The sequence below is a fragment of the Procambarus clarkii genome, chromosome 1, assembly GCF_040958095.1.
Source record: "Procambarus clarkii isolate CNS0578487 chromosome 1, FALCON_Pclarkii_2.0, whole genome shotgun sequence".
Lineage (NCBI taxonomy): Eukaryota > Metazoa > Arthropoda > Malacostraca > Decapoda > Cambaridae > Procambarus > Procambarus clarkii.
The window spans coordinates 33,893,868-33,965,956 of record NC_091150.1 but is presented as its reverse complement, the minus strand read 5'-3'; the positions used below and the strand labels follow the sequence as shown (position 1 = coordinate 33,965,956).

General features: G+C 47.7%; 3 protein-coding genes across 3 annotated transcripts; 2 read left to right on the top strand and 1 right to left on the bottom strand.

The window, feature by feature from the left end:
* The first annotated feature begins 22,986 nt into the window (after nucleotides 1–22,986).
* LOC123754317 (protein twist-like) lies at nucleotides 22,987–26,847 on the top strand. The gene is made up of 4 exons (XM_069321684.1): nucleotides 22,987–23,042; nucleotides 23,945–24,053; nucleotides 26,110–26,279; nucleotides 26,352–26,847. The coding sequence occupies exons 1-4, from the start codon at nucleotides 22,987–22,989 to the stop codon at nucleotides 26,845–26,847; spliced, it is 831 nt and encodes a 276-aa protein (XP_069177785.1).
* A 20,983-nt stretch (nucleotides 26,848–47,830) lies between these two features.
* LOC138363003 (golgin subfamily A member 6-like protein 1) lies at nucleotides 47,831–57,206 on the bottom strand. Its single transcript, XM_069321677.1, has 4 exons — nucleotides 57,142–57,206; nucleotides 56,683–57,031; nucleotides 54,637–54,828; nucleotides 47,831–48,070 (listed from the first exon to the last, which is right to left on the bottom strand). The coding sequence occupies exons 1-4, from the start codon at nucleotides 57,204–57,206 to the stop codon at nucleotides 47,831–47,833; spliced, it is 846 nt and encodes a 281-aa protein (XP_069177778.1).
* A 1,950-nt stretch (nucleotides 57,207–59,156) lies between these two features.
* LOC138363001 (uncharacterized) lies at nucleotides 59,157–65,331 on the top strand. The gene is made up of 3 exons (XM_069321670.1): nucleotides 59,157–59,205; nucleotides 60,355–61,292; nucleotides 64,993–65,331. The coding sequence occupies exons 1-3, from the start codon at nucleotides 59,157–59,159 to the stop codon at nucleotides 65,329–65,331; spliced, it is 1,326 nt and encodes a 441-aa protein (XP_069177771.1).
* The last annotated feature ends 6,758 nt before the right edge of the window (nucleotides 65,332–72,089 follow it).

The following is a 72,089-nucleotide window of genomic DNA, read 5'->3' as shown; positions in this document are numbered from 1 at the left end:
AGGTGTCGAACCCCTAACCCCCCCCCCCTCCCCCCGGCTGGGAACCACGATGGTACGGAGACCGGGCCTCACCAGCTGAGAGCTGCGGTGACGACAAGATGCAGCTGAGGGAGGGTCAAGACGATTGGCATTTGTTTAAAAGGATCTGCGTGCCCTGATGTTGCTTGTCTGCTCTCTGGCAGTATCAACAGTGTCTTCATGAACCTGAGGAGGTCTGCGTCTTCATCCTGGGCTTGTTGCAGCAGAGACCATGTCACCCTGGCTGCCTTCTCCACTCCCTACGTCAGACCATGTCACCCTGGCTGCCTTCTCCACTCCCTACGTCAGACCATGTCACCCTGGCTGCCTTCTCTACTCCCTACGTCAGACCATGTCACCCTGGCTGCCTTCTCCACTCCCTACGTCAGACCATGTCACCCTGGCTGCCTTCTCTACTCCCTACGTCAGACCATGAGGCGACGTAGCATTAGCCCCACTTGGCTCCATCTGTAGAATATTGTATCCCTAATTATTGACCAGTTGATAACTGGGTATATTAGTGACCATGTGGCATATGAATATGTCTTATGTTGTACCTATGAGGCATCACCTCATGACGCACCTGTAACTCAAGCACATATGGGTTACATATGAATGAAGCTGTATATCTCAGCTGTTTTCCCCCATATGTGGATTTTCCAGCACAGAGCATGTATTAAATCCAAACTTCGGCCAGAGAAGAAACAGGCGAACACGAGCAGCTAAAATATATATTTACATATTATCCTTCAACACTTAGAAGACTAAAATGACTATATAAGCATTATTCATATTCATATTATTGATATTATTCATCTCTCACCCCCCCCCCCTCCGTAACAGGTGTGTATGCACCAGGTGTCAGCGTGTACAGGTTCAGGACACGTGTCAGCGTGTGCACAGGTTCAGGACACGTGTCAGTGTGTGCACGGGTTCAGGACACGTGTCAGCGTGTGCACGGGTTCAGGACACGTGTCAGTGTGTACACAGGTTCAGGACACGTGTCAGCGTGTGCACAGGTTCAGGACACGTGTCAGTGTGTGCACAGGTTCAGGACACGTGTCAGTGTGTGCACAGGTTCAGAACACGTGTCAGTGTGTACACAGGTTCAGAACACGTGTCAGTGTGTGCACAGGTTCAGGACACGTGTCAGTGTGTACACAGGTTCAGGACACGTGTCAGCGTGTACACAGGTTCAGGACACGTGTCAGCGTGTACACAGGTCAGGACACGTGTCAGCGTGTACACAGGTTCAGGACACGTGTCAGTGTGTGTACAGGTTCAGGACACGTGTCAGTATGTACACAGGTTCAGGACACGTGTCAGCGTGTGCACGAGTTCAGGACACGTGTCAGTGTGTACACAGGTTCAGGACGCGTGTCAGTGTGTACACAGGTTCAGGACACGTGTCAGTGTGTACACAGGTTCAGGACACGTGTCAGTGTGCACGGGTTCAGGACACGTGTTATGCCTACTACTAGTTTGATTGCTGTTGACTCTGACCTGGCCATGTTGGGCATGTACCCAACAGTAATTACTGTGAAAAATTGGATGAGGGTAGCACTAATTGTCTTATCTCCAACCTCGAATAGACAATCAAACCCTCTACCCCCTTCTCCACTTTAACCAATCCTACCAATCTTTTCCTCTCTCATCTCTCTCTCTTTCCATATTTCCCCCTCTTCAAATTTCTCCCCCGTCTTACTCCTCTCGACTCTTCCCTTTCCTTCTCCTTACCTCTCCATACTGACGTTCTGATGGCCCGGTCTCCAACCAGGCTTCCTGAGGTTATCTTGAGATGATTTCGGGGCTTTTTAGTGTCCCCGCGGCCCTGTCCTCGACCAGGCCTCCACCCCCAGGAAGCAGCCCGTGACAGCTGACTAACACCCAGGTACCTATTTTACTGCTAGGTAACAGGGGCATAGGGTGAAAGAAACTCTGCCCATTGTTTCTCGCCGGCGCCTGGGATCGAACCCAGGACCACAGGATCACAAGTCCAGCGTGCTGTCCGCTCGGCCGACCGACAATCCTGGCTGCTAGTCTGGCCAACTGTTGGATGCGGTATCTCGCAGTATTGGACTGTTGGATGCGGTATCTTGCGCTCTGACGTGCGAATCAATCTGGTTGATCAGGTATCCTTTGGAAGTATTGATCAAGCTGTCTCTTGAGCACCTTTAGAGGTCAGTTAGTTATGTACCTGATGTGTAGCGGGAGAGTGTTGAACAGTCTCGGGCCGCTGATGTTGATAGAGTTCTCTCTCAACGTACCTATTGCACCACTGCTTTTCAATAGGGCTATTTTTGCACATCCTGCCATGCCTCCTGGTCTCATGTGATGTTATTTCCATGGGCAGATTTGGAACCGGTCCCTCGTAATATTTGTCAAGTGTAGATTATTATGTATCTCTCCTGCACCCTAAAGAATACAGATTTACAGATTTTAATCAGTTCCAATAATTTACATGCTTTATTGAGTGGATTCTAGCAGTAAAGGATATTCACTCGAGGTTCACTTTGAAATTCTCTCTCTGCAATTTCTCCAGCTTTGAATGAGGGCTGTAATTGTGCAACAGTATTCCACCCTAGAGAGCACTAGTGGCTTGAAGATTTTCATGACTGGCATGACCCTGCTTGTTTGAATATCCAACCTGTCATTTTTCCTGCAGTTGTGACAGCTACTTTTTTGTGTTCTTAAAAAAGTAAGGACTTCTGAAATATATATATATATATATATATATATATATATATATATATATATATATATATATATATATATATATGAATGTAATTCTTATTCATAAAAACAAGACATGAAAATGTGTACTGTTGGCTTTGTTGACGTTCCTTGACCTGAGGGTGAGGAGAAGGTCACCCGGGGTGAACACCCTACAAGATCCTGGGTGGCGCCGCACCCAGGGCACTCAGGGGCACCCAGGGCCACCCAGGGCACCCAGGGGCACCCTGGGGCACCCAGGGGCACCCAGGGCACCCAGGGGCACCCAGGGCACCCAGGGGCACCCAGGGGCACCCTGGGGCACCCAGGGCACCCAGGGGCACCCAGGGGCACCCAGGGCACCCAGGGGCACCCAGGGGCACCCAGGGCACCCAGGGCACCCAGGGCACCCAGGGGCACCCAGGGCACCCAGGGGCACCCAGGGCACCCAGGGCTGCAGGGCACACGGAGGTGTCACCCGAGCCCACCCAACATTACATATGGACCACCGCAACATAAATATACAAGTGCCTTCCAGCCCAGGCAGCAAGTCACCATCATGGGAGCGTGGTGATCTATCTCACCACAGCCTCACCATCCTCACTCACAATCACCTCACCACCTCACCCACCATCCTCACTCACAATCACCTCACCACCTCACCCACCATCCTCACTCACAATCACCTCACCACCTCACCCACCATCCTCACAATCACCTCACTACCGCCCCACCATCCTCACTCACAATCACCTCACCACCGCTCCACCATCCTCACACAATCACCTCACTACCGCCCCACCATCCTCACTCACAATCACCTCACCACCTCACCCACCATCCTCACTCACAATCACCTCACTTCTTCTTTAACCAAGACTGGGTATTACGGCTTCACTTAGCCAGTAACCTGATGCTTTTCATTCAACTTTCTCTTGGGTCTTATATTCTGCCTCTTCTTACCAGATCCAACCCTCCAAGTCAGGGATAAGTTATTAAGAACTGAGCAGTAATAGTCAGTCCAACGGGAATGGGGGTAAACACTAAACAGAACCATCACCACGTGTACTTCTTAACTATATACACTTATTGTACCACACAGATAACACCGCAGGTGTCACTTTCACACAAGACACTACAATAGAACTTCTGTGATCTTCTGGCGAGTATACCTTCGTACAACACTCAAGGTTCCTTCCCTGAGCCTTTCTTCTAAGGTTCAGACACTAGCAAGTCCACCTCTCTCAGCAGTTCACCTTCCAGTCCTCCACAGTGTCTAGACACCACCTCGACACTCCAGCAACACGCTTGGCTGGCTTCCTCTGAAGGCTTCCTCTCTGACAAGCCTTAACTTAGAGGTCAGACGGACGCTAATTTCATCTATAAACACAAGTGGGGCACCCCAGTTGAGCTGATGTAGGACCAATCAGCAATAGCTCGCTGGCTACCACAGACAATTCACTCTCTCCACCAACCAGGCCTTACTTGTTCCCACTGAAACAACTCTTGCATTCAGGACTGCCCTTGTTGGTCACTCCAGGTGAACTGCCTCTTACCGGTCAAGGTACCCCCCCCCCCCCGCCCCATCACTTCTGAGGAATAAAAATTGCATAGTAAGAAGGAAACTGCTCAGGTGTCAGTAAGATCACATCCTTCCACCAGGGAACGGAAAGTGGGGTCCGGTGCGCTCAACAGATGGCATTAACATCATCACACTAGGGCTCATTAGGTATGCAGTGAAATTGCAAGCAAGAGCTGTTATCCTACATCAGCTCATCTGAAGCCTACTGCCTTAAGGACTCACATATTTCATGAGATTATTATTTGATTCCATTAGGAATAAATTAGCTTTAATGCTAAGTAACGTATAAGGAACAGAATGAGCCAGTGTGCCAGAGCCTTCATGTGCTCAGTTGACCTCAGTTGGCGTATATACTGTGTTCGGCTGAGAGCCTTGTGTTACAGGTGCCAACTACTGGTTGTCCATGAAGTTGGGCCAGGTTCAGAACTTTAAGAACATTAGACTTGTCCATAACAGTAAGTCCGCCAAAATCCTCGACAGTGTTGGAGACTAAAATTTTAAATTTTGCCCCGAGGGGCGAGTTTATTGGGCAGCGCCACTCATCTTGTGAGTGGAGATGGAGACTCTAATGTTCGAGCGAGTCCAACCAGACTTGGCCAAGACTAGAGATTAGCCTTCTTGCACGGTTTTCCACCTTGTCCTAAATTCTGATAAAGGATTGGGGGAAAGCAATCCAGGAGAGGGGTGGATAATCAAGATAGGAGTGAACTTGTGTTTCATATAAGGGGTTTTGCAACCCCTGCTGTCTGCCAGTGTAGCCTCCCTCACACTTTCCTCACTACTGCCCACCAGCAACCTCACTCACAGACACTCTCCTCACGTCAGCATCTTGGCTGTGACCCCCTTGTGTCACGGAGGTCACGCCTGATGGTCACAACAAGTCCTTGTGTGTGTACATCTTGACACGTGTCAGCACTGCTTGTTGGTTTTTTGTGCTGGGCACACATGCCATGCTGGGCACGTGTACTATGTTGGGCACGTGTACTATGTTGGGCACGTGTACTATGTTGAGTACTATGTTGGGCACGTGTACTATGTTGAGTACTATGTTGGGCACGTGTACTATGTTGAGTACTATGTTGGGCACGTGTACTATGTTGAGTACTATGTTGGGCACGTGTACTATGTTGGGCACGTGTACTATGTTGGGCACGTGTACTATGTTGGGCACGTGTACTATGTTGGGCACGTGTACTATGTTGGGCACGTCTACTATGTTGGGCACGTGTACTATGTTGGGCACGTGTACTATGTTGGGCACGTGTATTATGTTGGGCACGTGTACTATGTTGGGCACGTGTACTATGTTGGGCACGTGTACTATGTTGGGCACGTGTACTATGTTGGGCACGTGTACTATGTTGGGCACGTGTACTATGTTGGGCACGTGTACTATGTTGGGCACGTGTACTATGTTGGGCACGTGTACTATGTTGGGCACGTGTACTATGTTGGGCACGTCAACTATGTTGGGCACGTGTACTATGTTGGGCACGTGTACTATGTTGGGCACGTGTACTATGTTGGGCACGTGTACTATGTTGGGCACGTCTACTATGTTGGGCACGTGTACTATGTTGGGCACGTCTACTATGTTGGGCACGTGTATTATGCTGGGCACGTGTACTATGTTGGGCACGTGTACTATGTTGGGCACGTGTACTATGTTGGGCACGTGTACTATGTTGGGCACGTGTACTATGCTGGGCACGTGTACTATGCTGGGCACGTCTACTATGTTGGGCACGTGTACTATGTTGGGCACGTGTACTATGTTGGGCACGTGTACTATGTTGGGCACGTGTACTATGTTGGGCACGTGTACTATGTTGGGCACGTGTACTATGTTGGGCACGTGTACTATGTTGGGCACGTCTACTATGTTGGGCACGTGTACTATGTTGGGCACGTCTACTATGTTGGGCACGTCTACTATGTTGGGCACGTCTACTATGTTGGGCACGTCTACTATGTTGGGCACGTGTACTATGCTGGGCACGTGTACTATGTTGGGCACGTCTACTATGTTGGGCACGTCTACTATGTTGGGCATGTGTACTATGTTGGCACGTGTACTATGTTGGGCACGTGTACTATGTTGGGCACGTGTATTATGTTGAGTACTATGTTGGGCACGTATATACTATGTTGGGCACGTGTACTATGCTGGGCACGTGTATTATGTTGAATACTATGCTGGGCACGTGTATTATGTTGAGTACTATGTTGGGCACGTGTACTATGTTGGGCACGTGTACTATGTTGGGCACGTGTACTATGTTGGGCACGTGTACTATGCTGGGCACGTGTACTATGTTGGGCACGTCTACTATGTTGGGCACGTCTACTATGTTGGGCACGTCTACTATGTTGGGCATGTGTACTATGTTGGGCACGTGTACTATGTTGGGCACGTGTACTATGTTGGGCACGTGTATTATGTTGAGTACTATGTTGGGCACGTATATACTATGTTGGGCACGTGTACTATGCTGGGCACGTGTATTATGTTGAGTACTATGTTGGGCACGTATATACTATGTTGGGCACGTATATACTATGTTGGGCACGTGTACTATGCTGGGCACGTGTATTATGTTGAGTACTATGTTGGGCACGTATATACTATGTTGGGCACGTATATACTATGTTGGGCACGTGTACTATGCTGGGCACGTGTATTATGTTGAGTACTATGTTGGGCACGTATATACTATGTTGGGCACGTATATACTATGTTGGGCACGTGTACTATGCTGGGCACGTGTATTATGTTGAGTACTATGTTGGGCACGTATATACTATGTTGGGCACGTATATACTATGTTGGGCACGTGTACTATGCTGGGCACGTGTATTATGTTGAGTACTATGTTGGGCACGTATATACTATGTTGGGCACGTATATACTATGTTGGGCACGTATATACTATGTTGGGCACGTATATACTATGTTGGGCACGTATATACTATGTTGGGCACGTATATATATTATATTTGGTATTCATTTGTATGTTAAGGACTCAAATATTGCGTTAGACATTCATATGGTTTGACTAAATACTAAAAATGACGTGTTCAGTGTTCACATAATGTGTTACACGCAACACGACGACAAACACCCACATGCAGTACTGTGTTGGAGAGCCATGTAACACAACATAATAAACCCCACATTGTTTGAGTTAGGAAAACACTATTTGTCAAATATTGATACTGGTCTTAAAAGATTTCCCCATTTTGCACCCGCAAGATAACGTAAGCTTTTAAGGGTTGATAAATGTTAATCTTCTTGTTTGAGGAGCTGTTCACTTGAGACAGTTAAGCAAGTCCCAGCTGTGTCTGGGTACAAGTGACAGGATGAACAACCCAGCGGGTTTTTTTCCTATTGGGGAGTGTTGTACATTCTGCTATGGCGGTGTGTCCACTCACAAGATGAGTGGCGCTGCCCAATAAACTCGCCCCTCGGGGCAAAATTTAAATTTAATGGAGATCTTAACAACTAAAAACGACATTGGCCCATTAAGCAGCTCTTTTCTAAACCTAAACTTGTCCAATTTAAAGCCCATTATTTCGTGCTGATATATCTAGTGTTTTAATAATATCTATATTCGTTATACCCTGTCAACCCTAAGATGACCGACGACACGCAGTCTTGCATACAAATGTCTCAACTGTCATTGCAACCTTGCAACAAGATCCCTTACGTGTCATCATCCGCCTGACCACAAATGTTATGCCTTAACTGGAGAGTTATTAATCGTCAATGTCGAATACTTATCAACTGGGTCATGTAGGTATACGAAGGGATGACTGACTGGTCGAGGCATGACTTAAGTAAACACGTGGATAAACAACATCATGAAGGGGATGTAAACAAAGTGTTTACATCAGATCTACTCATAACAACAGATACAATCTAATCAAATTTACATTTACAAGAGATATGGAGAATCACCGGTTCTTACTACGGGCTCACCATAGCCCGTGCTACTTGGAACTTTTTGTTCCAGGTAGCGAATCTTATACAACAACATACATACCGGTTCTTACATAGGGTCGCAGACGACTGGAACCGGAGGCTTAGCGACGTCAATATGGCGAACTCTTTAATTAATTAAGTAAGAATTAAGAATACTTTAGACAGCTACATGACTACGAACAATTGGGTGTGAAATACCCGTTCACGCACTTTCTTATAGTCAATATTGGCTTATTAAATAAGTGCATATGTGACATACTAATTTATTGAGAATATTTTAGTTTACCTTGAAAAGCTTCATAGAAAACACCGACCTTACCTAACCTTCTTAGTATGTTAAGATAAGCATCTTATTGCTTTTTAATTACAATTATTACTTAACCTATTATAGGTATAGGAAATACATCTGCCTCATGTGGACCAGTAGGCCTAAAGAAGTGTCCTTACGAAGCAGGAACTATTTAACAAAAATTATATCAAGAAGTGAGGATAACAGAGATAGACAAAGGAGAAATCCTAAAAGGTTCTTTCAAACACGTCAGATCAAGAGAAGGGAAACACCAGGATAGTGACAAATGAGACTAACGTAAATAACACAATATAATAGGCTTGAAATATAAAATAGGTCATTAGTCGAGGTGTTTACCTCCAGAACACCTGGACACTTTACCTGTATTTAAACACCTGTGACGCAGGTGGCGACGGGGACAGGTTAACCAGTTTAGTGGTCACCACCTTACCTTATCTTGCGATGATTTCGGCGCTCGACGTCTCCGCGGCCCGGTCCTCGACCAGGCCTCCTCGTTGCTAGACTGGTCAACCAGCAGCTCAATCCCGGAGGACGTTATCAAACAATTATAACAATTCAACGCAACAAGTGCCAAGCAGGAGAAGACTGGCACTTGCCAGGGTCCTAGAGAGAGAGAGAGAGAAGGCACAGGTATAAGCTCTCTCGTCCCGTGACTTTCATATTCACAGACACCTACAGACTCAAGCACAGAACCAGAAATGTGGAGGGATGTGGCAATGTGGCACCAGAGTTGAGGAATGTGGCACCAGAGTTGAGGAATGTGGCACCAGAGTTGAGGAATGTGGCAGGGATGGTTGTGGGCTGCCTAAACCAGACATATCAATAAACATCGTCTGGTTCCCCCGCCCCCCCCTCCCCCCCCCCCCAGAGCTCACCCCACGTGTGTGTGCGTGTGTGTTCTCACCTAGTTGTGCTTGCGGGGGTTGAGCTTTGGCTCTTTGGTCCCGCCTCTCAACTGTCAATCAACTAGTGTACAGGTTCTTGAGTCTACTGGGCTCTATCATATCTACATTTGAAACTGTGTATGGAGTCAGCCTCCACCACATCACTGCCTAATGCATTCCACCTGTTGACTACCCTGACACTGAAAAAGTTCCTTCTATTGTCTCTGTGGCTCATTTAGGTACTAAGTTTCCACCAGTGGAAACTTCCACCTGTCCCGTTGTTCGTGTTCTTGCCATGTTAAATAATTTGTCTATGGCCACCCTGTCAATTCCTCTGAGAATCTTGTAGGTGGTGATCATGTCTCTCTTTTACTCTTCTGTCTTCCAGGGGCGTGAGGTTCAGCTCCTGTAACCTTTCCTCGTAGGTCATACCTCTCAGTTCTGGGACCAGTCTGGTGGCATACCGCTGAATCTTCTCTAAATTTGTCTTGTGTTTAACTAGTTATGGACTCCAGGCTGGCCCTCCATACTCTAGGATTGGTGTGAGATAAGCAGTATACAAGGAATTAGCTTCAACGTCTTCTACGCCCAACCGACTCCACTTATTGAGAGCTCCAACACTGAAATGTTTTTTCTGGCGTCTCTTGACAGATCTGCGTCTCTAGTTTCTATATATAACTCCTCGTTCTGCTGTTCATAGCTTTTAACACTGCTGCACTGCCTAACCTGTCGATTTCTCTTACAATCTTATATGTTGTTATCATGTCTCTGCTCTCTCTTCAATCCTCCAGTGTGGTAAGGTCCTTCCTTCCTTATAATCCTTCTCTCAGCCTTTCCTAATAACTTCAGCGCAGGAACGAGTCTCGCTGCATAACTTTGGACCTTTACTACTTTCTCCTTGTCCTTTTTCATGTAAGGGTTCCATGCTGGAGATGCATATTCAAATGTGGGTCTCACCTTCGTTGTATATAGTGCGTGGAAAGCCCATCTGTCCAAATTTATGAAGGATAGACGGAAATTGGCTAGTAGGATATACGCACCTGTTTTTATTCTGCTCATGTGGGCTTCTAATTTTATTTATTTCTTTATTATGCACCCCATACCCATCCCATGGGCGGTGGTGTAAAGGGTTACAGAGGCACATAATCGGTTCAGGAACTGAACCCTCTAGTTTGCTTAGCTAAGCAAATAACAATCTTTTGACGCTAGTTACAAAATTATTAATGTTATGTATACATGTACACATACTCATACATACATGTACATATATATATATATACGTATACATATATACATACACATACATATTTAATCACCCACACAAATATACACATCAATAATCTGTATCACAAGTGATTCAACAAGAGGCTCACAAGAGTCACTATACAAGGCACTTTACATCTATGGTGAGTCACACAGTTACTAGTCTTGCTCCACACCCACCCAACTGGGCGGCAGCTTTACAGTCATGTGCTCCACACCCACCCAACTGGGCGGCAGCTTTACAGTCATGTGCTCCACACCCACCCAACTGGGCGGCAGCTTTACAGTCATGTGCTCCACACCCACCCAACTGGGCGGCAGCTTTACAGTCATGTGCTCCACACCCACCCAACTGGGCGGCAGCTTTACAGTCATGTGCTCCACACCCACCCAACTGGGCGGCAGCTTTACAGTCATGTGCATGCATTACCTACAGTAAGCAAATTTTGGATACTTCGCTAAGATTTCAGGCAGCACATCATTATGAATGAAGTACTTACACATTTCTTGGACACCATCCGTTATCTGGCATCAGATTTGGCGTTATGTCCACTCCCAGGTCTTTCTTCTTTTCTGATTGAAGAATCAGTTTTCCTTTATCCTATACTGCTGTATTGGGGCCGGATTCAACAGTCAGGCAAGTACTTACGAACCTGTACATCTTTTCTCACTCTTTCGCGGCTTTGCCTACACACACACACACACACACACACACACACACACACACACACACACACACACACACACACACACACACACACACACACACACACACACAAACACACACACACATTGTGTGATTCAGTGACCAAACCTGTCTCCTGAAGCCCACGTAAAAAGAATAACGTCTGCGGCATATGCGAGGCTGGCTAACATCAGAACAGCGTTCAGGAACCTGTGTAAGGAATCATTCAGAATCTTGTACACCACATATGTAAGACCAATCCTGGAGTATGCGGTCCCAGCATGGAGCCCGTACCTTGTCAAGCACAAGACGAAGCTGGAAAAAGTCCAAAGGTATGCTACTAGACTAGTCCCAGAACTAAGAGGCATGAGTTACGAGGAAATGCTGCGGGAAATGCACCTTACAACACTGGAAGACAGTAAAGTAAGGGGAGACATGATCACAACCTACCAAATCCTCAGGGGAATCGACCGGGTAAAGGACAAACTATTCAACACTGGTGGGACGCGAACAAGGGGACACAGGTGGAAACTGAGTACCCACATGAGCCACAGGGACGTTAGAAGGAACTTTTTCAGTGTCAGAGTAGTTAACGGATGGAATGCATTAGGCAGTGATGTGGTGGAGGCTGACTCCACTACATCACTGGACCAAAGAGCCAAAGCTCAACCCCCACAAACACAAATAGGTGAGTACACACACACACTATATCTATATCTCTCTCTCTCTCTCTATATATATATATATATATATATATATATATATATATATATATATATATATATATATATATATATATATATATATATATATATATATATATATATATATTTATATATATATATATAATATCCACTTCGTGAGCCCCGAAGCACCAGGAGGCTGCTTATAACAATAACAACATGTGACTGAGAAGTTTCAGTGCTCGTAAACTGTTTAATAAATGTAAACAAAGCCACTAAGGATTGAGAAAAAGATGTACACGTTCGTAAGTACTCGCCTGACTGCTTAATGACGGGTCCTGGTCCAAGCACTCCTGTTCCAATCCCCACAACTTTGCATTTATCACTGTGTGGGTGTGTGGGGGTGTGGGGGGGAGGATGGAGTGGGGGGGGTGATGGAGTGTTTGGGGGGGGGGGGGAGCCTTGTATCTGTAGGCCACAATGTGCGCTGAACTGCGCGTGGGTGCCTTACTGAACTATGTGAGTGCGTGTGTGACTGAACTCTGATATGAGAGCTGCTCCTGTTGACTTTCCGCCTTGCGTCTTGCGGCGTGGGAATGCATACGGGGACCCAGGGCATGTATTCTTACACTCCCTTCCCCCACACACTCCCTTCCCCCCACACTCCCTTCCCCACACGCCCTTCCCACACGCCCCTTCCCACACTCCCTTCCCCACACTCCCCTTGCCACACGCCCTTCCCCACACTCCCTTACAATTGTTAATTACTGACATGTATACTTTGAAAGATACAGCCCTGTGTCTTGGCCTTGTATTTCTTGTAAGATACAGTCCTGTATCAAGGCCATGTATACCCTCTAAGATACAGCACTAACATTAATATATATTCTGTAACAGAGTCTCGATTTGTTTTTAAATTTTGCCCGGAGGGCCGAGTTATAATCAGTTTAATATGTCTCAAATGTGTTAGAAATCACTCCAGTTTTTAATTTATAGGACAATTATGAACAAATCCTGTTCACGAGTGTTCACGAGTGTTCACAGGTGTTCACAGGTGTTCACGAGTGTTCACAGGTGTTCACAGGTGTTCACAGGTGTTCACGAGTGCTCGTTGTTGACGTAGAGAGAATGGTTGTCATCTCAAGATCTCAACCTTGCACAAGACATCAGATGTCACCCGGACTCTCATCTCCGTATACACCAGACCTCTCACTGCTATATGTATATGTGTACATGTATCTCATATGATACATGTATTCACCTAGTTGTAATTGCGGGGGTTGAGCTCTGCTCTTTCGGCCCGCGCCTCTCAACTGTCAATTAATCAACTGTTACTAACTAATTGGTGTTATTGCTAGAAGAAAGTTCCCCTGACTATTCCTCATATTGAATAATGTGACGGGTATTGACCCTCAATTAGTCATCCCGGCAGAATCACCCATTATACGCCGGCGTATTCTGCCTTACGAGGAGACGACGTTCTCCTAGAGCACTCGACGACGTACGCCCTAAAGTGCTAAATCTGTGTATCAATGTATTTACGTATGTAGGTTAGCTTAGCATTTTAAAAACACTGAATCACCTTCTGTGGTTGATTGTTCAATAAATCCCTGAACTATATGTTTAACACATCTCTAACCCTGTCCATGGAGGACAGAAGAAAATGTATATATGCTGGTTAGTATTGTAAATGTGTGGCCACGTCTGTGGTAGAAAATATTAAATAAATAAATAAAAGTGCACACTAGAACTCCCGTGTGTTGGGGGTCCTACTCCTCCATCACCTCCCTAGAAGTCACTATTCATCTCTGGGGAGCGCCTCGGTCGAACTCCAGAACAGAGTTCTCACCGAAAGCCAGCCTTGCCCCCCCCCCCATGGTGACTGAAGTCACCCGACCACTTCCCCGTTTTCCCGCTGGCGTGTTCGAGACCGTCACTCTACCGCCCAGCCCAAGATTGTCTTGGGTTGGAATATGTTTATTAAAACAAAAGATTAGCGATGATGTACATACTTTCCTCACGTATTAGTCTCTACTCGGAGGCTGGGACATACACACAAACACACGCACATACCCACACACAGTTACAGGTGTGTGTATGTAATTACACTTCGGTAATTACACACACACACACACCAGTAACCACTAACAAACAACGCTGTGGTCGGGTTGTGGGTGTGCGGGGCTGCTGGTGTCCGTGTAGCAACAAGCAATTATAAAAAACCTTACCTGTCCTAGTTCCGCTGCCAATTCTGCCGCCACGTATTTTAAGGAGTTCAGCGCCACACTGGTGATTTATCGCCATGCGTAACGTGTGCCAAGTATTTGCCCGCGGTCAAAAGTCACAAATCTTGATGCCTGGTGACTTGGGCAGGCAAGCAGGAAGCTTGAGGTCAGGTACTGTCAACCATCGTCATCCTTGGCAACCCTGCAGGGTCATCACTCACCATCCTTGGCAACCCTGCAGGGTCATCACTCACCATCCTTGGCAACCCTGCAGGGTCATCACTCACCATCCTTGGCAACCCTGCAGGGTCATCACTCACCATCCTTGGCAACCCTGCAGGGTCATCACTCACCATCCTTGGCAACCCTGCAGGGTCATCACTCACCATCCTTGGCAACCCTGCAGGGTCATCACTCACCATCCTTGGCAACCCTGCAGGGTCATCACTCACCATCCTTGGCAACCCTGCAGGGTCATCACTCACCATCCTTGGCAACCCTGCAGGGTCATCACTCACCATCCTTGGCAACCCTGCAGGGTCATCACTCACCATCCTTGGCAACCCTGCAGGGTCATCACTCACCATCCTTGGCAACCCTGCAGGGTCATCACTCACCATCCTTGGCAACCCTGCAGCATCACCATCAACTTTTGTAACAACCAACAATACAGTTTAGAGTGGAACAGTTAAAAGTGATTAACATCAGAAATGCATACAAAAAATAATAAAATAAAGTTCCAGTCGGTTACTTATTAATATTAGTATTATAATAATACTAATAATGATAATAAAAATAATAATAAATATTGATTGTTGCACCGCTAGAACCCACCTGAAGGCTACCTCACACAAGCACTAAACACAGATACACAACCCATCAGTTACTAGAGCAGGAGCGGAAAATGGTGAACATTTGTCCTTCACAAGACATATTACACAATCCTGCAGCCAAATATAGAAGGAAAGCAGTTTGTTTACTGAGGGTGGAGTATCCCATGGTACCCCAGAGTTAACGGAGTTTACAACATTCAACAACTCCTAAACCAGAGCTGTAATGGGGTACTCATGGCTGATCTGGGAGTACTTGGGCTGCGCTTCTTGTGAGAGGTAATGTTAGTGAACACTCGTGAACACTTGTGAACACTCGTGGACACTTGTGAACACTCGTGAACACTCGTGGACACTTGTGAACACTCGTGAACACTTGTGAACACTCGTGAACACTTGTGAACACTCGTGGACACTTGTGAACACTCGTGAACATTTGTGAACACTCGTGAACACTTGTGAACACTCGTGAACACTTGTGAACACTCGTGAACACTTGTTAACACTCGTGGACACTCGTGAACACTCGTGGACACTTGTGAACACTCGTGAACACTTGTTAACACTCGTGGACACTCGTGAACACTTGTGAACACTCGTGAACACTTGTGAACACTCGTGAACACTTGTTAACACTCGTGGATACTCGTGAACACTTGTGAACACTCGTGAACACTTGTGACAACCATACTGTTCATACAGCCTGGCCCTGGAGGGTGATGGTGGGGGAGGTGTTGACAACTTGAGGAATACCCATGCCAGTGTGTCATGGCGTCACCAGTGTGTCATGGCGTCACCAGTGTGTCATGGCGTCACCAGCGTGTCATGGCGTCACCAGCCTGTCATGGCGTCACCAGCCTGTCATGGCGTCACCAGCCTGTCATGGCGTCACCAGCCTGTCATGGCGTCACCAGCCTGTCATGGCGTCACCAGTGTGTCATGGCGTCACCTGCCTGTCATGGCGTCACCTGCCTGTCATGGCGTCACCAGCCTGTCATGGCGTCACCAGCCTGTCATGGCGTCACCAGCCTGTCATGGCGTCACCAGCCTGTCATGGCGTCACGCCTCCCCATAATGGCGACCTTCTTCTTAATCTCAGCCACACTTCTCTCACCCTTTATATTGCTGCTAAATGTTGCCACAGTGGTGGAGGACACCAGTGGTGGAGGACCCCAGTGGTGGAGGACACCAGTGGTGGAGGACCCCAGTGGTGGTGTGGAGCCACGGTGCCATCTCTGATTTCCCCCCCCCCCACCACCTGCCCCTCCCTCCCCAGGCCTCCCCCATGTCCCTCCACTCCATCCTGTCACACACACACAATGTCCCATCCCCTCCCACACACACACACAATGTCCCAACCCGTCCCACACACACACACAATGTCCCAACCCGTCCCACACACACACACAATGTCCCAACCCGTCCCACACACACACAATGTCCCAACCCGTCCCACACACACACACACAATGTCCCAACCCGTCCCACACACACACAATGTCCCAACCCGTCCCACACACACACAATGTCCCAACCCGTCCCACACACATACAATGTCCCAACCCGTCCCACCCACACACACACAATGTCCCAACCCGTCCCACACACACACAATGTCCCAACCCGTCCCTCACACACACAATGTCCCAACCCGTCCCACACACACACAATGTCCCAACCCGTCCTACACACACACAATGTCCCAACCCGTCCCACACACACACAATGTCCCAACCCGTCCCACACACACACACACAATGTCCCAACCCGTCCCACACACACACAATGTCCCAACCCGTCCCACACACACACACAATGTCCCAACCCGTCCCACACACACACACAATGTCCCAACCCGTCCCACACACACACAATGTCCCAACCCGTCCCACACACACACACACAATGTCCCAACCCGTCCCACACACACACAATGTCCCAACCCGTCCCACACACACACACAATGTCCCAACCCGTCCCACACACACACACAATGTCCCAACCCGTCCCACACACACACAATGTCCCAACCCGTCCCACACACACACAATGTCCCAACCCGTCCCACACACACACAATGTCCCAACCCGTCCCACACACACACACACAATGTCCCAACCCGTCCCACACACACACAATGTCCCAACCCGTCCCACACACACACACACACAATGTCCCAACCCGTCCCACACACACACACACACAATGTCCCAACCCGTCCCACACACACACACAATGTCCCAACCCGTCCCACACACACACACACACAATGTCCCAACCCGTCCCACACACACACACAATGTCCCAACCCGTCCCACACACACACACACACAATGTCCCAACCCGTCCCACACACACACACAATGTCCCAACCCGTCCCACACACACACACAATGTCCCAACCCGTCCCACACACACACACACACAATGTCCCAACCCGTCCCACACACACACACACACAATGTCCCAACCCGTCCCACACACACACACAATGTCCCAACCCGTCCCACACACACACACAATGTCCCAACCCGTCCCACACACACACACAATGTCCCAACCCGTCCCTCACACACACAATGTCCCAACCCGTCCCACACACACACAAGGTTAAATTTACAACAAAACATCCGAGGTCTGACCTTCCAAGGGCCACAGTCCCAGATTTGTGAAGCTGAGCCACTAAGGTCAGCAAGCAGGCACGAGAGCAGCGAGGCCTCGTCAGCAGTGTGGTTGCAGGAGACGCAAGGCAACACACTCGGAGGCTGCCGGTCGTCTCCACTCCCTCAGTAGAACACAAATGAAAATGGAGAGAGGAGAGTGTCAGAGATGATGGGAACACGACAAAATGCTTACCACCGGAGAAAGAAAGAATATATGTTAAAGGGGCTACGGCAGCAGTAACAACAGCAGCAGCAGTAACAGTAACAACAGCAGCAGTAACAGTAACAACAGCAGCAGTAACAACAGCAGTAACAGCAGTAACAACAACAGCAGTAACAGCAGTAACAACAGCAGCAGTAACAGCAGTAACAACAGCAGTAACAACAGCTACAGCAGTAACAATAGCAGTAACAACAGCTACAGCAGTAACAACAGCAGTAACAACAGCTACAGCAGTAACAACAGCAGTAACAACAGCTACAGCAGTAACAAGAGCAGTAACAACAGCTACAGCAGTAACAACAGCAGTAACAACAGCTACAGCAGTAACAACAGTAACAGCAGTAATAACAGCAGTAACAACAGCAACAACAGCACCTTGTTTGACCCCCCACGTTTCATTGAGAAATATTCAGAGGAAACATTACTCAATTTCACAGCTAATTTACATACCTAACAAGGAAATACATATATATGTAGCGGTGACAGGCAGCCAGTCTTCCTGTGTACCGAGTACTTATAGTAACTACGTCGACCATTGCACAGAAATTATATAAATTATAAATTTATAAAGTACAAATCTGTACCATTGAATTTGGACAAGCCGGAAATGTTTTATATTGATGCTACAATGAAAACCTAACCTAACCTAACCTAACCTACCCTAACCTAACCTAACCTAACCTAACCTAACCTAACCTAACCTTCCTAACCTAACCTAACCTAACCTAACCTAACCTAACCTGACCTAACCTAACCTAACCTAACCTAACCTAACCTAACCTGACCTAACCTAACCTTACCTAACCTAACCTAACCTAACCTAACCTGACCTAACCTAACCTAACCTAACCTAACCTAACCTAACCTTCCTAACCTAACCTAACCTAACCTAACCTAACCTGACCTAACCTAACCTAACCTAACCTAACCTAACCTAACCTTCCTAACCTTACCTAACCTAACCTAACCTAACCTAACCTAACCTGACCTAACCTAACCTAACCTAACCTAACCTAACCTAACCTTCCTAACCTTACCTAACCTAACCTAACCTAACCTAACCTAACCTAACCTAACCTTCCTAACCTAACCTAACCTAACCTAACCTAACCTAACCTGACCTAACCTAACCTAACCTAACCTACCCTAACCTAACCTAACCTAACCTAACCTAACCTAACCTACCCTAACCTACCCTAACCTAACCTGACCTAACCTAACCTAACCTAACCTACCCTAACCTACCCTAACCTGACCTGACCTAACCTAACCTAACCTAACCTAACCTAACCTAACCTACCCTAACCTAACCTAACCTAACCTACCCTAACCTGACCTAACCTAACCTAACCTAACCTACCCTAACCTAACCTAACCTAACCTAACCTAACCTAACCTGACCTAACCTAACCTAACCTAACCTACCCTAACCTAACCTGACCTAACCTAACCTAACCTAACCTAACCTAACCTAACCTACCCTAACCTACCCTAACCTAACCTGACCTAACCTAACCTAACCTAACCTAACCTACCCTAACCTACCCTAACCTAACCTGACCTAACCTAACCTAACCTAACCTAACCTAACCTAACCTACCCTAACCTACCCTAACCTAACCTGACCTAACCTAACCTAACCTAACCTAACCTACCCTAACCTAACCTAACCTAACCTACCCTAACCTACCCTAACCTAACCTAACCTAACCTAACCTAACCTACCCTAACCTAACCTAACCTACCCTAACCTAACCTAACCTAACCTAACCTACCCTAACCTAACCTAACCTAACCTAACCTAACCTACCCTAACCTAACCTAACCTACCCTAACCTAACCTAACCTAACCTAACCTAACCTAACCTAACCTAACCTTCCTAGGTCTAATGCACGCCATTTGAGGCCTAATATTGTACATATATATATATATATATGTGCTATGCTAGGCCTAGGTATCTTTAATTTAGTTTTTTAGCTATATTTTGTTAGACTCTTATAAAAGGAATACTATCAAATTGATGTATAGATGTAATCTTTAGATGTAATGGTCTAATTGCCCATTACATTTATGACAGTACGATGGTTGACATTGTCACAAAAAATACTATCTAAACAGGAAGATGGAGTTGTGGCAGGACGAACTTCTCTGTTTAGCAATTCTCTAAAATGTTTTAAGTGTTCAACTTTGTCAAAAAAAAGCTTTACAAGCCTCAAGAAACAAAGAGAGAAGCTTGTGAGTTGTAGTAATGAATAGTTTCCTCCACAGCCAGACTACAGAGCCTTGTTTAGTGGGCAGATCTGTATGCACACTGAAGGCCACAGGTGTCCAGCTCGTCAGCTAGAAAGTCAATGAGTATATAATCAAATTGTTTAGTATCGTGTTTAGTCCACTAGTTTAGTTACCAGAGGCATGCCAGGTCTTTGGTAAGGCAACAAGTACAGAGTTATTACAAGATGACAAGATATTACAAGTACAACAAGTTATTACAGCTGTCGCTGTACCGGGGGGAGAGACAGCCTGTAAGTCACATATATAAACACACAGTTTCGGCGTTCCATGTTAAAGGTCGTCAGAGTACATATGTCAAAGCGGTTACTTATACTCACACATGTGAATGAATAAACGATAAATATGAGACCTTCCACTCCCATTCCACCACAGAAAGCTAATATTAAATTCATAATTTATAGCAGGATTATGTAAATTTTCAGCATCCATGGACCCATTCAGCAGATTTAAGTGCGCATCTTATCGGGAATATTCGATGTTAAAGTCACCTGCCACCATGAGGTTAGCATCATGATACCAAGTACCCAGATGAGACGTTTCCGCCAGCACACCTAGGGACACATGTGGACACATGTGCTGCTGCTGGTGAGACAAGGCACTACACACATGTGATCCAACACTGCCCACCACCATTGGCGACAAGTACACCGATAGTCCACTGATACAGTATTAACAACATCAACTTTACAGTGCATACTGTACCGTGACAGGATAACTACCTGGTCGTACCTGATCCTGGTCGTTCTATATTCCCATAACCCAAAGTGTACCCCTACAGGGCCGAAAACTAACACAGATAACACTGTATCTCCCCATTAACATCAATGCTATCAGAGATGTACCTACTTTAAGATTTACAAATCATCAATTAGACTGAGTCTCCATCGACCGTATTGACGGAGACAACACTGAAGCCTCTTGCCTCGATGTAATCCTTGAGCTTACGTGAGTCACATACCTGAGACGGTACACAAATACACTGGGACTCTTCCAGTGCTTCAAGCCGTAAACATCGACAAACTTCATCCCAACAAAGGGCGTCTGAGCTGAATTGCAGCCACAATTAAGTGATGCTGCTAAAAAGATAGTAATATATTTATTTTTTCCTTTTTTTATGTTTTCTTCTTCAATTATAAAGGTGAGTTTCAAGGACTCAAGCAGTGCGCTGTATCAGTGAATAAAAAGCAGAAACTACCGCAACAGCAGCAGCAGCAACAGCAGCAGCAGCAACAGCAGCAGCAGCAAGAGGTAGCAAGAGGCAGCAACAGCAGCAGCAGCAGCAAGAGGCAGCAACAGCAGCAGCAGCAACCCGCCCGGCAGCAACCACCGGAATAGCAAGTAGTGTGTGTGGGAGCATGATAATCTCTGGCCGGAACACATCCACCGTGGGAGCCCCAGGGTGAACACGGGTAAATACCGGCCCCTACTGCTGCTGCTGCTGCTGCTGCTGCTGCTGCTGCTTCATACTCACTACATGCCTCCACGCCTGTACACATGCTCAGATTGGCCAGTACACATACATGCGCGCACACACACACACACACACACACACACACACACACACACACACACACACACACACACACACACACACACACACACACACACACACACACACACGCAATGTTTGCCGATGATGCAAAAATTATGAGGAGGATTGAAACAGGATGATAGTAGGAGGCTCCAAGATGACCTAGACAGACTGAGTGAATGGTCCAACAAATGGCTGTTGAAGTTCAACCCGAGTAAATGCAAAGTAATGAAACTAGGCGGTGGAAACAGGAGGCCAGACACAGGATACAGAATAGGAGATGAAGTACTTAATGAAACGGACAGAGAGAAAGATCTAGGAGTTGATATCACACCAAACCTGTCTCCTGAAGCCCACATAAAAAGAATAACGTCTGCGGCATGTGCGAGGCTGGCTAACATCAGAACAGCGTTCAGGAACATGTGTAAGGAATCATTAAGAATCTTGTACACCACATATGTAAGACCAATCCTGGAGTATGCGGCCCCAGCATGGAGCCCGTACCTTGTCAAGCACAAAACGAAGCTGGAAAAAGTCCAAAGGTATGCCACTAGCCTAGTCCCAGAACTAAGAAGCATGAGTTATGAGGAAAGGCTGCGGGAAATGCACCTTACGACACTGGAAGACAGAAGAGTAAGGGGAGACATGATCACAATCAACAAAATCCTCAGGGGAATCGACCGGGTAAACAAGGACAAACTATTCAACACTGGTGGGACGCGAACAAGGGGACACAGGTGGAAACTGAGTACCCACATGAGCCACAGGGACGTTAGAAGGAACTTTTTCAGTGTCAGAGTAGTTAACGGATGGAATGCATTAGGCAGTGATGTGGTGGAGGCTGACTCCATACACAGTTTCAAATGTAGATATGATAGAGCCCAGTAGGCTCAGGAATCTGTACACCAGTTGATTGACGGTTGAGAGGCGGGACCAAAGAGCCAAAGCTCAATCCCAGCCCCTGCAAGCACAACTAGGTGAGCGCGCACACACACACACACACACACACACACACACACACACACACACACACACACACACACACACACACACACACACACACTAAAGCCATTATAAGAACCCTCCAAGATACCTCAGAAACATGGCGCCACCTGAGACCAAAGCTGCTAATCAGGGGGAATGGCATCCATGGGAGAGGTTAGTTTACTTCATTTATTAACCACCTTATACCCATCCCGTGGGCGGTGATGTACCCCATACCCATCCCGAGGGTGGTAGTGTACCCCATACCCATCCCGAGGGTGGTAGTGCACCCCATACCCATCCCGAGGGTGGTAGTGGAAGAGGTTACAGAGGCACATAATGGGTACAGGAACTGAACCTCAAAATTCATTTAGCTAAGCAAGTTAGTCTTAATAAGCTAATTACAGAGTACAGTGTATTACCAGCTAGCTTTCAAACTGTGTGGTGGAGTGCACACCACCAGTTCGAGTGCCCAGAGAGTGCACCAAAAGTTAACTCAGTTAGCTTTTGGTGCACTCACTTGTACAGTAAGTGTACACTGTTGGGTGTCATGGGATAGCAGATCACACCAGCTGTCACAAAATAGCACGGTGGCCGCCGTAGCAGTTTTGTAAAAGGATTTACACCCATTGTAGTCGGTAGTACAGTTGAGACCAGGTAGAGTGGAAAGTTCCAGTCACGGAGTCAAGCGGTGGTGGAGAGGAGGTAGGCCAATGGCCTGGCCACCTGAATAACCATCAGGTCTATTGACTTGAGATCGACTTGAGAATGGTCCAGGACGGACCGAAACGTCGTAGTCCCTTCACTTTCTAGTGTGTGGTCTGGTCTACATTCTTCAGCCACGTTATTGTGACTCATCGTCTGGACCCATCAGGTCTCCTGGACACTGAGGTCACAGGCACCACGTGACCCAAGGCAGACTCATGATTCGTGGGGCATCCCACGGTGTCCCTAGGCCTGATCGCTGATTGGTTCTTTCGAAGAACAGAGGGGGACAAGCATGGCCCATTCCTGCCTCGCCTTGGGGAAGCATTCTGTCCTCTGTCGCTGTCCTTGTGAGACGTGCCTTCCCGTAGTTCGGCCAAACTGCGAGAAACACAGAGCAACATAAAGTTAACTCTGTATCATCGTTCGGTCAACGCGGGTCCGTCTGCAGAATCCAGGTTCGCGGCGATAGAAATTACGGTATTTACGAGTTAAAGAAGAGATACAGTGTTACTCACCACGAAGTCACTCGCAGAGTGAAAGGGACTGCATCAGAGTGAATTTCATCCTAAAGGGACCATCCATCAATCTAGTGTTATGAGAAGTAATCTCAAGGGTTGAGAGACTATGGCAGTAAGCTGCGATTTCTTTCCTAAGGGAAAATAGTGTGATTTCAGCCAGTTCTGGGGGACATAGAAATTCCCACCAAATGATGACCAGACCACACACTAGAAGGTGAAGGGACGACGACGTTTCGGTCCGTCCTGGACCATTCTCACGTCATTCTCATACTTTAGCCATGTTATTGTGACTCATCGCGTGCATATGGATCCCACCTAATCCGTGCTGCCACCCCGTGTATCTTGAACACCAGTTCACCATCCGGAGTAAGTACGACACCTTGCACCGTGCACGTTTGCTCTCTGTCCCTCGCCTCCATCTGAGAGACCAACCTCATGTTTAGAGCGAGCAATTCCCGCCCTTGTGGAGGGGACCCTACCATACGCATCCTTAATTGAGGGGGTGTCTGCACCGCTCTCCTATAGTACCATTGTGTTGACCTGTGTGGTTCGGTTCAATATTATAATGTTTTGTTTATAGATTTCCATGTAAAAGCTTTGTATGATTTCAGGAGAAACCAGTGATTCCAGAGAGGTAAGGATGTTGTGTTGTGATATCATGATATATTAGATTACTGTGTTTATTGATTAATATCCATGTGATTATTAATAACGATTGTGTTGTGTTGTGATTCGTTGTGCCGTGTTATTGTTTAGCACTGAGAAGTGTAGCAGTGTTATCGTGTTCTGATTATCTGTGCAACTAGGAATTTGTGTCATCTTTAATTGTTAATTAAAGGGTAAGTGAAGTTAATTGGTGTAATTAACGTAATCAAGGAAGTGTCATAGTCTTGTTTGGCAAGCTGTCGTGAGTGACAGCGTCGAGGTAACGTAATTCGTTCTTGATTAATTAACTGTCCATTTGACAGTAATTGTTGTGATTATTAACTGAGTTTTTAATTGGTCCTGGTGACAGAGTAATTACAGTTAGCAAATTATTGTTTTGATTGTTTGACTGTCGGAGAGACAGATTGTAATTAACGTAGACCACTTTGTTGTTGACTGTCGGACAACAGTAATTAAAGTAATTGATAGAGAGACTAATTAGGGGGTAATTAACCATTATTGTGATTTCCATCCTTAGAGACGTGTGTCAATAATTAAGAGGGTTACCAGAGACTGTCTCAGTGCCCTGTCTGGCATTGTTGTTAATCGGACAGAAGAAAATGTATATATGCTGGTTAGCATTGTAAATGTGTGGCCACGTCTGTGGTAGAACAAAAAATCGTTTTGCTGTAATTGTTTGAGTTGTATCTTGGGTCTGAGTGTCCCCCAATATTGTTCACCCTAGTTCATAATACCAGCCAAGACCGGTGAGGATAGATATCCATACTAAACTAAGAGCGACTAGGATAGGAGTCCTTCCTATACTGCTGTTTGGATAGCTGTCTTTAGCGTCACTTAGGGACATTAACGTAACGTTAAGATTGTTGTGCCTTCTAGTAGATTTAGGAAGGCCGGTCGGCCGAGCGGACAGCGCGCGGGACTTGTGATCCTGTGGTCCTGGGTTCGATCCCAGGCGCCGGCGAGAAACAATGGGCAGAGTTTCTTTCACCCTATGCCCCTGTTACCTAGCAGTAAAATAGGTACCTGGGTGTTAGTCAGCTGTCACGGGCTGCTTCCTGTGGGTGGAGGCCTGGTCGAGGACCGGGCCGCGGGGACACTAAAGCCCCGAAATCATCTCAAGATAACCTCAAGATAACTACTGCTCTCAGACTGTTTATAGGCAATCAAAGGTTATAATCAACTCCTTCTCTGAGGGCAGATTCTTTGCATAACTCATCAGCTCCTGTCGTGCATTCAGAAGCCAACACGTGACGGAATCCACATGAGATGGGCTCTGTTATTATTATTATTAATTTTGTTGTATTTGTCTAGCTTCAGAAACGAGCATTTTACAATTGTGTCTTAAACAGTTGAGCAGAATTAAGGATGATAAGAGGGGAGAAGACATGGAGGAAAAATGTAGTAGAGACAACAGTCCTCACGACCGCCTCAACAGCAACAGCAGCAGCAGCAGGAGGAGGAGCAGTAGTCCCCCACGACCGCCTCAACAGCAGCAGCAGCAGCAGCAGGAGGAGGAGCAGTAGTCCCCCACGACCGCCTCAACAGCAGCAGCAGCAGCAGGAGCAGCAGTCCCCCACGACCGCCTCAACAGCAGCAGGAGGAGCAGCAGTAGTCCCCCACGACCGCCTCAACAGCAGCAGCAGCAGCAGGAGCAGCAGTCCCCCACGACCGCCTCAACAGCAGCAGGAGGAGCAGCAGTAGTCCCCCACGACCGCCTCAACAGCAGCAGGAGGAGCAGCAGTAGTCCCCCACGACCGCCTCAACAGCAGCAGCAGCAGCAGGAGCAGCAGTCCCCCACGACCGCCTCAACAGCAGCAGCAGGAGCAGCAGTAGTCCCCCACGACCGCCTCAACAGCAGCAGCAGCAGGAGGAGGAGCAGTAGTCCCCCACGACCGCCTCAACAGCAGCAGCAGCAGCAGCAGCAGCAGGAGCAGCAGTCCCCCACGACCGCCTCAACAGCAGCAGCAGCAGCAGTAGTCCCCCACGACCGCCTCAACAACAGCAGCAGCAGCAGCAGCAGGAGGAGCAGCAGTAGTCCCCCACGACCGCATCAACAGCAGCAGCAGCAGCAGCAGCAGCAGCAGTAGTCCCCCACGACCGCCTCAACAACAGCAGCAGCAGCAGCAGCAGGAGGAGCAGCAGTAGTCCCCCACGACCGCATCAACAGCAGCAGCAGCAGCAGGAGGAGGAGCAGTAGTCCCCCACGACCGCCTCAACAACAGCAGCAGCAGCAGCAGTAGTCCCCCACGACCGCCTCAACAACAGCAGCAGCAGCAGCAGCAGGAGGAGCAGTAGTCCCCCACGACCGCCTCAACAGCAGCAGCAGCAGCAGCAGCAGCAGGAGCAGCAGTCCCCCACGACCGCCTCAACAGCAGCAGCAGGAGCAGCAGTAGTCCCCCACGACCGCCTCAACAGCAGCAGCAGCAGGAGGAGGAGCAGTAGTCCCCCACGACCGCCTCAACAGCAGCAGCAGCAGCAGGAGGAGCAGTAGTCCCCCACGACCGCCTCAACAGCAGCAGCAGGAGGAGGAGCAGTAGTCCCCCACGACCGCCTCAACAGCAGCAGCAGCAGCAGGAGCAGCAGTAGTCCCCCACGACCGCCTCCAGCGGCCGGAGCAGCTCATCAGCACCCAGCAGACTCGTGGGTCATCAAGCCTTGTATAAGACTAAACACGTTCCGTCATCTCCCAGTGATCATGGCTCACCCGTGCCCTTACACCGCCCTCTGGCTCTCCCTGTTTATCTTCTCACCATTTTTGTGTTTTCTGGGAATATGTTGGTAGGCGTGGCCCTGACGGTGCCTAGAGGCGCCAAGGTCAACACCCGAGGTGCTTCAGAAGGGTACGTTTGGCGGCAGCGAGTGGTTGCTTGGCGATGTTTGGCACTCAGGGTACTGAGGGTGAGGCTGTCTTGACTCAGCCTGCGAAAGTGGCTACATTACCCCCGAGGCCCAACAGGGGTAGCTAGGGTGAGCGGACGCACTTGCCCCGATAGCTGGCTACCTTGCCTCTGTTCTCCAGTCTTGCCAAGTATCCTAAGTCTGGCCACCTACCCTCCTCCCACAGTTTGTAAATACTTATTTGTGGTGTGTATATGTGTAGAGGAGGGAAGGGAGGGGGGGGGGGGGAGTGTGTATCGTGGGAGATGTGCTGGAGTGTATTTGTAGGGAGGGAGAGGTGTACTCACCTAGTTGTGCTTGTGGGGGTGGGGGGTGGGGGTTGAGCTTTGGCTTTTTGGTCCCGCCTCTCAACCGTCAATCAACTGGTGTACAGATTTCTGAGCTTCTCGAGCTCTATCATATCTACATTTGAAGTGTATGTGTGTGTAATCACCTAGTTGTTATGTTTGCAGGAACGAGACATAGCTCCCAAGCCCCCGCCTTTCTATCTGGCCAATTAATGCAATCAGTTTCATTCCTCCTGTTTCATATATTTGCTTTTTAGGCTGTTTATCACATTGGTGTGAACGCTGTGCTTGTGTAGCCTGTTGCAGTTACTTGTGCGTTACACTCAGGTAACGTTGCCTCACGTCTCTCCTGCCTGAGAAAGGTGAAATGTTTGAAGACGTTTCCCTCGCACCTGATGCCGCTGTTCACCTAAAGCATTAAATAAGTACTTAAGCTCTTGAGACAAGTTTAAATGGGTATCTCTGTACTTTGTCTATTCATATTTTAAGCGTTATCACGACTGGACTGCATGCTGGTGCTGCATACTCAACAGCTTGTCTTGCGCAGGTTGTATACAACACTCTAGAAGTCGTTTTGTCCAGAGTTCTTAAAGGCTTTTTAGCCCAAAGGTTTCCTGTTATATTGATTAATTTGTTATCGTTGTCGCTGGAGGTGTCTAGCTTGTTGTGTGAGCCATACACATCCTGTGAGCCATACACATCCTGTGAGCCATACACATCCTGTGAGCCATACACATCCTGTGAGCCATACACATCCTGTGAGCCATACACATCCTGTGAGCCATACACATCCTGTGAGCCATACACATCCTGTGAGCCATACACATCCTGTGAGCAGTAGTGCATAAAATGCTTCATTTTTTTATTCTGAGAGTGGCCACCCTTTCAGCCCTTACTGCTCCTGGGAACTCACCTTCCCCCCTCGTTACTTTGCTTTCATCAGGGTTAATTAAGAGTAAGCAACCATCCCTCTGACCACCGCTAATGCATATCTTAATGTAGGCTTCTACCATCATAGCTTAGCATTTTAAAAGCACCGAATCACCTTCTGTGGTTGATTGTTCAATAAACCCCTGAACTATATGTTTAACACTTCTCTCACCCTGTCCATGGAGGACAGAAGAAAATGTATATATGCTGATTAGCATAGTAAATGTGGGGCCACGTCCGGGGTAGAAAATAATAATAATAAAAAAAAAACCTCATCTTCGTATCTCACACCTCTCCTGAAAATGAGTGGCACCCAGTACCAGTCCTTGATGCAAGCCGCTCATAGCTTCTCACCAGTCCCACTTCTCTCATCTCAACGTCACCTCTCTGGGCCAGATTGAGTTAAATATGTTCTGACAATGTTAATTATTGTCATTTCATTATATAACTCCAATACAATCGTTAGAAATGATCTATCTTCAATGAATCCAGGCTGGTGCTCTGAGACACAGCACGCATTTAATAATAATAAAAATAATAAAAATAATAATAATAATAATAATAAAATCCGTAGGAGCAGTGATGAGGGTTCGAACTTATGCGGGTGGAGGTGCTCACGCACACGCTTCTAGCGACTAGACCAAAAAATGCTAATATGCTAGTTCTAGCAACTAGACCTAAAATAAAAATGCCCCTACTAATAGTAGGGGGATTTTATGTTCCTTATTCACCGTGAATTGGTGAAAATATATATATATATATATATATATATATATATATATATATATATATATATATATATATATATATATATATATATATATATATATATATATATATATATATTACTTGTAATTGACTGTAACCTCGTAACTGGGAAGGGAAGGGTAGGGAATTATGAGGAGAAAGCGCCAAGTCATTACGACTATATAGCACTGGGAAGGGGTCAGGACAAGGGTTTGGGATGGGACGGGGGAAAGGAATAGTGTCCAACCACTTGGACGGTCGGGAATTGAACGCCGACCTGCACGAAGCGAGACCGTCGCTCTACCGTCCAGCCCAAGTGGTTGGGACTTGTAACTGGACTGTTGGTGACCTCAAATCACTGTTTACATCAAAGCTGGAAAACAAGCCGCAATCACCCCTGTGAGTTCATGTATTCCATGATTAGGGAGAGTTCTTCAGGGAGAGTTCTTTAAGGAGAGTTTTTTAGGGAGAGATCTTCAGGGAGAGTTCTTTAGGGAGAGATCTTTAGGGAGAGATCTTTAGGGAGAGTTATTTAGGGAGAGATCTTTAGGGAGAGTTCTTTAGGGAGAGATCTTTAGGGAGAGTTCTTTAGGGAGAGATCTTTAGGGAGAGATCTTTAGGGAGAGATCTTTAGGGAGAGTTATTTAGGGAGAGATCTTTAGGGAGAGTTCTTTAGGGAGAGATCTTTAGGGAGAGTTATTTAGGGAGAGATCTTTAGGGAGAGATCTTTAGGGAGAGATCTTTAGTGAGAGATCTTTAAGAAGTTCTTTAGACAATTACTCATTAATGGAGGGCCAGTGGGTTGTGTTATAGACGTTGTCCGTGACTAGGATCACCGCCCTCATGATGTGGACCCTTCCACCACCCCCTCTTATATTGTCTCTCTCTCTCTGCCTCTCTCTCTCTCTCTCTCTCTCTCTCTCTCTCTCTCTCTCTCTCTCTCTCTCTCTCTCTCTCTCTCTCTCTCTCTCTCTCTTTCTCTCTCTCTCTCTCTCTGCCTCTCTCTCTCTCTCTCTCTGCCTCTCTGTAGTGTTGTCTGGCGGGTCCTGACACACGTAGCGGACTCTGGTGTCTGCAGGGCTTGGCGACGGGAGTAGGGAGGGGGGTGTAGCGTCGCGGTTCACCGTCCAGGTCATAGCTCCGGAGTCCTGTGTCTGGCTCTGTATATATATATATATATATATATATATATATATATATATATATATATATATATATATATATATATATATCTTTTAACCCTGTGCTGGAGGCTGGCACTCTAGGCTACAAGAATGGAATGGATTTCACATTAATTCAAGATTGCAAACTGGGTGTTACTCAAAATGTTCCTCGTCTCTATGGGTTAAGTCAAAGTTTGAGTTTTGCTCCAGCAAAACATTAAGATTTTGAGTGGCACAGTGAGAGGGGGGGGGGCTGCCTTGCTGTCTGGTTGGCGTTGACTGGACCGTGGTCAGAGAGGTGTACACAGTCTCAACCTTCCCTCCAGCCTCATATTCCGGCTCCTAGGCCACCTTCACACTCTTCCAGCCGGCCACGACCGCCAGTGTGCCGCCGCCGCTCACTAAAGCCGAAATTCCCGCCTGTTTATTTGCGTGGCGGAGGAGCTGCCCCGCGTCAGAAGCGACCGCCGCCGCCGGGGTCCCCTGGTGTGAGGGCGTCTTGTCTCAGGCTGGTCTTAATGTTTTAACACCTCGCCACAGCCAGTACCTAGAGACGCGTGAGAAATGTTTGTTGTTGCAGACACAGCTCTCTGCCTGTCCGCCTCCACTTGCCCCACACTGACTTAACTATTAAAGACGCAATACTTCAGTCTTGTTTAGTGAGAGGGAAGGACAAGCTCATTATACAACTGCAGTTAAACATCAACAGACTTCAGGCTCCACACCAGGATGTTTGTTAGTGTAAGCTTTATGCTGCCACAAACAGTGTATGACTGGTGGTGACAAACAATGTATGACTGGTGGTGACAAACACTGTAAGACTGAACTAATCCACAAGGGCCGTCAAGAGGGTTCGAACCTAGGTCCGGGATGAGCCCAGACGCGCCTTAGTTGACTGCGCCACCACACGGTCAAAAGAATTGCAACCGGGAGTGCTACTGCCCTCACACGGATCCCGCGGCCTCTCTGAGACACAAACCGGGGTTTTACACAATTCTCCCATGCACTCGGGCTCTGTCTTCTACTTATCTTGAGATGATTTCGGGGCTTAGCGTCCCCGCGGCCCGGTCCTCGACCAGGCCTCCTTTTTGTTACACACACCCCCAGGAAGCAGCCCGTAGCAGCTAACTCCCAGGTACCTATTTACTGCTAGGTAACAGGGTCATTAGGGTGAAAGAACCATTTTGCTCATTTGTCTCCGCCTCCACCGGGGGTCGAACCCGGAACCTCAGGACTACGAATATGAAGCGCTGTCCACTCAGCTGTCAGGCGCCCAGATGCCAACCAGATGTTCTACCTCTTCGACCTTTCACACAGAAATAACAATAGCTTGATATATCAAATGAACAATGTATTGAAGTGTACTGAAGGTAATGTAAGACTGATGAGAGTAGATCAAAGGAGCAGGTGGGTGTTGTCCCATGTTCCTGAACACTGTACATAACGTATAACACTGTATGCCAACAGGGCTACAGGATGAACAACCCAGCGGGTTTTCTTCCTATTGGGGAGTGTTGTACATTCTGCTATGGCGGTATGTCCACTCACAAGATGAGTGGCGCTGCCCAATAAACTCGCCCCTCGGGGCAAAATTGAAATTTACTGTATGCCAGATAAATTCAATGTACACTAATTTACTTTCTATAACCTCGGAACTGCACATAGATACATCCAAGATATTGTCAAGAAAAAACTGAGTTCTGTGCTACTTACAGGAGGAAATAGGAGAAGCAAAAAAATAGCATCACAGAGCAGTCTGCTACCTGGAAGAACTTCACCTGCTTGAGCAAGCCCATGAGCTCCTGCCTGTAGAGAGGTCACCTCCTTAAGAGGATGACTCATGTAAGATTATTATCAATGATATGATAACGAAACAGTTCAACATGATACCACAAGAAATGAGGCACAAGTATCTTGAACAAAATTATAAAGACTTATGGGCTGGAGCACCATACAAAGTAATTAGGAATATTGTCTTTCAAAACAGAAATGAAGGAAGAGCACGTATTGAGAACTATGCCTCTTCAATGCAAGACAGCTAACTACCATTGTTAAGTCATTAAAATTCCTTGAAAGAAACATTAAAGGTGCAGTGATCTGCACTGATTCAAAAGCATATAGTCACTGAAATCACGAGAGCTGTGAGAGTACTAACCAATCAGGGAAGAGTCGTCAAATTCCTGTGGATCTCCTCCAATGTTGGAATCTGTGGAATGAACGAGCAGATGTGCTGACTGCTGAAGGCGCTGAAGGAGATTACACTGAATACTTCATACTCAAGACTCTTCTGCAAGTTCGAGGTTTTATCAGGCAATATCACCGTGACAAGGTAACTGAGGAAAGCAGGACAGAAGAACAAATCAGCGAATCTGTATGCTAGAACAATATATGATTGCAGCTGGCAAAGCCAATCATTATCAACGAAGAGGAGGTGACGGTGGGAAAGAATCAATCGTCTTGGATACAAATATCCATGGAGATTTTGTAGCATGGAAACAATTTTTATTAACATCTTTATTGACAAAATTAATTACAATTTTGCCTAATCTGAGGATTTTGATAGTCTTATTAAATTCAGGTTAATGCTAGTATTCACTGTCACGCAGGACAGAGGGTCATACATAAGACAATAGGTCTAAACTGTAGGCTGAAGCACATATATATCATGGTTACAATCAATGTTTTAATGTGTGGATATGTGAAAACAACTTTCTATTGTGCACTGCCACACAAGGGCAGGGATGGGTTCATAAGTGATGCAGCTTAGAGTATAAATAGAAATTGTTCTTCATTCTTTAAAATGGACAAGCAAATTTTGGGTAAATTGTTAGGATGTCGTCCAGAACACCTGAGTCAATAAAATAGTTACACAGTTGGTGGTACAAGAGGCCAAGAGGTCTAAAGTCCTTTACGGTTTCACATTCATCAATATAGTGTTCTAGTGAATGCATTAAAGGTTTATCACAGAGTTTACAATCTGAATATTCTGGTAGTGGCTCAGCCTCACTAACCTGCCAGATGTGTCTATAGCCAAGGCGAATTACCACAATTACTACATCACATTGCCTGGTCCGGTTACTGTGCTGCCCATACAAATACCTATTATTACAAAACTTGTCATAACTTTTAATACTGCAGCTTTCAGGTCTCTGTGCATTTCTTAGTTCTTCTAAATCTGAATTAATTTCTTTAATTTGTATGTTTCTAATAACTGCATTAGATAGTCCAAAGTCATAATCAATGTTTTCTTTCCTGCAAGCCTCATTGGCCAATTGATCTACAAAGTCATGTTTTTCAACTCCAACATGGGATGGGATCCACACAAATTTTATACAAGAATTATTATCATTGGCAAAAATTACATTCCATTTAATATTACAAGCTACTTCCGACGTACATTGTGATGGGTTATTTAAGGACTGCAGAGCACTTTTAGAGTCACAGAAAATAACTCCACCACCATTGAGCTTAAGGTATTCAGTGGCTAGATAAATACCCAATAGCTCGGTCTGTGTCGTGCTTGCCCAGTTGTTCAATCTCTGTGTACTAGTCATGATCATTTCATTCCCTTTATACACTGCACATGCACAACCTGTTCTACCAGTGCCTAACTGCACAGAGCCATCAGTAAAGGCATAGGATTCAGTCGGTTTGAGAATTTGAAGATGACTGTCAATAGCTTCTAATGTTATACATCTCAAAATGTCAGTGTAATACATTTGTTTTACACTGATGGGAGTATAATGCAGAGAGACCTCCACATCTTTCCAAGGGGGAATATAGTGAACAGTTTTATCAGGGTTAAGAGATACATTCAGTTTCTGAAGATTATAGGCACAACAACTGAGCCACACACTGTAGGGAGCTTTTTGCGGCGGATTGAGGGAACAGTCAGAATTGTTTAGAATGGATCTCAATTTAATTTGAATAGAGCTGGGGGGACCATTATTTTTCAAAGTTTTGGCGCAAAACATAGTACTAAGTAGAACTATTCTTTCGTAAATGGAAGGTAAGTTTAGTTCCTTTCTCATGTTAACAATTCTGACAGTTCTAGGACAACCCAGGATGATGCGCATGGCATCATTCTGTACTACATCTAGGCAACAATTCTGTAATTGTTTAGGAGAAAAATTAAGAAGATGCAAGGCATAATAATCAACAACAGATCGTATAAAGGCAATATAAAAACTACGAGCATATTTTATGTTAATGCCAAATCCTTTGCCAACAAGAGTTCTGAGAGGTTTAAGACGCTCAACAAGTTTTTTACGCAGGTTGCTGATGAGATTTGTATCATTAACCTCGACTCCAAGATATTTATAAGACTCACAAGTCTCCACGGGCACTCCATTAATAGTATAGTTAGCATGAAGAGAATGGGGAATAAGAACCCTTGTTTTATCAACAGAGATTATGAGGCCACATTCTACTACTTTCTTGGAGAATGCATCAAGTAACATTTGTAGCCTTGGTTTACTGTGTGCCATAATACAAATATCATCAGCATAACATATAACTGTTTCCGTAGGTTGTACAGGTATGTCATGGATAAGTTTGTGCATAAGTATATTGAAGAGCATAGGGCTCAGGACACCACCTTGAGGTGTGCCTAGTTCCAACAGTGCCACTAGTGGTGGCACTGTTGGTGGCACTGTTGGTGGCACTGGTGGTGGCACTGTTGGTGGCACTGGTGGTGGCACTGTTGGTGGCACTGGTGGTGGCACTAGTGGTGGCACTGTTGGTGGCACTAGTGGTGGCACTAGTGGTGACACTGTTGGTGGCACTAGTGGTGGCACTGTTGGTGGCACTAGTGGTGGCACTAGTGGTGGCACTGGTGGTGGCACTGTTGGTGGCACTAGTGGTGGCACTGTTGGTGGCACTAGTGGTGGCACTGTTGGTGGCACTAGTGGTGGCACTGTTGGTGGCACTAGTGGTGGCACTGTTGGTGGCACTAGTGGTGGCACTGTTGGTGGCACTAGTGGTGGCACTAGTGGTGGCACTGGTGGTGGCACTGTTGGTGGCACTAGTGGTGGCACTGTTGGTGGCACTAGTGGTGGCACTAGTGGTGGCACTGTTGGTGGCACTGTTGGTGGCACTGGTGGTGGCACTGTTGGTGGCACTGGTGGTGGCACTAGTGGTGACACTGTTGGTGGCACTAGTGGTGGCACTAGTGGTGGCACTGTTGGTGGCACTGTTGGTGGCACTGGTGGTGGCACTGTTGGTGGCACTGTTGGTGGCACTGTTGGTGGCACTAGTGGTGGCACTGGTGGTGGCACTAGTGGTGGCACTGTTGGTGGCACTGTTGGTGGCACTGGTGGTGGCACTGTTGGTGGCACTGGTGGTGGCACTGTTGGTGGCACTAGTGGTGGCACTGGTGGTGGCACTGTTGGTGGAAGCTGTAATGGTGCCGGAGCCGGTCGGCCGAGCGGACAGCACGCTGGACTTGTAAATCTCTCTTGAGAGAGATTTACATTCTCTTGATGAATTCTCTAGGTGTACTCTGGGGGGGGGGGTGTAGAGGCGCCAACACCATGCCTGGCCCCCCCCCCCCCCCCCTTCGTCTGTCAACACTCACACCTAAATGGATAGATGGACGCATGGCTCCCTTCATCATAGGGGCCTTGTTTGTACCTGGATGGGGTTCTGGGAGTTCTACTCCTCAAGCCACATCTCCACCACAGTCCGGTTGATCCAGCACTTCTTGAAACACTTGATGGAAACAATAGTTGAGCAGAGGAGCTGCAGAATCTGTTGTGAGAGTTACGGACACCACCTTGACCACTAACTGAGAGATTGTACCTATCTAAGAGACATTAGAAATATGCATAGAATAATAAACACCACATTGTTTGAGTCAGGAAAACACATTTTATCAAAAATAAATACTGTTCTTAAAAGATTTCCCCACTTTCTCCCACAACATAACATAAACTTTATGGGTTGACAAATGTTAATCTTCTTGTTTGATAAGCAAGTAAAGCAAGTCCCAGCTTGGTACAAGTGACAGGATGAAGAACCTATAGGTTTTCTTCCTTTTGGGGCGTGTTGTACATGCTACTGTGGCAGTATGTTCACTCACAGGATGAGTGGTGCTGACCAATGAACTCGCCTTTTGGGACAAATTTAAAGAAACATATAAACAAAAATTTGCATCTGTTGACTCTTCATCATTGCATCAGATGAATCTTCACCACTGCATCTCTTGACGCTTCCCTGATGCATCTCTTGACTAATCACTCGCACATTGTAAAGCCCATTCTCGTCCCTAGCCAAGGCCGTCCAGATTCCGTTCTGGTCGTCGGGAGACAGAGATATAATCTCTGCCTTGGTTATGAGCACTTCTCTTGGTGTGGCCATTACCACACGCGTCATCTCATTTGTGTCCTCCATACCCTGACAGGTTTCAAGGGTACTCTCTCTCCCTATATCGCTATCTCCTTGTATCTCTTCCTCCCTCTCTCCCCTTCTCTCCCTATTTCACTATTTCCTCACTTCCCACTAGTTAGAGGTCACTATAGGTGCCTAGCTGGGGCTGGCGCCTGGATGCCAGGGTGCCACAATGTATAATCATTATTTAATTGAAGGCCTTGTCGCTAACTCTATTCCTCTTGGAGACGACGTAAACATCCCTAGCCAGCCGGGCCTGACATTCGCTTGGAGTTACTTTCATAAGGTTGAAAGGGACATATGATCGGCCTGTGCAGGTAGGTGATGGGAGACCAGCAAATGTGTCAACATTCCAACCCTCTTCTGCTTTCTCTCTCTCTCCTTCCTCTTCCTATTCTCTTATTTCTTTTCCTGTTCCCCTTCTTCCGTCTGTTGATCTGTCTCGGCCTCATACTTTCCCGCCACATTCTCAGGGGTGTGAGCATGACCCCGCAACAAGCCTCTATAATGAGAGCAGGCTCCTCGCACTCTTGAACAGCTCTCACAAGTTGTGTACAATTTGTAATGAGACAAATTCTTTAAGGGGGGGGGGGCCGCTTGGAATGTGTTTAGATTATGCTGAGACAAGAGCCACATCCGATCGATGCAGCAAAACTTTGACAAGCTAACTCGTCAAACAACTTGTCGACCTGTCTACAAGTCGACCTGTCTACAAGGGTGGCCTACCAGCCGACGTCCTCCCCACCAGAGCCTCGACCTCTCTTATATAAGCTCGACCTGGATGAGGTTACTTTAGTGTGGATTTGTCAGTGTGTTGGGAAAGACCAGTGTGATGAACAACCCAGCGGGTTTTCTTCCTATTGGGGAGTGTTGTACATGCTGCTATGGCGGTGTGTCCACTCACAAGATGAGTGGCGCTGCCCAATAAACTCGCCCCTCGAGGCAAAATAAAAAAATTTAACCTGTGTTGTCATCTGACGGAGGAAGGACTCTTTAGGGCTGTACAACCTGCCAGAAGGTAGCAGAGTAATGAAGGTAAATGTCCCCATGAGTTTTATTCCTTGTAAATCACACCATTTGCTTTTCTTTTGGGGAGGAATATTAAGCATAGGGTATAATTGATTTTTATAAATAAATTGTATGTTAGAGTGTCATTTTACTGTTTCAGAGCATCTCGCTTTATCAGTTAAGGGAGCATATATCATCTGGAACTTCCTTGATATATCCCTTCTCCCCATTCCAGAGGTCAAGGGGTCAACTAGCTAGACTCGCTGGCGCCAGGAGATGGCTCGTTTTGTAACCACAATCTAAAATTAATGGCCACTCATATTGAGTATAAGCAGGGGTTGAGTAGCACTTTTGACTCGCCACGGCAGGTCGCGGGTTCGGGACCACACTTTGTGGAAATAAACTCAACCTCTCCTACACTCGTTCTCTCCTTCCTATAGCATCTCTTCTAATTCTTCCCTATTCTCCCTATTCTTCATCTCCTCGTGCATTCTTGCTTTCTCTCCTCTTCCCCCTCCACTCAGAGGTCAGAATGTAACTCCTCTTAAGACAACTTAGATTAATAGGACAAAGTTCTTTGAGGAGGTGGGGGAAGAGAAGGGAATTAGCAGGGGAAAGCGCCAAGCCATTACGACTATATAGCACTGGGAAGGGGTCGGAATAAGGATTTGGGATGGGACGGGGGGGGGGGAAGGAAGGAATGGTGTCCAACCACATTAACGGTCGGGGATTGAACGCCGAACTGCATGGAGCAAGACCGTCGCTGTAGACAAGGACCAGATGGTCAGTGGGCAAGGAACTGTTTACAAGTCGACTTGATTACAGGTTGACCTGTCCACAAGTCGACCTGTCAACTCATACAGGTCCTCGAGGATCTCTACCAGTCAGCACTCCTCCCCGGCACCAGCTGGCTGTCAGCCCATATTTAAGCTCAGTTGTCATAGACTGAGTTCAGTGTTGGCTGGACAAGTGAACAGGAGTGGAGTTGTGTGGGATAAGAGAGGTCCCCAGCGACTACCACCTGACCTCCACTACCAGAGGAGTTGAAGGTCACTGCTCCCCTGGCAGCTCAGTTACTGCCCCGCTCCTGTGCCAGGTAAGTCCACTACGGGCTCACCATATTCTGGGACTTTGGTCTTATTCAATGATTCCTCCAAGTGCTTTAATATCTAAAGTAATAATCAACAAGCCAAACGCAATACCTTATAATTGTCACTTGAGTAATTATCAATAGAGTATCTAAGCTGTTTTGTCTTATATTCTTAACCTGTTTCGTCTGGGCCAAGATGGTACTAAGTACAGTAATTATCAGAATAATTACATTAATGAGGAGTGGAGGCAGGATTAACATCATCCAGTTCTCGCCTATAATTAGTGTTGTCATAACGTCCCAACTGTGTCTGGGTACAAGTGACAGGATGAACAACCCAGCGGGTTTTCTTCCTATTGGGGAGTGTTGTACATGCTGCTATGGCGGTGTGTCCACTCACAAGATGAGTGGCGCTGCCCAATACTGTCACTATGGCGGTGTGTCCACTCACAAGATGAGTGGCGCTGCCCAATAACCTCGCCCCTCGGGGCAAAATTTAAATTTAATCCCGACAGTAACTTCCCAAACGCAAACTTCCTTCTCACCTCACCAGGGAATAATCCTGTGGCTCCCACTGTGGAATTATTCCAGGTTCTTCATATAACTTGGTGGTAAGGATAATTATTAATGTCAACAATGACGACAGAGGTCGGCGTGGCTGTTACAATACTCCCAGGAAGGATTAAGAACGTAGAGGAGAGGGATGGTGGCAGCTGCTCCAAGGTAAAGAGATCATACATATAATGTTACCCCTTGGCATAATATTCTGATTAACTCAGCGCTTCCATCTCCCACTCCCGTGGAGTGGGCTGTGGAGTCCACTGACGGGTCTGTGTATATGTACATTGGTGGTAAGGATTCATCTCTATAACTTTACAATAGTGGGCGTTACAACACCACACACGTCATCCCTCTGGTGTCACCCATACCACACACACATGGTCTCTTCACAGGTGTGTCGCCCACCGCCTGCATCAGCCAGGGAACCTTCATGGGCCAGTCAATCTTTTAGGACTTACTTCTTCACGAAACCTATCACCTTATTGATACCTTATGAATACCATACAACAGTGAGCCCACAGTGTGAGAGGCGGTCTATATACAGCCCTGCCTGCCTGCCTGCCTGCCTGCCTGCCTGCCTGCCCCATACACCTGCCAGGCCAGCCGGGGGTGTAAGGAGCCCCCCGGGTGCACACACACACATGTTAAACGTTGTGTAGCGTGACTTGGAGCAGACTTTACATGACATTTTCCTTAAACGTGCATCTATTAAGGTGTCTATCTGTCTGTCTCTTCACCGCCCCCCCCCCTCTCTCTCTCTCTCTCTCTCTCTCTCTCTCTCTCTCTCTCTCTCTCTCTCTCTCTCTCTCTCTCTCTCTCTCTCTCTCTCTCTCTTCCTCCCTCTTTCTCTCTCTCTTCCTCCCTCTTTCTCTCTCTTTTCCTCCCTCTTTCTCTCTCTCTCTCACTTTGTCTCTCTCCCTCTCACACTCTCTGTCTCCCTCTCACTCTCCCCCCCCCAGGTAGACGCCCACACGGTAGCCATAACCCAGTAAAGGATATATATTGTACTGGATAATAAGGTGCAGCTATTCTACATGTACATTCTGTCCACACTTCCCAGTATGATATAGAAATGTTCCTGCTGTGCCCCGAGCCTCGCTCTCACCAGCGACCAGGCAAGAGCCACCAGGCAAGAGCCACCAGGTAAGAGCCACCAGGTAAGAGCCACCAGGCAAGAGCCACCAGGCAAGAGCCACCAGGCAAGAGCCACCAGGCAAGAGCCACCAGGCAAGAGCCACCAGGTAAGAGCCACCAGGTAAGAGCCACCAGGCAAGAGCCACCAAGCAAGAGCCACCAGGCAAGAGCCACCAGGTAAGAGCCACCAGGCAAGAGCCACCAGGCAAGAGCCACCAGGTAAGAGCCACCAGGCAAGAGCCACCAGGCAAGAGCCACCAGGCAAGAGCCACCAGGTAAGAGCCACCAGGCAAGAGCCACCAGGTAAGAGCCACCAGGCAAGAGCCACCAATTATACCAAGGACCCCCAACAAAGAGCTTGACAATTAACATGATACACAACCTGACATTCAGCGTCAAGAGCTTAACAGTTAGCGTAATAAAGTCTGGCGTTCAGAGTGAGGGGCCTGACAGCGTGCTGCTGGCCCCAACAGTAAGGCTGGTAGTGTGATGAGGAGAGCCTGACAGCGTGCTGCTGACAGTAAGACTGGTAGCAGATCGCGCGTCCGTCAGTAATTTAAGGAGAGAGAGCAACGTCACGGAGCTGGTAACGTTACACTCTTTCCATATTAACACAATTAGCCTCAAGGTCGCCCCTCAGTCGTCCGTCCGTGATGGCTGGCTGGTCCGTTGGGCCTCCCACTTGCCCTTCCGTACGTCACAATGTGATTTTAACGCTACACCTACTGGCTTGGGCGACACCGAACCTTACAGAAATGGTAAGAATGTTGTTAAACATCTCTGTGACACTAACATGTCCCTATTCAACTGTAGTTCACGTAACATCACACACAGGTACATTTAAAATTTAAAATTTAAATTTAAAATTTAAAAAAATTTAATCACACACAGGTCTGGGGTGGCCATCTCCACTGTGTCACTGGTCAAGACCTCGTACGATAATGCTGTCAGTGGATCAAGTGTATATGAATTAGTTAGTGATGAGTTTGTCATCTCAGTTCATATACCATAAATGATGTCAAAAAAAACTTAGTTTTGAAAGAAAACAAATCTACATCCCTGTAAACGTATACATGCCCCTTGAAATACCGTATTTCTAAATTGTATAACTCGTACTGTTTTACTACCGGTAATGCATTATATGAGGAGCTGGTCACTGAAATTGAAATTGAAATAAGTTTATTGAGGTAAAATACACACAAAGGGATGAGGTAGCTCAAGCTATTCTCACCTCGTTCAGTACATCGTGTTAATACATACATAGACACACATCACAAACAATAAACATATTACCAAACATTCTGAGTGGTCACTGAAGTAACCTCAGCTTTCTGTGACAATATTGTGCAATATTAGGGAGCCGGTCGGCTGAGCGGACAGCACACTGGACTTGTGATCCTGTGGTCCTGGGTTCGATCCCAGGCGCCGGCGAGAAACAATGGGCAGAGTTTCTTTCACCCTATGCCCCTGTTACCTAGCAGTAAAATAGGTACCTGGGTGTTAGTCAGCTGTCACGGGCTGCTTCCTGGGGGTGGAGGCCTGGTCGAGGACCGGGCCGCGGGGACACTAAAGCCCCGAAATCACCTCAAGATAACCATCTCAAGATAGCCACAAGATCTGAAAGAGCAAGCAAGGGACACAAGTGGTTCACTGTCTCACACCGTAACTCCCTGCGTGACAGAGTTCTCTTCTCGGCTCAAACACACAAAACAGCTGATACCCCTCAACATATTAAGTCCAGCCGAGATATTGTGCTGGTGTATAACCAGCTCTGGGAACAGTTTATACAAGGCATCAATCATGCAGCATCTTCATCCCAAATGTGGAATAAAATTAAACAGATTTCTCATCGTAGCAGTTGTCAACTTGCTCACCGGCAGACTACACTGGCATGCTGCTACAACAATATGCAAGCACTGCCAGTACAAGCAGCCTGCCCCTTGGATGTGCAACACCATCTGCCTAGTGCCAGTATAAATCGTAACTTTAACATTAAAACTGTCTGCGGTGAAATAGGTCCAGTTGATAACTATGACATAACTCCCTTTGATATACAAAAAAATGCACTCGAAAGAGGGAAAGCTGCCTCTCCTGGAGAGGATGTACCAGGAGAGTTCCAAGTGAGCTCTCACATAGTCCTCTGTTAGAACTGTTTAATCAAAGCTAAGCCAGAGGCAGGGTGTCTTGTCTGGCCGCTGGACACAGGCACTCGTAATACCCAGGCCCAAGCCCAATTCACAACAATTCAGACCCATCTCTCTGACGTCGTGCATGTGTTAAGTTCTTGAGAGGATTATCCTCGACAGACTAATGTTTTTAAATCAAGCCGGACCTTGCTCCCAACCTGTATGGTTTCCTTCCTGGAAGAAGCACACAAACTTGCTTTGCTGAATATTGTATCTGAGAGGCGCCAAGCTCTCAGGCGGCATTTATTGATCTCCAAACTGCTTTTGATACAGCAAACAGAGAAATAATCTTAGAACAACTAGCCTCTTTTGGAGTTAAGGGAAGACTGTTGACATGGCTCAGGGGTTACCTGAGTAACAGAACCGTCTCAGTCCTTTTCAAAGGGGGTCAAAAGTAAACATTGTGCACCCTTCGAGTTGGGTACACCCCAGGGTGGAGTGCTAAGTCCTACACTGTTCAATGTTCTGATGCACACATTAACAATTGATATTCCCACACTACCTGACGAAGCTGTCATCTGTTACGCTAATGTCATTTGCAGTGTTACAAAAATCCAAACTAGACTGCAACCTCTACTTGATTCACTCGAGTCAACAACCAGAACATTGAAACGTGTGGGCAGCACAAATACCTTGGAGTAGGTATCAACAGACACATTGTAATCGGCCTACTTCATGGGTTAAAAGGAAGACTCAAACCACTGAAAAACACTTACTGGTAAGAATATTGGTATCAATGTTAAATATGTAAGACTTTTTTTACGTGATCTTTATTAAATCCCAGGGTGACTATCAAGCCTTGCACAATTATTAACTTCCCCGCCTCTGTGTTGGACAAACTTGAAGTAGTACAGAATGAAGCCATGAGGATAATCCTTGTGCCCCAAGATGCACAAGAATCATCAACATGAGGGAAGAACTGAAGCTTCCAGCCATACTAGAAAGAATCACGCAAATCAACACGACCATTTGCCTTAAGGTCACGTGAGACCCTACATCTCCTGCATTGCTCAGAGACAAATTATTACGTGTCGTTAACACTCTTGTGAGGGGTGCCGACATACCAACTCACTCCTTGTATGATAAATGGCTAAGTAAAAAAGCCTACAATCTCATCAAACAGAACTTTCCTTTTAAATCAATCTACCTGTCAGTGATATTCCACTATATCTGTACCTCACCATTCACGTATCATACACACACCCGTCACCAAGAAAAGTAATGAGAATCTTGCTCTTCTCAAAATGTTCACTTGAAACAATTGCCTCCGCCATCAAAAATCAAAGATCTCACGAGCACTGTGTCTACACTGACGGCTCAGTCCAATCGTCTACCGGACGATTGGACTCGCAAGTTGACAAATGTTAGTTTTCTTATTTTGAGGAGCTGTTCACTTGAGACAGTTAAGCAAGTCCCAGCTGTGTCTGGGTACAAGTGACAGGATGAACCCCAGCGGGTTTTCTTCCTATCGGGGAGTGTTGTACATGCTGCTATGGCGGTGTGTTCACTCACAGGATGAGTGGCGCTGCCCAATATTATTATGTATTAGCGATAAGACCTACCATTAATGTATAATGACTTACTGTAAATATATAGCTCTTGAAATAGCACTTTCTCTGTAACTAGCTGACATTGTAACTATAAGGTGTGAAGGATAGATGAAATTGTTTATGTAATAATCTAAGATGAGGTCTGATAAAAGACCTTTTGTGCCCTCTGTAATGCTTTTGCGCTACCGCTCACAGGATAGTTATGGGGTGCACAATAAACTCGCCCCTCGGGACAAAATTACAAAAACTAGGAACTGGGTCATGGTCTTACATACTACATTATTGACTGGTAACCGAGGGAAAATATATATCCCACTAGGGGGGGGGGAATTCCGGGATAATATGTCCGTCCTCCAAGCCTGCCCCCTCTCCCCCTTGACCCCCTCGTCCCCAACCCCTTGGTTTACCCCTTTCGTCCCTTCCTCCCACGGCTTCTCCTTATTCCCCTTCCTACCCCTACCCCCCTGACCCCCACCCCCTTGGCCATCCCCCCCACTTTCCCCTTCTATCAGAAAATATATTATTCATTAATAAGCATTGAAACAACGGTATGGGTCCCTTATCCCCCCTTCCCCCTTCCCCCTCATCCCACCCCTCTCACAATTTTTTATTTTTTTTATTAAGATATGAGGTACATCTGCATTAGTGCAGCTACCCTAGACTATATGAAGTGGAGTACAGTGTGTCAAAAAAGCTAACTAGGTGATGCTAAAAAATCCCCATCACACAGGATGGTTAGTCATACAGAGGCATGTGATAAGCAGTCTGCACTGGCAGACTCCGGATGCATTTTGAGGATATCAACAACACAAGATTGAATAAGGTAGCAGTGGTAATACAAGTCCCCATCTCGCAGGATGGTTAGTCATACAGAGCCATGTGTTTAATAGCCTGCACTGGCAAATTTTGGGTATACTGTGAGGATATCTTCAAGAATACGAGAGTGAATAAAGTAATTGCAAAGCTCCAGGTACCTCATGCCAACTGGTCTGAAAGGTCTAATAACTGGGCATTCAGTGATGTAGTGCGGGAGATCATGCCGTAGTTCCTGCTCACAGAGTTTGCAACTGGAGTGCTCAGGATTGGGAGACCCGTCCCCTGCAGCCACCTGCCACAGGTAACGGTAACCCAACCTGATCCTTGCAACCACTGTGTCGCACAGTCTAGTGGACGTTTTGTGCTGTCCATAGATGTAGGTTTCAGATCTGAACAAATCATAGCTTTTTATACTAGTACTTTCAGGTCGTTGGGAGTCAGTAAGTTCTTTCTTATCAGATCTGAATGTTTGGACCAATACAGTTTTGACAGCAGAGATGGGGATACCTAGATCTAATTCAACTTCAAACTTGTTACACACTAATTTGGCTGCAATGTCTGTCTCATTATGATGGGTTATATTTATGTGTGATGGTCTCATTGATAATGCTGTCGGAGGATCAATTGTTCATGAATTAGTTAGTGATCATTTTGCCATATTCAGTTCATACACTATCAATAATGTCAAACCCCTAAGCTTTGGAAAAAAAATAATTAATATCCCTGAAAATTTACACATGCTCTTCAAATTCCGCATTTCTGAATGGTATAACACTTACTGCTTTACTACCGTCAATGCATTATATGAGGACCTTGTCACTGAAGTAACCGCTTTTTATGACAATGTTGTAAAATCCACAAGACCCAAACCAGTGAGGAAGGGACAGAGGTGGTTCACTGACTCACGCCTTATGCCCCTGCATGACAGAGTTCTATTCCTAGCTGAGCAGTATAAAACACATAAAACAGCTGACACCCTCAACATATTTCTTAAAGCCAGCCGAGAGTTTAGAGAGCTAAAGGAACAGGTGTATAACCAGCACTGGGAACAGTTTCTGCAAGGCATCAATCATGCAACATCCTCATCCCAAATGTGGAATAAAATTAAAAAGATTTCTCGTCCGTGCAGTCGTCAACTTGATCACCATTCACCTGTAGACTATGCCGACATGCTGCTTCAGCAATATGCAAGCACTGCTAGTATAAGCAGCCTGCCCCTAGATGTGCAAAACTATCTGGCTAGTACTAAAATAAATCGTAACTTCAATATTGAAATTGCCTGTAGTGAAATAGGGCCTGATGATAACTATGGCATAATCCCTTTGAAATTAAAAATGCACTCAAGAAAGGTAAGGCTACCTCTCCTGGAGAGGATGGCATCACATACAACACCATGAGAGTACTTGCTGAGCTGCCAAATACCCTCTCACAAAATATTATATGAAAATGTTTGCACTCTATGGATATCACATTCCCGATTTCATCCCGGATTCATTTCAAACCATGCAAGTTGTTCGGGATGACCTGAGTTACAGTAACTTAGGCCCACCGTGACCAACCTATGTCCGTCCCATACCTCACACCATTTCCTCTATACATTTGGGTGAGGTTAGCCCCAAGCGTCTAACTTTAGACAGACAGACAGACAGACATTCTCTTTTAAAGTATAGATGAGGCAAGGGCACCACGGCCACTTGACAGTGGGTATCCAGGTACCTGACGCGGGCGAACCACTGGTTCCAGCGCTGGACCTCAGGCCAGAACCCACCCCCAAAAAAATAATATGCCAACGTTACGTAGAATGAGTGTTCCCTGGAGCACTACTGAACTGCCAGCCAACACCGCCGCTGTTCCTGTTGCTTCTGACCCGGCCGGGTCGGCTGCAGCCTGCCCCTGACTCACCTTAGCCCCTGAACTTAACAAGACCTTCCCAGCCCGAGATAGCTTAGCTCATCCTGTCACCGGCCAGGCAAGCCAAAGATACCTTCGCTCAGGTTGCATCCCGTTAACAATTGTATTTTGAATAATCCTCTGTGACCTGCCAGCGCTTGACAGCTTCACAGACGGATCAGTAGGCCAAGAGAGACAAACAACAGGGTCAGTCATTAGAACATTCTATAGATAGTTGCAGGTTCTCAAAAGGGTGTTTTATAGTTATTCAAGAGGCTTCAAAATACGCTGCTGCAAGACACCGACAAAGTCACCATAAGCAAAGACAGTCAAGAACGGCCTCAAGAGCCTTGCAACAACAACAACAACAGCGCCCGTGTACCTGACCCCAACAACCACATCATTAATGCTAACACTAAACAATCAAGCTCGTCGAGGACTTATCCATCTGAGTGCCAAGTCACAGGCGATATAAATGAATGGCATGGCAGATGAAGCAGCAACACTGGCTGCTAACTGGATGACTGTAAACTTGAGCGTGCCACAGAGGCTTACACAGATTAAGACAACAATTAGAGACAGAACACTGCAGAAGATGTTCAGTGACCACAACACAGCAGCTGCAACATCACGCTCTCTGCCATGTTGCAAGAGTTCCATAAACTATTTGGGTGGAAGATGACAACAAAACAGAAATAAACTTACAGAGCACCAGGGCCAGGATTGCTCAAGCACTTACGAAACCTGTACATCTTTCCTCGATCATAGCGGCTTAATCTGTATTCATCATACAGTCTACGAGGCTGGGAACGTCACAACCCGAGGGAATTATTATTATAAACAACCTCGTAGTGCTTCGGAGCTCATAAACTGTTTAATAAGTGTAAACAAAGCCGCCATGACAAAGGAAAGATGCACAGGTTTCGTAAGTGGTTGTGTAAGTGTTTGACGACTCCTGACCCCTGGGAGGACACTGGGAGTTGGGTCAACAAGGCGCCAGTAACATGACCTAACACACAAGTGTGTTCACACCTGTACAGCGGGTCAACACGTGGAATGACCTGAAAGAAGACGTCGCAGACGCCACCTCCACCCACAAAGTTTAAGACCAGATTCGACACAGAATTCGAACGTCAAAATAGTTACGTTACGACGCGACAGGTACAACAAGGCCAGTAGGAGGGGGGGGGGGGGAGGGGCATAAAGGTCAGACCAGACACGCAGGGCGTCGCTGATAGTCTGGTGAAGCAGAGATAGAAATCAGACCAAATTACCACTGAGATTTAACACCCCGGTAGGGAGCCGGTCGGCCGAGCGGACAGCACGCTGGACTTGTGATCCTGTGGTCCTGGGTTCGATCCCAGGCGCCGGCGAGAAACAATGGGCAAAGTTTCTTTCACCCTATGCCCCTGTTACCTAGCAGTAAAATAGGTACCTGGGTGTTAGTCAGCTGTCACGGGCTGCTTCCTGGGGGTGGAGGCCTGGTCGAAGACTGGGCCGCGGGGACACTAAAGCCCCGAAATCATCTCAAGATAACCTCAAGAACCCCCACAAGTGGTCAAACTTTATACTCAACTTTTAACTCAAGCCAGCTAGAGGCTAAGGGCCCGCGCTTACAAATCTGACACAAGTTCTCCACATATGTCAGCTGCTTGATTTAGAGAGTGTACTTGAGGTCGATCTCGAACCCATTGTTGATGTGACGAGTTATACTGATTTTTTTGTAACTAGATCATCAAGATCGTCACTTGCTTAGCTAGATGAAGTGTGGGGTTCAGTTCCCTGAGCCCATTATGTGCCTCTGTAACCCTTTCCACTACCCCCCCCCCCACAAGATGGGTGTGGGAACCGACCTGTGAGATTTATATTTATTTAATTTATATGAATTTATATTTACGTTAATTTATATACTTCGATAGCAATTTGTATGATAATGACTGGACTGTATTTCTGCAATAATCTCTTAATCTCACAAATCGATCCTCTACACATTAGGGGGGTTTATTAAATTAATATATATGCAGCCAATCAAACTACAGTAATAGACTACATACATTGAAGAGGTTCCTTATCTTATAGTACAGCAGGTTAGTCCACCAGGTATAACTAGGGTGTAGACACCAAATTATCCTCTTTGAGGTAGCTTCCATCACCCAGTAACTGGTGCACAAAGTCCTTGCTTCCTCGTCTTGACCTGTCAAAAGGGCGCTAGCTGTAAAGCCAGATACCTATATATGACAAGCTATATCAGAGAAAATACTGTACATGGAACAATAAAGACCTGGCTTAATTACCTTTAGTTTGAGGCTATGTCGTGCTCTAACCGAAACACCCTATATAATGACATTAATGGCCATAAATGAAAGATACATGGGTTTCGGAAAGAACACTTAACTTGAATTTGTTAACAGCATGTGATAATGGTACACCTTTGGTTTCCATAACACTTCGTCCAAGTAAAATTAACAGGAGCCGAATTTGCTCCCGTGTGAGCCTCTGGTCTAGTATCAACAACAACTGCCCTCCTTCCTCCACTGACGCCTGGCTTACATTGTCCAGATTTCAGAAAGTGATAGAAGGGTCACATTTACTCTACTTTAATATTGATAATTAAGTTAATTTATATAAGATGTTTTATGATGGTAAAATCCAAAGACTAATGTATTTAAGAATAATTCCCACCATAATAGGTGGTGAATTATAATAGTATGTGGTGATGATATCCCGTTTTCTTTAGACGGTAATTCCACTACAAGTTACGTTTTCTATGGTTAACTTGTTTATACAATACAGCTATTATCTGTATGATATAAAATGGTGTCGGATTTTCCGACAATGGGTATAGGGTGCATAATAAATGAACTGAAGTACATTTCATATGTCTTCCCTCAGATTAATTCCACCCGTAGTCCAAGAAAGGTGCTCTAGGCAGAAAATTGTCAAAGAAAGGTAGAATAGTATAAGGTAAGTGAACACTGCTAGGTAGGTGGAGACTGTAAGGTAAGTGAACACCACTAAGCAGGTGAACACTAGGAAGCAGGAGAACACCAGGAGGCAATTGAACACCATAAAGCAGGTGAACTGCGGGCCGCACCAAGCAACAGACTGTTGGACCAAGTTATCACAAGTCGAGCCTGGCCTCAGGCCGGGCTTGGGGGGGGGGGGGGTAGAACAACTTCCGAAACCCTCTCCAGGTATGGTCCAGGTACCACCAGGAGGCAGGAGAGAGGAGGCAGGAGAGCAAGCAGCCTGGGTGAGGGGGGGCGACATAACGAGGGTGGGAAGGAATTACAGTTGGCCCCTGGCGGAGCTATTACCTGGCGCCGCCCGTCCGGCTGTCTGGCTCGCTCCACACCCTCCTCTTCCTCCCGTCCCTTACCCACACCCAGCCTCACCCAGCCTCACCCAGACACACCCAGCCTCACCCAGCCTCACCCAGACACACCCAGCCTCACCCAGCCTCACCCAGACACACCCAGCCACACCCAGCCTCACCCAGCCTCACCCAGACACACCCAGCCTCACCCAGCCTCACCCAGTCACACCCAGCCACACCCAGCCTCACCCAGCCTCACCCAGCCACACCCAGCCTCACCCAGCCTCACCCAGTCACACCCAGCCACACCCAGCCTCACCCAGCCACACCCAGCCTCACCCAGCCTCACCCAGACACACCCAGCCACACCCAGCCTCACCCAGCCACACCCAGCCTCACCCAGCCTCACCCAGACACACCCAGCCACACCCAGCCACACCCAGCCACACCCAGCCTCACCCAGACACACCCAGCCTCACCCAGCCTCACCCAGACACACCCAGCCTCACCCAGACACACCCAGCCTCACCCAGCCTCACCCAGACACACCCAGCCTCACCCAGCCACACCCAGCCACACCCAGCCACACCCAGACACACCCAGCCTCACCCAGACACACCCAGCCACACCCAGCCTCACCCAGCCACACCCAGCCACACCCAGCCACACCCAGCCACACCCAGCCTCACCCAGACACACCCAGCCTCACCCAGCCTCACCCAGACACACCCAGCCTCACCCAGACACACCCAGCCTCACCCAGCCTCACCCAGACACACCCAGCCTCACCCAGCCACACCCAGCCACACCCAGCCACACCCAGCCACACCCAGCCTCACCCAGACACACCCAGCCTCACCCAGCCTCACCCAGACACACCCAGCCACACCCAGCCTCACCCAGCCACACCCAGCCACACCCAGCCACACCCAGCCACACCCAGCCTCACCCAGCCACACCCAGCCTCACCCAGCCTCACCCAACCTCACCCAGACACACCCAGCCTCACCCAGCCTCACCCAGCCACACCCAGTACACACTCCACACACCCTGCTGCACACCCAGTACTCACTCCACACCCAGTACTCAGTCCACACTCAGTACTCACTCCACACCCAGTACACACTCGAAACATCTTGCTCCACACCCAGTACACACTCCACACCCCCTGCTCCACACCCAGTACACACTCCACACCCCCTGCTCCACACCCAGTACACACTCCACACCCCCTGCTCCACACCCAGTACACACTCCACACACCCTGCTCCACACCCAGTACACACTCCACACCCCCTGCTCCACACCCAGTACACACTCCACACACCCTGCTCCACACCCAGTACACACTCCACACCCCCTGCTTCACACCCAGTACACACTCCACACCCCCTGCTTCACACCCAGTACACACTCCACACCCCCTGCTTCACACCCAGTACACACTCCACACCCCCTGCTCCACACCCAGTACACACTCCACACACCCTGCTCCACACCCAGTACACACCCTGCTCCACACCCAGTACACACTCCACACCCCCTGCTCCACACCCAGTACACACTCCACACACCCTGCTCCACACCCAGTACACACTCCACACCCCCTGCTTCACACCCAGTACACACTCCACACCCCCTGCTTCACACCCAGTACACACTCCACACCCCCTGCTCCACACCCAGTACGCACTCCACACACCCTGCTCCACACCCAGTACACACTCCACACAGCCTACTCCACACCCAGTACACACTCCACACCCCCTGCTCCATACCCAGTACACACGCCACACACCCTGCTCCACACCCAGTACACACTCCACACCCAGTACATACTCCACACCCAGTACACACTCCACACACCCTGCTCCACACCCAGTACACACTCCACACACCCTGCTCCACACCCAGTACACACTCCACACACCCAGTACACACGCCACACACCCTGCTCCACACCCAGTACACACTCCACACACCCAGTACACACGCCACACACCCTGCTCCACACCCAGTACACACTCCACATCCAGTACACACGCCACACACCCTGCTCCACACCCAGTACACACTCCACATCCAGTACACACGCCACACACCCTGCTCCACACCCAGTACACACTCCACGCCCAGTACACACGCCACACACCCTGCTCCACACCCAGTACACACACCCTGCTCCACACCCAGTACTCCAATAATAAACCGTGTTCTGCAGCACTCAGGGAAGCCTTTGTTCTCTCTAATTTAACGTGTTTTTCTTATATAAAAACGGCTCCAAATCATTTGGTTCAATTATTTCTCCAATCCTCATATAATACTGTGATGCCTGTCACCCCTAGCCGGCAACTCCACACAATTGTGTGTGGTCTGTCGGGACCTCTGGAATACTGTTTCCCCTGTGTAGGACCTCTGGAATACTGTTTCTTTAGCCTAAGTAAATTTTAATGATATCAATTGTTAGCAGTCCCCGTGGCGCAGTGGTAAAACACTCACTCAGCGCTTCGCGAGCGCTCTGGCCCGGGTTCGTATCCTGGGGCAGGATTGACTGGGAGCCAATCCTGAAGTGAACGCCTCTGTTCACTCCAGCAGTGAATGGGATACCTGACTGTTAAACGATTTGGCGTGACGTATTCAGGGGAATATTAGGCTTAAGGACTTGCCCGAAACGCTATGGGTGCTGGTGGCTGTACAAGAATGAAGAGTAAGATGCCTCAATCTGCCTTTGAACCTTGCCATCCTTCTCTGTTAGTTTTCAAGAGTGACTCAAGAGTTCAAGAGTGACTCAAGAGTTCAAGAGTGACTCAAGAGTTCAAGAGTGACTCAAGAGTTCAAGAGTGACTCAATATCCGTAGCCGGGCGCAGAGAGGAAGGCAAACGAGCCCCGTTTGCCTTCCACCAGTGAGGCGCAGATATTTAAATTCAAATTCAAATTCAAATTTTGATTCAGGTAAACGTACATACACAGATGATGAGTTACAAACATAATGTTAGATTTATAGATAGAGCTAGTACATACAATACCTGAAACCACTAATACACATAAGCGTTTCGGGCATCCTTCAGACATCGTTGGAAGATGATATGTAGCTCTTGTTGACGCTTCTTATTATACATCCCAGCACACTGTTAGCGTCATCTCGTGCACTGGTTTCTGAGGTGGCTGACTTCTCAGCCACCTCGTGACTTCTGAGTCTCGTGACTTCGTGACTTCTAACTCTCTTAAACATGACAAGGCAGAGAGTACCTGAGTAGCAAACCCTGTCAGGGGGTGAGGACATAGAACACGAGGGTGTGACGAGCCAATCTCTGTCAGCTATAAACACTAACAGAACACCAGAGTGGCCAAAACTGTCTAAATGGTAAGTGAACACCGGGGCTGCCAACCCTGTCAGCCAACCCGTTCTCGCAAATTTAATAAGTCAATATTGACTTATTAGTTGCGTGCATAGGTGACATACTAAACATAATAGTTTCCCTTGAAAAGCTTCATAGAAAACACCGACCTTACCTAACCTACTTAGTATGTTAAAATAAGCATCTTATAGCTTCGTAATTACAATTGTTACTTAACCTATTATAGGTATAGGTTAGGTAATAATTGTAATTACGAAGCAATAAGATGCTTATCTTAACATACTAAGTAGGTTAGGTAAGGTCGGTGTTTTCTATGAAGCTTTTCAAGGGAAACTATTATGTTAAGTATGTCACCTATGCACATATTTAATAAGTCAATATTGACTTATTAAATTTGCGAGAACGGGTTGTGTCAGCAGGACACAGATACAACCAGAGCTGCCAAGCTTGTCCTGGAGATCATTATTATTAAGTTGTCAAGACACAGGCGGGGTGTTCTCGGGAAGTTAATAACCAAATACGAGACAAAGAGTGTGTGCTTGCGGCCCGGCACCCTCATCCCTCCCAGCTGCTCCAGTTGTTGCTGCTCCTGCTCCTGCTGCTGTTGTTCTTGCTGTCTCTGCTTCAGTTGTTGCTGCTTCTGCTCCTGTTGCTGCTGTCTCTGCTCCAGTTGTTCCTGCTTCTGCTCCTGCTGCTGCTGTTGCTGCTCCAGTTGTTGCTGCTTCTGCTCCTGCTGCTGCTGTTGCTGCTCCAGTTGTTGCTGCTTCTGCTCCTGCTGCTGCTGTTGCTGCTCCAGTTGTTGCTGCTTCTGCTCCTGCTGCTGCTGTTGCTGCTCCAGTTGTTGCTGCTTCTGCTCCTGCTGCTGCTGTTGCTGCTCCAGTTGTTGCTGCTTCTGCTCCTCACCTAATTGTATTCACTTAACTGTGCTTGCGGGGGTTCAGCTTCGGTTCTTTGGTCCCGTCTCCCAACCGTCAATCAACTGGTGTACAGATTCCTGAGCCTACTGGGCTCTATCATATCTACATTTGAAACTGAGTATGGAGTCAGCCTCCTCCACATCACTTCCTAATAAATGCGTTCCATTTGTTAACTATTCTGAAACTGATAAAGGTTCTTTATAATGTTTCTTTGGCTCATTTCAATACTTAGTTTCCTCTTGTGTTAAATAATGTCTTTATGTACCCTTTCAATAGCTCTGAGAATATTTTATGTGGTGATCATGTCTCCCCTAACTCTTCTGTTTTCCAGCGACGTGAGGTTTAGTTCCCATAGTTTCTCCTCGTAACTCTTAGCCCTCAGCTCGAGTACTAGTCTGGTGGCATACCTTTGAACCTTCTCCAATTAAGTCTTGTGCTTGACTAGATACAGGTTCCATGGTGGTGCTGCATACTTCAGGATTGGTTTGACATCTGTGGTATTCAGGGATCTAAATGATTCCTTTCACAAGCTTCCAAAGGCAATTCTGATGTTGGCCATCAGAATTGCCTTTGGAATTCTGATGGCCAACTCTGTCCTCCTCTGTCTTAATCCTTATCATAATTTTAGCATCATCAGTAAACATTGAGAGGAATGAGTCTATACCCTCTGTTAGATCATTTACGTATATCAGAAACAGGATAAGTCCGAGTACAGAGCCCTGTGGGACTCCACTGGTTACATCACAACATTCTAAAGTCACCTCCCCCCCCCCGTCCCATCCCAAATCCTTATCCTGTCCCTTTTCAAGTGCTATATAATCGTAATGGTTTGGCGTTTTCCCCCCTGATCATTCTCTCACCCCTCACAGTGACTCTCTGCTTCCTATGGTTTAGGTACTCCCTTATCCACAGTATTAGAAGACATCTAACAATGAAACACTCTCGAACACCTCACATCACTCTCAAGCCTCACTTGAGAGTGATGTCACTACTCCCCCCCCCCCTCTCCCTTGATGAGATGAGAGAGAGAGAGAGAGAGAGAGAGAGAGAGAGAGAGAGAGAGAGAGAGAGAGAGAGAGAGAGAGAGAGAGAGAGAGAGAGAGAGAGAGAGAGAGAGAGAGAGACAGAGAGAGAGAGAGAGAGAGAGAGAGAGAGAGAGAGAGAGAGAGAGAGAGAGAGAGAGAGAGAGAGAGAGAGAGAGAGAGAGAGAGAGAGAGAGAGAGAGACAGAGACAGAGACAGAGACAGAGACAGAGAGAGAGCTAGCTCCTCGTCAACTAGTAATGCCAACAACTTAATAACATAACAACTACACAACTTCATAATATGTTCATTAGCTCTGCAATTCTATTTCTGAACCAATCTTTGCCTATTTATTTTCTAACACTCAACTTATACAAACTTATAAACTTGAATACGCGTGTCGTGTTAACTATTAGGTTCATATATCACATTCATATCCTCCGTGTTTAACCCTTCCAGCCACCTGTTACCTTCAGTTATGTCTCTCTCTTGCCCCACGCCTCTTCCGAGAGCGGAAATTATATTTTTTTGGTCTCACAAGAGATGTTCCTGATTCCCAGAATGTTATATTAGTATCCCCGCCCCGGATGCTTAACAGAGAATGGGCAACAACATTGTACATGCGCTGCCAGAGGAGTGCCGCGGGCTCCGTCCTGGTACCTCTTTTGTTATACTGCAAGAGGAGTGTCGCGGGCACTCCTCTTGCAGCAGCGGGCACTCCTCTTCCAGCCGCGGGCACTCCTCTTCCAGCAGCGGGCACTCCTCTTGCAGCAGCGGGCACTCCTCTTCCAGCCGCGGGCACTCCTCTTCCAGCCGCGGGCACTCCTCTTCCAGCCGCGGGCACTCCTCTTCCAGCCGCGGGCACTCCTCTTGCAGCAGCGGGCACTCCTCTTGCAGCAGCGGGCACTCCTCTTGCAGCCGCGGGCACTCCTCTTGCAGCAGCGGGCACTCCTCTTGCAGCCGCGGGCACTCCTCTTGCAGCAGCGGGCACTCCTCTTTCTTTGTCTCTCTTTACATGATGCTCTAAATGTTATCTGTATACTTTCTATATCCTTAGCGAGCCGTTCTTTTCATTCTTGGGAGTGAAAACCGAATAAATTTGTGAGTGGCTTTCTTCACTTGTTAGAGAGAACATTGTTCCTTTTCCAATGTTCTTCTTCTTCTTCTTCTTGAATATAGGGCATCTTGAGTATGTTTTCTTCATTGTTATTATTACCTGAGTTTTAGAGACGATGAGTCACAATGCCGGGGATGAAGATATGGTGTCCAACCCACACACACCATAAAATAAACATTACCCATCATCCTGGATGATAGACAATGTTTCGGTCCAGGATGGACCGAAACGTCGTCGTTTCTCCGTTTTCTGACGTGTGGTTTGGTCATTACTACCTAAGTTTTACCTGAGCGCCACGTACACTATAGTGGCCTGGGCGAGGACAGAAAGCCTGCGGCTTGTCAAAAGTCCCCCCCATTTATCCTGATGATTTTTTTTCCAGTTGGACTTTAAAATTCAACAGAGTTTTGGCATTAACGGGATTAATTAATATGGCATTAACACAAGTGGTTATAAGGAGTAGAGGACTTGTAGCTCCTGTCAGCAGGCTGAGGAGAGCTTTCTCAGTCCATCGTCCTTAGCCTGTCAACGCTGACGTAGGTCCGCGTCAAATTTTATTTCTCCAACATGATGGTGAGTTTTGATGGTTGATGAAATATATGTAGGTCGTTAAGTGGGTGTTGGTGGTGCTCAGGTGGTTTGTTGAGTGGAGGCAAGTGTTGTGGGCGGTGTGGGCGGTGTGGCAGGAAGTGAGGTGGGTGGCGATGGGTGGAAGGGGGTCCCCCGACAAGAGGACCTGACCAGCACCACGTAGTCCACTATGATAACTGCGGCGAAGGAATCAGCTTTAAGTGATGTCAGTGGAGGCTGTCGCCACTCTCTCGTACCGGAGGGACGTGTCTGATGGTATCTCCCTCCCCCCCAAGGTCCTGCCGCAGCTGTCCCCCCTTCCTGTAGACACCTGCCGCAGCTCTTCCTGTAGACACCTGCCGCAGCCCTTCCTGTAGACACCTGCCGCAGCTCTTCCTGTAGACACCTGCCGCAGCCCTTCCTGTAGACACCTGCCGCAGCTCTTCCTGTAGACACCTGCCGCAGCTCTTCCTGTAGACACCTGCCGCAGCTCTTCCTGTAGACACCTGCCGCAGCTCTTCCTGTAGACACCTGCCGCAGCTCTTCCTGTAGACACCTGCCGCAGCCCTTCCTGTAGAGACCTGCCTGGGCCCACCGTGGTGAGGGCAGCCTACAGGTTAGCGAGGATCACACAGCCTACCGAGGACAGGGTCGCCAGACACATGCCTGATAAAGCCAGAGGAACATCTCGGCTTGATACTGCTGCTCTTTGTTGTCGCATCAACACAAAATATCACTTTGTGGAGGAATGTATATGAAATCCTCGTGTGCTGCTGGACTTGTCTTCAACTCGGAGGGGCGTCTCTCACCCCAGCTCGTCCTCCTAAGGTTTCCCAACGTCAAGAAAACTGGTCAATTTAAAGTGTCCTCTCCTAACCTACCAGAGGACCCAAAACAGAAAACGGGACAGTGCGTCACTTTCTAGAGCCGCTTCGATTTTCTACTACGACAATTTTGGGCCCTTATGTAACGCATACGTGTGAAAAGCGACGGTATTTGTAGGAGGACAGGTTGCTCACCCATACCCAAGCGGGGAGGAGTCTAATTTGTGTACTCTCGCTGGTGTTCAAGCATGAGGGGACGCTGGGTAGTTGCTGTGTGACAAGCTTAGGCACCAGGAGATGCTGGAGTGTTTTATTATTATTATTATTATTTTCTACCCCAGACGTGGCCACACATTTACAATACTAACCAGCATACATACATTTTCTTCTGTCCTCCATGGACAGGGTGAGAGATGTGTTAAACATATAGTTCAAGGAATTATTGAACAATCAACCACAGAAGGTGATTGCAGTGCTTTTAAAATGCTAGTTTAACCTAAACACATAAATACATAGATCCACAGATTTACGTCTGCTGGAAAGTACCATGTTGATCTGCCAAAACTCCTCTTGCTTAAGCCCATGTAACCACAATAAAATAGCCTGTCACAGCCGCAAGAAAAATGACATTGGATAACAAGAACCTTCCAAACAAGAGAAGCCAGACTAATGGTATCTCTTAGACACTATTGCACTTTAGGGTGGAATATTATTGTACAATAACATCCCCATCAAATTTCTACATCAAACCTGTAGAAATTGCTGACCAGGGAGAGCGTACAGAGATTATTTATGGCTAGAATTCACTCAATAAAACATCCAAGTTATTGGAACCGATTAAAATGTTTAAATCTGTATTCTCTAGAGCGCAGACGGAACAGAACATAATAATTTATACTTGGAAAACATATAGTTACTGGTTCTAAATCTGCTCAAGGAAATAACACCTCATAAGACAAGGAGGCATGGCAGGAAGTGCAAAAATAACCCCCCCGTTGCAAAGCAGAGGTGCAGTGAATTCTCCCTCTGAGGGAGAATTCAATCAACATGAAGCATGTCACATTTTGACGCCTACTTTCTACGAGAAAATGGTAGCGGTGGTCGAAATTGACATAATGTCCCGTTTTCTGTTCGTGGGTTCACTGGTAGGCTAGGATAGGGAACTTTAGCACGACAGTTTCTTGACGTATGGGGAGCCGGTCGGCCGAGCGGACAGCAAGCTGGACTTGTGATCCTGCGATCCTGGGTTCGATCCCAGGCGCCGGCGAGAAACAATGGGCAGAGTTTCTTTCACCGTATGCCCCTGTTACCTAGCAGAAAAATAGGTACCTGGGTGTTAGTCAGCTGTCACGGGCTGCTTCCTGGGGGTGGAGGCCTGGTCGAGGATCGGGCCGCGGGGACACTAAAGCCCCGAAATCATCTCAAGATAACCAACTAACGTCTAAGGTGTAAAATATAGAGTGAGACGGCCGAGCGACGCGTCACCAGCTGCGGAAGCAACATCGTCTACAGGAAGTTGTATTCAGTTATCGTGTTACAGATCATGTAACCGTGTGAGGATCAGGTACAGTGGCCGCTGGCTAGAATGATCACCTCTCCTTGTAACGGACGGGTTACCGGACACCACATTTACAGAATAAGTCCATAAACGGGACTAATAAACCAGCATTTGACCCGTAAAGGTCACGAGAGACGTAACGGCAGCTTGGGGAGGCGGGGCGCAGGCCGGGCCGTCTGGCTCCGCCCACGTCTTACGCTAAACTAACAACACCAAAAAAGTAGTGTCATAAAGCAATGATGCGAGACAAGTTAATCCACCAGGCGGCAGCTGCCTGTCACCATACACCGCCCGCGCCTCACACCCAACGCCGCCCCTTGTACACGGCTCTCTCCCGCCCTCACACCCAACGCCGCCCCTTGTACACGGCTCTCTCCCGCCCTCACATCCAACGCCGCCCCTTGTACACGGCTCTCTCCCGCCCTCACATCCAACGCCGCCCCTTGTACACGGCTCTCTCCCGCCCTCACATCCAACGCCGCCCCTTGTACACGGCTCCCTCCCGCCCTCACATCCAACGCCGCCCCTTGTACACGGCTCTCTCCCGCCCTCACATCCAACGCCGCCCCTTGTACACGGCTCTCTCCCGCCCTCACATCCAACGCCGCCCCTTGTACACGGCTCTCTCCCGCCCTCACATCCAACGCCGCCCCTTGTACACGGCTCCCTCCCGCCCTCACATCCAACGCCGCCCCTTGTACACGGCTCTCTCCCGCCCTCACATCCAACGCCGCCCCTTGTACACGGCTCTCTCCCGCCCTCACATCCAACGCCGCCCCTTGTACACGGCTCCCTCCCGCCCTCACATCCAACGCCGCCCCTTGTACACGGCTTTCTCCCGCCCTCACACCCAACGCCGCCCCTTGTACACGGCTCTCTCCCGCCCTCACATCCAACGCCGCCCCTTGTACACGGCTCTCTCCCGCCCTCACATCCAACGCCGCCCCTTGTACACGGCTCTCTCCCGCCCTCACACCCAACGCCGCCCCTTGTACACGGCTCTCTCCCGCCCTCACATCCAACGCCGCCCCTTGTACACGGCTCTCTCCCGCCCTCACACCCAACGCCGCCCCTTGTACACGGCTCTCTCCCGCCCTCACACCCAACGCCGCCCCTTGTACACGGCTCTCTCCCGCCCTCACACCCAACGCCGCCCCTTGTACACGGCTCTCTCCCGCCCTCACACCCAACGCCGCCCCCTGTACACAGCTCCCGCCCGCCCTCACACACCCACACCACAGTGCACACAGTGTTACACGGAGGGGCAACAGGGTGTGGCGTCCATAGATGTGCCGGAAGCAACGCGACCAACCCAAACAAACTGTGGCGCGCCATAATAATGACGGAAGGGGAGAGGAGAGACGCCATTGTGTGGTGTTGCTGGAGGCAGGTGTACCCAGCAACACTCCTCATTGTGTGTTGCTGGAGGCAGGTGTACCCAGCAACACTCCTCATTGTGTGTTGCTGGAGGCAGGTGTACCCAGCAACACTCCTCATTGTGTGTTGCTGGAGGCAGGTGTACCCAGCAACACTCCTCATTGTGTGTTGCTGGAGGCAGGTGTACCCAGCAACACTCCTCATTGTGTGTTGCTGGAGGCAGGTGTACCCAGCAACACTCCTCATTGTGTGTTGCTGGAGGCAGGTGTACCCAGCAACACTCCTCATTGTGTGTTGCTGGAGGCAAGTGTACCCAGCAACACTCCTCATTGTGTGTTGCTGGAGGCAGGTGTACCCAGCAACACTCCTCATTGTCTGTTGCTGGAGGCAGGTGTACCCAGCAACACTCCTCATTGTGTGTTGCTGGAGGCAGGTGTACCCAGCAACACTCCTCATTGTGTGTTGCTGGAGGCAGGTGTACCCAGCAACACTCCTCATTGTGTGTTGCTGGAGGCAGGTGTACCCAGCAACACTCCTCATTGAGTGTTGCTGGAGGCAGGTGTACCCAGCAACACTCCTCATTGAGTGTTGCTGGAGGCAGATGTACCCAGCAACACTCCTCATTGTGTGTTGCTGGAGGCAGGTGTACCCAGCAACACTCCTCATTGTGTGTTGCTGGAGCCAGGTGTACCCAGCAACACTCCTCTCCCACAAGTAACAACGACATCATTGAGAAACTCACTACAATACCGTAGTGTCGAATGACGCTAAAGGAAAAAAAAACCTTTACATGTGTAAGTGTATTATTAAGCCAAATTTTCAGATGAAATCTACATCCATTATCAAGATGCTGTTTAGGTAAAACACCTATACACGTATTGGGTCTGTTCTTGACCTTCAATGTCATTATTGTCGTCTTAACATCACACTTTGCCTCAACGTGAGGGAGCATCAAACTGAAGTCCATCCCAAGCGCAACGACTGCGCCCTCACCAGATATAATATTGACCAGACCACACACTAGAAATTGAAGAGACGACGACGTTTCGGTCCGTCCTGGACCATTCTCAAGTCGATGGTCCAGGACGGACCGAAACGTCGTCGTCTCTTCAATTTCTAGTGTGTGGTCTGGTCAACATACTTCAGCCACGTTATTGTGACTCATCGCCTGCAGATATAATATTATCTGGTTTTATGACCGACTGGAACCACAATCCCCAATCAAGTAATCATCTTTAACAACTGAGGAAAAAACACCACAATCCTGTTTGTGCCCCCTTGCACTCTTGTCTATCAACATCAACTCAACCATATCATCACTCTAACGTTGAGGAAATCAGTAGGAGCCATTAGGGGGGTTCGAAGCTGCACACTGGTGTACTCCTAAACACACACCCTCATATATCACCACACAACAATGTGTGGTGTGGTACAGTGTTGATGGTACAGTGTTAATGGTACAGTGTTGATGGTACAGTGTTGATGGTACAGTGTTAATGGTACAGTGTTAATGGTACAGTGTTGATGGTACAGTGTTAATGGTACAGTGTTAATGGTACAGTGTTGATGGTACAGTGTTGATGGTACAGTGTTGATGGTACAGTGTTAATGGTACAGTGTTAATGGTACAGTGTTAATGGTACAGTGTTAATGGTACAGTGTTGATGGTACAGTGTTAATGGTACAGTGTTGATGGTACAGTGTTGATGGTACAGTGTTAATGGTACAGTGTTGATGGTACAGTGTTGATGGTACAGTGTTAATGGTACAGTGTTAATGGTACAGTGTTGATGGTACAGTGTTAATGGTACAGTGTTAATGGTACAGTGTTGATGGTACAGTGTTGATGGTACAGTGTTAATGGTACAGTGTTGATGGTACAGTGTTAATGGTACAGTGTTAATGGTACAGTGTTAATGGTACAGTGTTAATGGTACAGTGTTGATGGTACAGTGTTAATGGTACAGTGTTGATGGTACAGTGTTGATGGTACAGTGTTAATGGTACAGTGTTGATGGTACAGTGTTAATGGTACAGTGTTAATGGTACAGTGTTGATGGTACAGTGTTAATGATACAGTGTTGATGGTACAGTGTTGATTGTACAGTGTTGATGGTACAGTGTTAATGGTAGTGTTGATGGTACAGTGTTGATGGTACAGTGTTAATGGTACAGTGTTAATGGTACAGCGTTAATGATAGTGTAAATGGTAGTGTAAATGGTACAGTGTTAATGGTAGTGTTAATGGTACAGTGTTAATGGTAGTGTTAATGGTACAGTGTAAATGGTAGAGTGGACTACAAAATTTGGGATCTCAAAAGGTCAAGATATAGCTGAAGGATAATATTAGATACGTCATTAACTAAGCTTCAAAATATGAATCCAAGACTTCTTATATTAAATGAAAGCTTTTCTAGGTTAATGCTTTCCCGCCACTGAGGTTCTTGGCTCTCAGCTTGAAGAGTGTGAAGTGTCAACACCGCCAGCTTACCGTGGACCGTGTATGTGGGTCCTGCATTATGTGAGCCTCGTGTGTGTTGTGAGGCGGGCACCATACTGTGTTGTGAGGCTGGCACCGTACTGTGGGACACTCACGTGTGTGTTGTGAGGCGGGCATCATACTGTGGGACACTCACATGTGTGTTGTGAGGCTGGCACCATACTGTGGGACACTCACATGTGTGTTGTGAGGCGGGCACCATACTGTGGGACACTCACATGTGTGTTGTGAGGCGGGCACCGTACTGTGGGACACTCACATGTGTGGTGTGAGGCGGGCATCATACTGTGGGACACTCACATGTGTGTTGTGAGGCTGGCACCATACTGTGGGACACTCACATGTGTGTTGTGAGGCTGGCATCATACTGTGGGACACTCACATGTGTGTTGTGAGGCTGGCACCATACTGTGGGACACTCACATGTGTGTTGTGAGGCTGGCACCATACTGTGGGACACTCACATGTGTGTTGTGAGGCTGGCACCATACTCTGCTACACTCACTTGTGTGTTGTGAGGCGGGCACCGTACTCTGCTACACTCACATGTGTGTTGTGAGGCGGGCACCATACTCTGCTACACTCACACGACACTTTCAGATAAACCTGGCTACAAGGAGGAGCCGCGCCCGTGATAAAAGCGGTCCAGCATTAGTGGTTGCTTTAGACAAGATCACTATCAGGCAAGTCCAACAAGAGTCGTACGTGAATCGCTCATAACTTAGCTGGAGACGAGCGTGCGACTGGCGCTAGAATGGGGTTGTGGGAGCCACAACAACAACAACAACAGGGAGATTGTCTCGATGCAGAATGGAAAAAGTATAATGGGTCTTGCAGACGCGAGGTGGAGGAGTGCCTAGAGGTCCGCCAAGGGGGTCATTTAGGACTTCCAGGTTGTGGTGTTAATGATTGTTATCTCCGAGCATGGTGGAGGCTGTTCACCATAGCGTCGTGACCACTGGACGTGACGATATCACTATCACAATCCTCGGGGTTTTAGCTCTTAATTATTGTGCTTTCTGAGGCGTGTGACCGCCACGTGATGGAGCGCTTCAAGCGTGTCCTTGTCGTCGCCACCACCATGGCCACTACCATGGCGGCCACCACCATGGCCACTACCATGGCGGCCACCACCATGGTCACTACCATGGCGGCCACCACCATGGCCACTACCATGGCGGCCACCACCATGGCCACTACCATGGCGGCCACCACCATGGCCACTACCATGGCGGCCACCACCATGGCCACTACCATGGCGGCCACCACCATGGCCACCACCATGGCCACTACCATGGCGGCCATCGAGACTGCCATCATGGCAGCCACCATGTGGCCGGGAGACGATAAACTGTCCTTATGATTGAGGAACTGTGATAATTGCTAGGAGCAGAACAAGCAAGCCTGATACAGTAGAGCGTCAAGTATTATACCCCGGCGGAGTTGGTATACAGTGTACGAGGAGAGTCTGGGTGTGGAGCGGTGATTTATTATGACGCTCAGCTGGTGGCTAGACACACGTCTTGACCCACCAAGGAGGCGTATAGCCGCCTTGCTGGCTGGATCCACTGTGGTGGCCGAATCTATCATTGTGGGTGTGTGCATCCAATTGTGGATAATTTGGATAATTTTTGTATTACCTATATTATCCACAGTATTGTGGATAATTTTTCCAAAGATTACCCAAAGCATTGGGGATAATTTGTCCTTACGGGAAGTCGATGGAAACCGATGAAAATGATTGAAATGTCACATGCCACCACAGCCATCCCACGAGGCCAAGAGGGAGACCGACCACCAACATCAAACACATGCGGGCTATATAATGAAAGAATGCGGTCAGGAGACAGTATGTGACCTTAGAGAATAATGTAAAGACTGACCAGGATATCGTCGCCGGCTTAAGACCCTCGACGTCCACCACATCGCATTAACACTCTCCCGTGTCGCCAGTGAAAAAAAAATATATTTCAAGAGAAAGTTCGCCTCAGAGCCCCCTCAAGGCTCTTCTTATGCCTTACATGTCTCTTCAATATAATATAATATTTTGGATGTTTTCATATATAAATAAATGTGACCCCCCCCCCCCATCACGTTGATTTATCTGTCGCATGTGTGGGTTGGGTTATTTATTTCCTAAACATAAAACTATATCTTGATATTGTTTTCCTCTTAGTCGCAGGCCCGATATCAATGGTCCTCCCTGAAGGCTGTCCGCTTTTCTTGTTTTTATACAAATGTTAGCGAAGCGTGACAAAGGCGTGCTAGGTCAAGGGCCAGAGTGTGTGTGAGTGTGTGTGTGTGAGTGTGTGTGTGTGTGTGAGTGTGTGTGGCTGAGGTTGTCTAGCCGCCAGCAACACCACAAAGTCACCGTCATAAAATGCCGAAGCTCCTGCTCTATACATCGCCATTACCCGCCGTGGGTCTACCTTACATCTTGTGGGGGCAGCATCTGTATAACATCTCCCGGGCAGACGTCATCGCGGATATGATGACACATCTCCCGGCCAGCATCTAACAGGGATATGATGACACATCTTCCGGCCAGCATCCAACAGAGATATGATGACATCTCCCGGCTAGCATCCAACAGGGATATGATGACATCTCCCGGCCAGCATCCAACAGAGATATGATGACACATCTCCCGGCCAGCATCCAACAGGGATGCTCCTCATTCTTCCTTATACTCTGGCCTTTGGGTCTGGTTGATTCCTTTAGCACACATTTGCTCCAACAGTAGCGGCGGTGTGTGTGTGTGTGTGTGGGGGAGGGAGCAAGTCCAGTGCCCTTAAGGAGGTGGGAACAGCGACTGGCGTTATGTCCAACATCGGGAATGTTTATCTTTGCCGCGAGCAGGAGAGTCGCCTCTGTCGAAGGCATCGTCATGGTCAACACGGTAAAGATGGAAGGTGTCTTACTGAGGCATCGGAGCAGGTACTGAGGGGTGAGCGGGCTGGTGTCTCCCACCCCGCACTCGGAACAACCGTGGACATCTTCAAGAGGAAACTAGATTTATTCCTCCAAGGAGTGCCGGACCAACCGGGCTGTGGTGGGTATGTGGCCCGCTCCAAGCAACAGCCTGGTGGACCAAACACTCACAAGTCAAGCCTGGCCTCGGGCGGGCCGGGATTGGGGAGTAGAAGGACTCCCAGAACCCCATCAAGCAGATATCAACCCTTGAAATGCTCGACTACCAAATGCTTCAGCAAAACTTACTTACATGTACCCTTGAAAATCCACACATGTTGCCTATCTGTATAGACCGCAGACCTTTTGAAGGCTAAATAAAACTGAGACAAGAAATCGCAAAAACTTTTCAAAATAATTTTAATTTTCTTTTTAATAGAGAAAAGGGGGGTACCACCTCTGGCTGGAAGAAGGGGACCCTTAGGCTCGGAGAGAAGCACACACAACGCATTAGAGGGGATTTTTAGGTCCCCTCTAATGTAGTTGCCATGTTTGTTTGTTTGTTCTACCCTCCCCCCCCCCCCCCCTCCTTCTTTTGTGTTTGTGTTTGGCTTTATAAGATATATAAAGGTTACAGGTTATTCATTGGTGAATATAATGAGTGGTTAAAAGTTCTGAATCTCCTGGAGCTCCTCTGCTTCCGGACAGGAGCCGAGGACACAGCAGGCGTCCTCTGGTCACTGAGGGTATTGTAAATATTTGTCTTGTAACTGTACGAAAATTTAAGTTTCTTAGACGCTTTCCTGCCAGTCACGCCAGTCACCATATGACTGTCGTGGGTCACCATATGACTGGCGTGGGTCACCATATGACTGGCGTGGGTCACCATATGACTGGCGTGGGTCACCATATGACTGGCGTGGGTCACCATATGACTGGCGTGGGTCATGCCAAAAAATGGGTATAATTTATCTTTAGATGGTCATTATAGCTAAATAGGTTGGTCACACTCTTGAGTTGCACTTGTGTTCACTGTTGTGAAGTGGGCAATGCTTTGTACCCCCTTTGTTAGCATTGTCCAATAACCAGTTTATCGGGCAATGCTAACCAGCTTGTGAGAAAGCATACTACTAGCGCAGCATGTACAACACCCCCCCCCCATCTCCCCCTTCTCTTCAGTAGGGAGAAAATATATTCGGTTGTTCAACTTGTCAGTTCTTTCCAGACTTGGCTAATACTCACTGTCTCAAGTGAACAGAGGAAGAGATTAACATGTACTAGCCCTCAAGGTGGAGTAATCCCTCAAGAACAAGGTCTAACTCCTTCAATGTGGGGGATTTAGTTGACGTCACATATATGTGTCTTAGGTGAGCCGCCCCGGCTTGGCGCCTTCTTATAACAGCTTACTTTAGTAGGAACAGTCTTTCCAGTAGAGGCTATAAAGGCTGATGTCTCTTTCTTACTCTTGTCTTGTGTACTACCCCTCGCGATTGGTTAGGCGTTAATCACCTCTCCTCAAGACATAACTGCATTCAACCACATTCAGGCTGACCCAATCATCTACTGGCTAATACTGGTCCGGTCGGCCGAGAGGATAGCACACTGGACTTGTGATCCTGTGGTCCCAGGTTCGATCCCGGGCGCCGGCGAGAAACAATGCGCAGAGTTTCTTTCACCCTATGCCCCTGTTACCTAGCAGTAAAATAGGTACCTGGGTGTTAGTCAGCTGTCACGGGCTGCTTCCTGGGGGTGGAGGCCTGGTCGAGGACCGGGCCGCGGGGACACTAAAGCCCTGAAATCATCTCAAGATAACCTCAAGATACTGTGACAGTCCTCATCCCGTTTCCATCATTAAGAAAATCCCTGGCAGCGCACTGGAAGACGATGAGAAGCAAAACATGTTGTACATAAAGAGAAGGATTAAGCCAGAGATGAGAGCACATGACACAATAACTCCCAGGCAGCCCTCTGACCTGCACTATTGACCCCCACACGCCTCCTGCCGCCTGCACAAGACCCGCTATCAGTCACAACCTGATGAACCGTGACACTTGGGTAAATCCTGACCATTTGGAAAGACATATTTGTGATACTAGAAGGCATTACTTACCAGAGAAGACGCACCGTATTCTCCCAAGACATGACTGCCCCCCACGTACACCTGTAGCTGATGGGTGAGCATCAACACTTCCCCACTGCACCTTGCATTGCAATATTGTCCATACGTCGCTCTGTGCAGGTGCAAATATCACAACTCAATCCTCAATTCAACAGGTGTGTGTACACACACATGCATGCCCACGCATAAAACAGGTATTTAAACATATGACTGGGAGCACAATATTTAGATGTTCTTATGTTCGACCTAAAGTGTGCTTGAGCAGGCTAGTAGATTGTACTCCACAGTCCCAGAGCGTCCATACCATCTGTCTGACGGAGCTACGAGGCCAGCACAGCGGCTGTCTGACGAGCTACGAGGCCAGCACAGCGGCTGTCTGACGAGCTACGAGGCCAGCACAGCGGCTGTCTGACGAGCTACGAGGCCAGCACAGCGGCTGTCTGACGAGCTACGAGGCCAGCACAGCGGCTGTCTGACGAGCTACGAGGCCAGCACAGCGGCTGTCTGACGGAGCTACGAGGCCAGCACAGCGCGTCTTTGCCTAAAACAAAGTTACTGGAAGAAGAGGTATATTCGGTAGCCCTAGGAAAGACAGTGAATAAGGGGATTGAACAGTGAGTGAGAGGATGAACAGTGAGTAAGAGGGTGAATAAATGGTATGAACAATGCGTGTAAGAGTGAACAGCAAATGCGAGGGTGAACAAGAGGAGTGAACAGTGAGGGTGAACAATGGGGATGAACAAGAGAAGGCGTGAACACATAGAGAATGATGACAGGATGGTTAATCTCCTTAACCGGACGGGAGAGATAACGGGCCCGTCCTGGCTATCTTCACCATCAAATAATATGGTCGGTGCGTGTGTTGGTGTGGGGGGGGGGGCCACTCCCGGCGGCCACCACCACCATCACCACCACCACCACCACCACCACCACCAGGCGGTCATGCACCACCTCCACCACCACCACCCTTCCCTGGCCAAAAATTTTGCGAAGACTTAAGAAAGTATTACATGTTTATGATGGTGGAGTGACTAGAGTGTGTTGACCTGTAACCTCTCGTCTCTGAGAGCTGGTGTATGCTCGCCTCTCCTCGCCGACTGATGGTGTATGGTCGCGTGTGTGGGAGCGTGGTTGTACACACACACACACACACACACACACACAAAGGTGAGAAGCAGGAGGGAGTGGAGGAAGTACAGAAGACAAAGGACAGAGGACAACAGGATTAGATGTAACAGAGCTAGGAATGATTACATTAACATAAGACGAGTGTCGGAAAGAAATTATGAGAACGATATTGCAGTCAAAGCGAAAAAGCAACCAAAATTACTACATAGCCATATAAGAAGGAAGATGTCGGTAAATGACCAAGTGACAAGACTGAGGAAAACAGAAGGGGCATATACAGAAAGCGACAAGGAAATCTGCGAGGTACTGAATGCAAAATTCCATGGAGTGTTCACTACCGAGCCTGAGCAGCTCCCATTGTTAGAAGAGATTACCCAAGATGAAAGACTATCAGATATAGAGGTGACAGCAGAGGATGTAATGAAACAGTTGACAACACTGGATGCAAATAAAGCTGTTGGACCAGACAAAGTATCACCGTGGATACTTAAAGAGGCAGCGCAGGCTCTCAGCGTGCCTCTGGCAATGATCTTCAATGAGTCACTTATGTCGGGAGAATTGCCCAGTTGCTGGAAGGAGGCAAATGTCGTACCGATTTTCAAAAAGGGGGATAGGGAGGAGGCACTTAACTACAGACCCGTATCACTGACAAGCATCCCCTGCAAAATACTTGAAAGAATAATTAGGCTAAGACTTGTTGAGCACCTGGAGAGCATTGGGTTTGTAAACAAGCACCAACATGGGTTCTGGACAGGGAAATCATGCCTAACAAACCTTTTAGAATTCTATGATAAAGTAACAAGGATAAGGCAGGACAGAGAAGGCTGGGCAGACTGCATATTTCTTGACTGCCAAAAGGCCTTTGATACGGTACCGCACATGAGACTGCTATACAAACTTGAGAGGCAGGCAGGAGTAAGCGGAAAGGCCCTAGTATGGGTGAAGAACTACCTAACAGGAAGGAGCCAGAGGGTAATGGTAAGGGGCGAAAAGTCGGACTGGCGAACAGTAACAAGTGGAGTACCTCAAGGATCGGTGCTGGGACCAATCCTCTTTCTAATTTACGTAAATGATATGTTTACAGGAGTGGAATCATACATGTCAATGTTTGCAGATGACGCAAAATTAATGAGAAGAGTTGTGACAGACGAGGATTGTAGGATCCTCCAAGAGGACTTACACAGGCTGCAGAGATGGTCAGAGAAATGGCTACTGGAGTTTAACACCAGTAAATGTAAAGTTATGGAAATGGGATCAGGTGACAGGAGACCAAAGGGACAGTACACAATGAAGGGGAACAGCCTACCTGTAACGATTCGAGAAAGAGACCTGGGAGTGGATGTGACACCCAATCTAACTCCTGAGGCACATATAAATAGGATAACGACAGCAGCGTACTCTACACTGGCGAAAATTAGAACTTCATTCAGAAACCTAAATGAGGAAGCTTTTAGGGCGCTTTACACTGCCTACGTGAGACCCGTCTTAGAGTATGCCGCGCCATCATGGAGCCCCCACCTGAAGAAACACATAAAGAAACTGGAGAAGGTTCAGAGGTTTGCGACGAGGCTTGTCCCAGAGCTACGAGGGATGGGATATGAAGAGCGGCTGAAGGAACTGAACCTTACGACACTAGAGAAAAGAAGGGAGAGAGGAGATATGATAGGGACATATAAAATACTCAGGGGAATTGACAAAGTGGAAATAGATCAAATGTTCACACGTAATAATAACAGAACGAGGGGACATGGGTGGAAACTGGAAACTCAGATGAGTCACAGAGATGTTAGGAAGTTTTCTTTTAGCGTGAGAGTAGTAGAAAAATGGAATGCACTTGGGGAACAGGTTGTGGAAGCAAATACTATTCATACTTTTAAAACTAGGTATGATAGGGAAATGGGACAGGAGTCATTGCTGTAAACAACCGATAGCTAGAAAGGCGGGATCCAAGAGTCAATGCTCGA

What these genes read in the sequence shown, in the direction of transcription:
- LOC123754317 (XM_069321684.1), top strand. Translation starts at nt 22,987, where the DNA reads ATGGCGCCACCTGAGACCAAAGCTGCTAATCAGGGGGAATGGCATCCA. An exon ending in TCGCGGCGATAGAAATTACG is followed by an intron (nt 24,054 to 26,109) that starts GTATTTACGAGT and finishes TGTCTTAAACAG; the next exon opens with TTGAGCAGAATTAAGGATGA. An exon ending in CAGCAGCAGGAGGAGGAGCA is followed by an intron (nt 26,280 to 26,351) that starts GTAGTCCCCCAC and finishes CCGCCTCAACAG; the next exon opens with CAGCAGGAGGAGCAGCAGTA.
- LOC138363003 (XM_069321677.1), bottom strand. Translation starts at nt 57,206, where the DNA reads ATGCCCTATATTCAAGAAGAAGAAGAAGAAGAACATTGGAAAAGGAAC. An exon ending in AACAATGTTCTCTCTAACAA is followed by an intron (nt 57,032 to 57,141) that starts GTGAAGAAAGCC and finishes CATCATGTAAAG; the next exon opens with AGAGACAAAGAAAGAGGAGT. An exon ending in CTTGCAGTATAACAAAAGAG is followed by an intron (nt 54,829 to 56,682) that starts GTACCAGGACGG and finishes CAACTGGAGCAG; the next exon opens with CAACAGCAGCAGCAGGAGCA.
- LOC138363001 (XM_069321670.1), top strand. Translation starts at nt 59,157, where the DNA reads ATGACATTGGATAACAAGAACCTTCCAAACAAGAGAAGCCAGACTAAT. An exon ending in CAAGAGAAGCCAGACTAATG is followed by an intron (nt 59,206 to 60,354) that starts GTATCTCTTAGA and finishes TTAATCCACCAG; the next exon opens with GCGGCAGCTGCCTGTCACCA. An exon ending in CACACCCAACGCCGCCCCCT is followed by an intron (nt 61,293 to 64,992) that starts GTACACAGCTCC and finishes GTGCTTTCTGAG; the next exon opens with GCGTGTGACCGCCACGTGAT.